Source organism: Ziziphus jujuba, chromosome 9, assembly GCF_031755915.1.
Source record: "Ziziphus jujuba cultivar Dongzao chromosome 9, ASM3175591v1".
NCBI classification, from domain to species: domain Eukaryota; kingdom Viridiplantae; phylum Streptophyta; class Magnoliopsida; order Rosales; family Rhamnaceae; genus Ziziphus; species Ziziphus jujuba.
Window position 1 is genome coordinate 23,088,610 of NC_083387.1, and position 72,089 is coordinate 23,160,698.

Genomic DNA, 72,089 nt, shown 5'->3' on the forward strand with positions numbered 1-72,089 from the left:
TTAGGGGAAACTAAGAAGCAATTTGAAGATTGGCAACGAGCAAATATAACAGCTCGCTGTTATATTCTTGCTAGCGTTACAGAGCATCTGTAGAAGTAACTTAATAATCTAGAGTGTGTATCAGAAATAATTATGACTCTAGATGAGATGTTTGCTAAAAGTAGCTGTACTGCTAGACAAGCAGCTATAGGGGCATTAATGAACACTCGTATGACTGGAGGAAGTGTGTGGGACCATTGTCTAAAGATGATGGCACATATCAGTACTACGGAAGTGATGGGGGCTAAGCTGGAACAAGAGATGAAGATAGACATGATCTTGGAATCTCTACCAAATAGCTTTAGTTAGTTCAAAATGAACTATAATATGAACAAACTGAAGCTTACTCCTATTGAACTGATGCACGAGTTTGATAGTGCTGAAAGGTCTCTAGGGAAGCAAGAAAGTGCTTATCATGCTAAAAGTTTTTCAAAACCTAAATCAAAACCTAAGGGTGGAAAGAAGAACAAGAAGTAGAAAGGAATAGGTCCAGCTACCAAACCAGCTGCAATGAAGAAGCCGAAATGCAAGTGCTTCAAATGCGGACAAAAAGGTCACTGGAAGAAGGATTGTCCTAAATTAGGTATGGACAGTCTAAATGTTGTTGAGACTTGTCTAGTGGAGAATTACAATGATAAATGGATCATTGATTCAGGAGCCACTAACCATGTTTGTTACTCTTTGCAGTGGTTCAAACAAAGCAGTCCACTCAATAAAGGACAAAGAAGTTTGAAGTTAGAAACCGGGGAATATGTCTCTATAATGGTAGTAGGACTGGTGGAGTTATGTTTTAATAATAAAACTTTATGTTTATCAGACTGTTTATTTGTTCTGGATTTTAAGAGGAATTTGGTTTCTGTTAGTTGTTTAGTTGAACATGGTTTAATAGTGCAGTTTAATTCCCCAATTTCAATAAAGAGTAATAATACTTTTATTTGTTCCGGATTATTGATGAATGGTCTATATTTTTTAACTCATTTGTCTTATAGTATAAATGCCATTGAAAATACTGATGAAGAGCAACTTCCCTTATATAACAAAAGGAAGGTTCCAAATGAAACCTATCTATGGCATTTACGATTGGGTCATATTAATTCTAGCAGAATTCATGGTTTATTTAAAAGTGAGATTTTAAATTCCTTAATCTTTGAACCTATACCAGTATATGAATTATGTTTAGAAGGTAAAATGACAAAGAGGCCTTTCAAGGCCAAAGGAAATCGTGCCACCATACAATTAGAATTGGTACATACTGATGTATGTGGACCAATGAGCGTCCAAGCCAGAGGCGGGTATGAGTATTTCATCACATTTACCTATGACTACTCAAGATATGGTTATGTTTACCTAATGCGCCATAAGTCTGAAGCTTTTGATAAATTTTGAGAGTATAAGGCTGAGGCAGAAAAGCAATTGGGTGTCCATATCAAGCAGCTTCGGTCTGATCGATGCAGTGAATACTTGTCTGGAGAGTTCAAATCTTACTTGGCTAAAGAGGGATAGTTTCTCAATTATCATCTTCTGGAACGCCCTAGCAAAATGGAGTCTCTGAAAGGATAAATAGAACCCTTTTAGATATCATGAGGTCAATGCTTAGTTATTCATCATTATCTGAATCGTTCTGGGGATATGCCTTAGAAACAGCTGCATACATACTAAACTTGGCTCCATCTAAATCTGTTTCAAAGACACCCACAGAATTATGGAAAGGGCACAAATCCAGTTTAAACCATATTCGGATTTGGGGTATCCCGGTACATTTCTTAGGACAGAAATCTGAAAAATGGGAATTTCGTATGGAATTATGTATGTTTATTGGCTACCCTAAGGTAACAAGAGGTAGAATATTTTATAATCCAAATGAAAAGAAGGTGATAGTAAGTACTCATACCACTTTCTTAGAAGAGAATTATATGAAAAATTTTAATCCCAAGAGTAAAGTGGTTCTGGAATAGCTTGACTCAGTTTGAGATTCACCAGAAACTCCTAGTCTTCCACCCCTGTTTCCTGTTGATGTTCAAAGAGGGGAAAATATACAAATTATACCCCGAAGGTGAACAAACACAGGAAACAGCTCAGGACCAAATTCAAGAAACTCAAGAATAAGATCATAATGAAGAGGTTGGTGATCCACCTGAACCACAAAACTTGGATCCTCCTATACATGTACAACAACCAGTGCTGCAAACTCGTAGTGGGAGAGTGATATGTAAACCTGCAAGGTATGCCTTGTTAGGAGAGATTTATCAAGTTGTTCTTGATAATCCTGATGACGACCCTACCACATACAAAGAGGCATTAGAGGATGTTGATATGCAAGAGTGGAGAAAGGCGATGGACCATGAGATGGAATCTATAGATTCTAACTCAGTCTGATCTCTTGTAGAAGCACCTAAAAGGGTAAAACAAATTGGATGTAAGTGGATTTACAAGAGAAAGAGAGGACCAGATGGGAAGGTTGAAACCTTCAAAGCTAGATTGGTGGCAAAATGTTATACCCAGAAAGAGGGTATAGATTATGATAAAACCTTTTTGCCAGTAGCCATGCTTAAATCTGTTCAAATTCTCTTAGCTGTAGCAGCAGCTCTCGATTATGAGATTTGGCAAGTGCATGTCAAAACAACTTTTCTAAATGGGGAGCTGGAGGATAACATCTATATGCAGCAACTATAAGGGTTTATAGAAAAAGATCAAGAACACATGGCTTGCAAGTTGCATAGGTTGATATATGGACTTAAGCAAGCATCCAGGTCATGGAACATTAGATTTGATTAAGTTATCAAATCATACAGTTTTGAAAAAAGCCCAGATGAACCATGTGTATATAAAAAGATTCAAGGTATAGTGGTAATCTTTCTTGTTCTTTACATAGATGACATTCTGTTAATTGGAAACAGTGTGAAAGTGTTGTCAGACATAAAGAGTTACTTAAAAGAACAGTTTTATATGAAAGATTTGGGTGAAGCTAACTATATTCTAGGAATCAAACTTTTACGAGACCGGAAGAATAAGGTGTTAGCTCTATCCCAAGCTTCTTACATCGATAAAATAGTGACCAGGTTTGGCATGGAAAATTCCAAAAGGGGACTTCTACCCTTTAGACATGGAATTCATCTTTCTAAGGAGTAATCACCAAAAACTCCCGAACAGAAAGAACTCATGAGTAAGAAATCTTATGCTTCGGCTGTTGGTAGTCTCATGTATGCCATTCTATGTACCAGGCCAGATATCTGCTATGTAGTGGGAGTAGTAAGCCGGTACCAATCAGATCCTGGAGTAGAACACTAGACTGTAGTGAAGCATATACTCAAGTATCCAAAAGAGAACGAGGGATTATATGTGACAGGACCCACCCCAGGAATCCTCTCAGGACCTCTCGGGTGATCTCGCCTAGTGAAGTCGCATTGGACAATCCCTAAAAAATTTCCAATGGAATCTCACCTTAAAAACGTAGATAATCAAACACCAGCATTAACATTAATACCTCAATATATATATATATATAAATAAGTCTACAACCGGCCTACTGTACTACAGGCCATAACTACACATATGAGTACCATGGTTTCTATTGCGTCCCATAATTAAAATCAGAGCATTCTAAGAGTGTCAACAAAGTTTATGAGTACCAATAAATAATAAATAAGTTCAGAAGATAACAATAGGTGTAGAAAGGATAAATACGGCTATTGTAGTGGAAGGAAACAAGTGATAAGCTATGCGCGAGGTAGATTGCTACTAGCTGCCTGGGCCTAGGGGAACGAATTTAAAACAATAAAACGTGAGATAAAGAAATCTCAGTGAGCGGCATAGTATAATAGAAGAATAATGATTTATTTCTGAAAAATCTTTCTCTCAAGACCTCTCATTCCACTCTTTGAAAAGTTCCCCGTTTAAAAATCATTTCACAAAACCCAAACTTGTACCCCAATTAATATCATAAAAATCGATGCTCAAAAGTATGAATGAACGATCATTGTAATATTATGAAATGTCTCAAATCCAGATATAAACATTTGAGCATAAATTATAATAAATACAGTTCCACCAAATAAATATGAAAATGCAAAAATCACCACAATATTTGTAAATCAACAATATATACAAACATATACAATGTACCATACGATTTACCAATATACAAACCATGGGATACACCCACCTCACGACCCTCAATATATGAACGGTGTCGTGGAAATAATAAATAATCATCGGGACGTACCTAATCTCACGGTCGGTGGCAATAATAAACCGTTGGATGATACCAACCTCACGGCACCGTGGCAATAATAATAAACCGTCGAATAAACCCGACCTCACAGTCCGTGGTAATAATAGATAACCGTTGGATGAAACCAACCTCACGGCACCCTGGTAAACCCAGCGTGCGGTAATATAATATAATATAATACTGATCCAAGGTATTGGCATTACATGGTACATCAATTTAAAAATAACCAATACAATATACATGAAACAATCTTGTAAGATTATATATATACTTTTCCAAATGATACTGTATCATAAATCATAATTTAACATTTAAACTTTCACCGCTTAATTAAATACTTCAAAATCTCAAAACATCATTTCATACGAATACCAAAAATACCACAGTGAAATATATTCACAATAAACCAATTTTAAACACATAAAATTATAAAATATTTAATTGTGCTTAAAATTATATGATTTTCAATCTGGTTTCTTAAACCAAATAGTTTCCAAAATGATTTAAAATCTCAATTTAATTACCAAGATATTTAAATACCACAAGTCTATTTATGGACTCATTAAAATTGAAAATCACTTAAAATATTATCAAAAGTCATATAAAATGATAACACATATATGTGAAAGCAAATATTTATATATGCATAAAACAACATTTCAATCAAATGATATACACGTAAAATATTTAAACCCCATATATACTATACTATATACCTAAATCATTTAAAAATGATATAACCACTCACAGTACTGTAGATGCTCATGCCTGCTCCTCTACAGGATTGCCTCCAGGCTCAACTCGAATGCCTGTAATATAATAAAATATTCCTCAGGCTCCAAACAACTAAACCAGAGACACTTGTATAACCCAAATGTCTCAAAATGATTTACAGTACTACAAAATTGCATAACTGGACACCGGGTAGTCCAATTATACCGCATGTCCTTAGGACCCGGTACCCAAAATTGGGGATTTTTATCCGAAGCCTAATATTTCAAAATCGAACCATCTAATGGGTCTTAATAATATCCAATTTCACTAATTCAACTCCAATTTTAACTAATTTGACTAATTTTGTCCAAACACAGTCCCCAACTTATCCGAAAATTAACTAATTGATCCAAAAATGGAAAAATTATCAAATAGCCTCCAAAATTCACAAAATTTATATTGACGAAAAGCCCAAGAGACAAGGAACTCATCAGTATGCTCATCTTGGTCCAAAGTTTTCTCCGGTAGCCGGAAAACACTATTGAAGCATCGGCTGAATTTCTCATTGTTGGATCTTTCAAACGGTGAGGAATCTGGACAAAATAACCACGGAAATGAGCTCAGAGGGGTTGAAAATAGTGGAAAAGGTGTATGGGTTGGCCTGAAATGGCCAAAAAATGAGAAAATTCGGCAACCCACCTCGCTGGCCGCCATGGACTTCGCCGGCCCGATCTGGGCTTGTCCGGCCGCTTCTCGCTGTGAAATTTCACTGCTGAGCTCACCTTCAGGTGACCTTCCTAGGTGGATAGCACGTGTAAGTGGTGGTTGGCCGGAAATGGGCAAAACAGTAGTGATCCGGTTCGACGGTAAACGGGTCGAAACGACCCAGTTTGTACCCACGGGTCTAAGGAGAGAATTTCTCGGGTTTTAGGGAAAAAAATGGGTATTTTGGGCTTTTTTTCCTGTTTGACATGCTTACCTAGGCTTATATAAAGCCTTGGGTTACTAACAGACAAAAACTGGGGATTGGCTTGGACACTGATTTAAAACTTATGCTTAAAACTTCTCAGAACCATAACTTTTTGTCCATAACTCAGAATTTGGCGTGCCGCCAGTTTGTGAACTCGTATCAACGAGATCTACACAATGGTACCTCAGTCAAACCAAAAATATTGGCTATTGAAAAAGTCAACTTGAACCCATATATTATTCACTTGGTCAAACTTAGTCAAGCTTAGTCAATTTGGTCAAACTTGTTTAATCATGTATATTTTTTGGTACGGGGTGTTACAATATGTTGGTGTATTCTAGTGGGAGTCTTGAAACCCTTGGTTATACGGACTCTGATTTTCAAGGGAATATTGATTCTAGTAGGTCAACATCAGGATATGTGTTTACTCTAAATGGAGGAGCCATTTGTTGGAAGAGTATTAAACAAACTTGTGTTGCTGACTCCACAACTGAAGCTGAATATGTGGCTACATATGAAGCTACAAAGAAAGCTGTATGGCTTAAGAAATTCCTTTTGGATCTTCATATGATACCATGTGCAGATCGGCCTATTACCCTTTACTGTGATAATAGTGGGGCCTTAGCACAATCCAGAGAACCTAGGTCTCACAAAAAGCAGAAACACATATTAAAAAAGTACCACTTGATCCGTGATTTCATTGAAAGAGGAGATATATTGGTTACTAAAATAGCATCTGAGGAGAACCTAGCAGATCCTTTTACTAAGACTCTTCCTGAACGTGTGTTTGAGAAGCATGTAAATTGTATGGGTCTTAAGAAGGTCCCAGGCTTACTTTAAAGTAAGTGAAAGTTAATTACATTTGTGCTCTTGGAGCAAGATAAGTTGTAGTTTCATTTTCTAATTCAATAATATTAAGTTATTTTTTGCACACAATATTTTACGTATAAGGTCCAGATTAATTATGTAGTATGTGATCATATGGATAAGTCCATAGAAGACATGATCATAGCTTCTCATAATTAATGAATTGTCTCATAGTTGTTAAATAAAGCTGGATACTTTATTTAGACTGCAATATTTTATGAAATAATTTGTCTTGATTATTATAAAATATTGGAATGAATTATAGTCATTCTGAGAGGATTGGAAGAGATTTAATTAAGGATAAATTTCTGTAAAAGGAATTAAATTTTAGGCAATATTGGATATGCTATTTTTCTTAATCCTGAGTATATTATAAATAGGTAATTAAGTGACTATGATTCTTTGAATTATCAATAAGTGAGGTCTATTTTGAATGGCCAATATCTTGATGATTTGGGAATCATGGTTCTTTGATTACTAAGTATTTATGAAATATACAAAATAGAATTTGTATGAAATATCCTCTTGACATGTTTCGGTACTCAGATAGTAAAAGTCACTGGCCAGTGCATTGGATCCGTTAAAGAAACTGATAAATCAGGAGAATAAATAATTAATTGATTAACAAAAATTATTATCAATTAATTATTGATATTTTACAAAGGAAAAATACATTTAATATAAACATTATTAATTTTAGAGTTCACATCTAGGCTTTTAGTGGAGTAGCACTGGATGAGATCAAAGTCCCAGGCTTGCTCAGAGCAAGTGGGAGATTATTGGATTTATGCTCTTGGAGCAAGTTAATCCATGATCAGGAGCCTTCATTAATAATGGGTCGTGGGATCCCCAAACTAGCTCATTAGATGACAGAGTCCATTTAATTGATTATTAAGATACAAGAAAGAGCCCATTAAGTGGGCCCAAGGTGTTATGAAACCCTAGGAGGATTAGGGTTAGCAGTGTATAAATACACTGCTTATTAGCCTCCAAAAAAGAGGTTTTACATATTATTTTCTAGAGATTGAGAATCTCAGTAGAGAACTAAAAACACCTTGAGAGAAAAACAGAAACTGTGAGTTTCAGGATTTTTTTAGATTAACCTTCTTGTTTCTTTTGTGATCAGGTGCGCCCACCCGTAGATCTGTCACTAGAGAATAGTTTGGAAGGTCCTGCACATAAAGGTTAGTAAAATTAATGGATAATGACATAATTTATCACATGCTTTATTCAATCTCAATCATGCTTCCGCTGTATATATGAATCCAACAGAAAGCCAATTGGCGATCATTCATTGTCGCTTCCCTGATTGAGAAACCACTGAGCCTGCTGATAGTTTGGGATTTAGATAATGTTAATACTACAAGAATCAGAAGAAAAGGAAAGTGTTGTAAAGTTTTGGTAGCCATGGAGAGTTATGGAGAATGGCAGTCCTTTTTTTTTTTGAGTTTAACAAACTCTGCATTAGATTTTGGATTTATCAAGCACATGATCAATAATTTATAACCAAAACCAAGGACTTCATAGTTAATATGATTTGGAAATTTTTTCTGGTGGAGATGGTCTATTTAGTTGTTTCAAGTACTTTTATTACTGTGTGAAGAAAGAAATTTTTTGGTTAGAAATGTGTTAATAACTTTTATATATACTAGCTAGCTAGGGAATATGCTAGCAAATGAAAATATAGTATGTTAAGTTGAAAGTTCTCTTTTGTGATTTGTTAACGAAAAGTAGGAATCTTTTCTTTTTGGAATAAATGTGAAAGGGATTTTATTCATATTTATTCTTTCTTCATTCAAATCAAACATGGTTAACGTTCATAACCTTCGCCCTCTGTTTTGTTTTATACAGAGGCTCTAACAATTCGATTGACTATAGCATAGTCCATATCTAACATATAGAATTAATTAGGATATTGAATTTTGGGTCTTTAATTGAATATTAGGATTGGTTTAGATATCGGCTTAGGTTATGCAATTAATCTATCAATTAGTCAAAGAAAAGGGTAAAATAAAAGCCATGGAACTTTTGACATGCTTATTACTACTTTAACCAAACTATCTAAATATTAATTGACAGGACCACTCCTAGAGACCTTCCCAACATTTGAAATGGTCCCTCCTAAGGAAGCTCTACTAAATTTTCTATTGAAAATACAAGAAAAACTCCTTATAATTTGATAAACCTAACAATACAGATAAGATATCATAATCATTTTTAATAGAAATCTTACAAGATCATCAATAAAAAATAATATAATAATCATACATATTAGATTAATCCACCAAAACAATCTAAGGAGTACAAAAGAATAAATGTAAAATATTAAAAATGTTCAATATAATGTATACATCAAAATCAATGAAAGAAAGAACATTTACTATTATTAGAATCAAGGAAAAGAACGATACATCTATAGTGAAATAACATAGGAATAATGAAGATACTTGGATATGATATATGCAGCCAGTCAATTGAGGTATAGGGAAACAATTTAAAAAATACAAAACTATGAGGCGAGTTCAATGAGTGAAAAAGTAAAATATAATGAAAAAAAGTATTATTCTTAAAAATACTTCAGTTTAAGATCTCACTCTCACTCTTTGAACGTTTTTTTGTTTTGACAAATAGTTTTCACCAAACTCGTAATTATCCCCAACATATAGCAATTTCTTAAACCATTAAATAAGGAAATTAAAATTTGATAATATCCATGACCTCATAAATAATTAATATTTTTACCAATCATAATTTATAAACATTGATCATAAAAAAATATACAAAAGCATATAAACATATACAATATCCTTAATTGCCAATAATATCCCTGTGTACCATATTCATTATCATAACTTATTGTACGACCACAACTAGCGTCTTACTATGTCACCAACTATTAGGGAAGGGGAAAACTGTCAATGCGATCTTCGACGTCACAGACCAAAACCTCCCATCCAACCTTAAGAATCACTAGATCAAGCAGGCGATGGTTAAATTAGCGTGCATAATTATAATCTAGTAAATCCATATTAATTGCACAATTTGATACACAATAATCTACAACCTAATATCCAACTGATAATCCAAAATATTTATCAAATTTATCAAATAATACTGACAATCATCTTATCAAAATATTCTCACAATATTCAAAATAATCATATATATATATATACATATACTTGTATGGTCATAAACTAGAATTTACTTATGCTAAATCATTCCTTTTAATATATTATAATATGGTAAATTAAATAATTTTTTCATAGCATGTAATAAAGTATATGACTTAAATAATCCCTATAATAATAGTAATAATAATAATAATAATAATAATAACAAGATAATTTATATATCATATAAAATCAAATCCATAATTCCTAAAACTATTTCAGAAAATAGAATTCACTTCCAGGAATGCAACTTACTTTTAACTTGTAGTCAGATCACTTCTAATCTCCGTCAAAATATCTAAAATATTTCCAAAATTTCCTAGTTAGGCAACATAATACAATAAAATAAAATTGTGGGTACATACTCAATGCCAAACTCTTCCTCACAACCTCATAATCTCAATTTCCAGTGTTGAAACCTAATTTTTGAAAATTTTTCAAAAACCCTGACCTTAGAAATTGGGGTTTTTCAATTTAGGACCTAATTAATGAAATTGAAACACCCAATAAGTCTTACTAAACTTCAGTTACATTTTTACAGCTTGAATTTGATATTAGGTCATACAATTACAATACAATTTTATTCGATAATTATCCAATTTAATCAGTTTAACTAGAAATCAAAAAACAATCTAACGGTGCCAAAAAATTGCAAATAATATATCATTCGAAAGCTCATGAGACAAGGATTACAACTATGAACTCACCTTATTAAAATTACATCGCATGATGGCTTGACAATCACCAAAAATTTTTTGCGAAGCTTGTATGTTCCAAATAAGAGAGAATTTGAATGAGTTAGATAACAAATATGGATTTAGGAGGGTCAAAATAGGTGGGATAGGATGGGCAATGTGCTTGGATTGGTTGGAAAATGGCAAGACTAGAGTTTGGCCAAAGCTCCACTACCGACGCATCACCGGTCTGAATGGCCTAAATTTTTGGTTATTGATAGATCGGAGAGTAGGCATGTAACACCCCGTCCCAAATCGGACCGGAATCCGTGCACGTTGACCGAGGTTGACCGTTGATCGAGCGGGTCAAAAGTTGACTTTTTGCTCCAGTTGGAATTTCGAGTTGACCAGGGTACCGTGGTGAAGTGCATGATGCCACGAGTTCGTAGACTAGTAGCACGTAAAAAACGGAGCTACGGTTTGAAAGTTATGGGCAAAACAAGTTGAGGTTCAAACTGTCCAAAAGGTGCGGGAGTTGACTTTTTCTTGAGATGTAATTTTGTGTTGACTCTTGTATGGTTGTAAAGAACTCGTCGATACAAGTTCATAGACTAGCGGCACGCTTAAATCGGATGTTTGGTTAAAAAGTTATGGACGTTTGAAATTTACCGGATACTGTATTATTTTAATATATTTGGCTTAAGTGCACAGTGATGCCACGTGTTAGCTTCTGATTGGTCCATGTGGCATGAACAGTGTCACATAGGGGTTTTTATTTGATAAAATTCTCAGGGAAGAGAGAGAAAGAGAGAGAGAGTTCGCCGGCCACCGGAATTTTTCAAATTTTCCAGCCGAGTTACTGTACAAGCACCGGCCAGCAAGGTTTCCCTCCCCATTTCCGGCAAAACCTCCAAGTTTCACGGCAATCGGCCGCCGGACGCGCCCGGATCGGATGTCCGAAGATCGGCGGCGAGTTTTTCCCTCCACCGCCGGCCACCGCCGATTGACCCACTTCCGGCCATTTTTGGGCCACACGCGCTTGACACCCATCATCCTCTCCTCAAGTCCGGCCGACCCACCAAATTTCACGGCCATCAGACTGCCGACGCTCCGGGATCGGAGCGTTTTCTTCGCCGTCCGGCCTCCGTTTTGCTCACCGCTGGTCCCGTTGGATTGCTCTCCTCATGATCTACAAGTCTGCAAAAAATCACACCCAACGGCCACCGCAAGCGCTGCCGCCGGCGACGGTTGCCGGTGACCGCGGTGGCTTGCTGGAAAGTACTGTTCCGGCGAGTACCCAAATTTCCGGCCGGCTCCAGTCCACTGTGTTCGAGCTCCTAAACCCGAATCCGGCATCCGTTTCCACCAATTCACGACGGTTTGGGAGAATTACGGAGCCGAAACCCGAAAAGCTTTCCGGCGAAATTCCGACCCCGTCGAGTACGATCATCGGAAATTAAGACCGAATCTGTGATCAGCATCACTCGAGCTTCGATTCGGTATATAATTCGTAAATTTTAGATATCGTTTGGTGTTCGCTCCCTGGGTACCCATTTGGGAATTTACCCGAATAAAATATTAATAATTGTGGTTTGGTGTACTGTGGATGTTTAGGTGCACGTGCGAGTAGCGGAGTCGATCCTACGGAGGATCTTGATTGAGATACGTGCATAAGGTGAGTGACCCACCTTCAATTTAATTTTGGGAATTTAATTGGTGAATATTATGTGTGATTTAAATATTGGAATTTGAATTCTATGTGCTAAATAATTATTTGATTTATTGTGGATTTATTGGTGAATTTATTGGATTTAAGAAAATGTGCATTCTATAAAATTATGCCATGTGAAATTATTTTATGGTTTTGAGGATTTTGAAATTCTTGTGGTTTTAATATTAAATTGGGCATGATTTGATTTTCAAATATTTCAAGGAAAATATTTGGTTATGTTGGTGATTTCAATTTTTATAAAATATGCCCATGGAATATTTTGAGATTTGATTATTATATTTCGAGAATTATTTATACTATTGGGAAAATGTGGATATTTGAATTGATGGATTTGGGAGTTGGTGGATTTGAAAATCATGAAATTTATGATGTTGATTATAAAGAAAGTACGGAGGATTTCTGGGTTCAAGCGGATGGAATATACCCGCTATGTTTATGCAAAAATGTGAAATTTGTTATATAAATTAAATTTATGGATTTTATGATTTTTAGATGCACCGTGCACGTACTGGTGTTCTGTTTATATGTGATATGGTTAGTGTGCACACGGTTGTGATTAGCGCGCAGGTGGGTGTGAGGAGCACGCAGGTGATATTGTGAGGTTGTCCTGTGGTTGCCATCGGATGAGGGTGGCCACCCCTCCATGGCCGGGACACCAGGTTAGCAGCGGCGCAGTGGGACGCCACGCAACCGTATGCCGGTTTCTTTCTATAACCTCCTGTCTGGCGGTACCTCGGGACGCTGGGTACTGTTGGCGCCACTGGTATATAGTGGGTGCATCAACTGATTTTCAGAACTGTGTTTTAAAAAATAAAATATTTTAAAGCTGTATCGGAATTAAAAATATAATTATTACTGTTTCTGGTATTTATTTGATGTCTTGGTTTTCGGGGAATACGAACAAAGGGTTTTGTGAAAAGGTTTTAAAAGGGGAACTTTTCCAACTGAGAGAATTGTAAGGGTTTTGAGAGAAATTATTATTTCCAATTAATTATTATTTATATACTTATTACCGTGGTATTATATTATATAGTAGATAGGGTCGCTCACTGAGATGATTAGTATCTCACACTCTTAAATTCCGTTCCTCTAGGTACCAGGTTGTCGGTGTTTATTCGGAGCGGACTTGATCTTCTTCGCCGTTTTAGTTCAGTAGTACCCGTTTCTTCTTTTATTGCAGTTGTAATATTTCTTTCACTCTTGCTGTATTCTATACTTTGTAGTATTTCATAAAGCTCTGTATACTGTATGGGACACTTATGTATTTATATTGCACTGGATTACTGTATTTATTTTGAAGTGCTGAAATTTGTGGAACCAACTTGTAGTACTGTGGGAGGAATAAGGGGACAATTATAGAAGTACGTTTTCAGTGCAGGGAATTTTGTGGTAAGTCCATCCCTTAGGGGAGGTTCTGCCGGATTTTCCATAGGGGGGTCCGGTAGGGTTTCCCTGGGATCAGGGCTTGTCTAGGGTTCCGGTGGGGAACTTTGGACGGGTCCTGACAAGGCATGTTTCCTAACCAGCGCATGTAGTAAAAATCTGGTGAGAAAGGGGCCTTTTTTCAGTGAGAAAAAAAACATGACCATCGAGCTTCAAACTACCATCGCCTGTGCATTGGTGGTCCGATCACTGTAAAATTTTGTGGAGCTGCTGAAAGTTTTGTGAGCTTTCTTCTAGGATGATACGTGTAGTAAAATGGTGGTAAGAGATGGGTCAATTGGAGCAAATCATGGTAGTGGGTGGGAGCCCAAGATGGTTTTCGGTGGGGGTAGGGTTTATCACAGATTTTTGGATGGGTATTTTGGTAATTTTATATTTTAGGAGAGTTTCCAGACATGAGAAACCCTAGGCACCCTTTTCTAGCCTTTATATAGATTTTGGATCCACTATAGGACACAATGCATAGGTTTGGACATAATAAAAATTATAGTGCGTGAGAATGACTTTTGATCCGTAACTCAGAATCAGGCATAGCATCAGTCTATTAACTAGTATTAACAAATTCTTTACAAATATACAAGACTTAAAAGCAAAATTCATCTTTATGGATTAGTCAAACTTGATCCCATTTAAAAAGTCTAATTTGGTTAAACTTGATCAACTTTGATCAAACCACTCAAAAATTACAAATTCCAAGTATTTATCAGGACCAATCGTTACATTAATTTTATAATATGCTTCGATATGTCATAAATAATCAGTAATACAAAAAAAAATTTGTAATGATAATCTTTAATTACTAAGATTAGTTAAAAAGAAAAACAAAAATAAAGATTATGTAATTACTAAGATTAGTTAAAAAGAAAAACAAAAATAAAGATTATGTAAAAAGTAATACACCATTAGAATTTAGAGGGAAATCCAGAAATCCCCTGTTCCAGATTAAGTTTTTAAACCAATTAGTATTAAATCATGGTGATTTAATACTGATATATATTTTACTTTCAGTGGGTGAGAAAAATGGTCATTTTGATTCTTAAATACTAAACAATTTTTTTAATGAAAATTTATTATATTCATTCTTCTTTTTGATATTTAAATAATGCTGCTCGAGATACTTAGTGTCACAGATGAATTATAGGGTTCGTCACAATATTATTCAAATATATTAGTCTCTTAAATTGTTCCGATCATCAAATTAACTATAGTACACAATAATTAAATTAATATTTCATTTTGCTCAGAGAGACCAAACTGCGTTGTATATATATATGCCTTCATAACAAGTAGTAAAACTGTAGTTCAGTGTAATCCTCCAGTTTAATTAGTTCGGCAATAGTAGGAGATTTTTGATGATAAAACAAATGTGGGAACAAAAAATATTGCACCATAATATATGTATATATATATATACATTTATATATGGTTACTGTATTTGTTTCAATGACTTCATTTATTGTTAACCAGCTACCTCAAAGCAAATAAAAAATAAATTAAAAAAGGACTTTGCATATGGTTTGTCACTTTTGAGAACAAGGTGTGCCGTCACGTTTTTGAGTAGGTGATTTGGATTGGTTGTTTGGGCATTAAGCACTAATCATATAATTAATCTTAGGATCTTCACCCCATTGATTATGATGACTTTGTGACCCTATGGATTATGAGCAGACCCACGCACAATGAACTTTGCAGATTGGTCTAGCAAGTTGTTTTCTGTTTTTAATTTTTTTATAATATACATATATATATATACAGAAATTCTATGGTGAGGACGGTCCGCATGATGACCGCAGTATTAGTGACGGTTTTTCATAGTATTAATGACGGTTTCTTAGAAAATCGTCACCAATACTATGAAAAACCGTCATCAATACTGTGGTTCGCATGAGGACCGTCCGCACCATCGACGGACTGTATATATATATATATATATATATGTATGTATAAACATAAAAGAAATGAAAAAGCACACCTTCAATTCGAATTTGATCATTCTTTTTCAGTTTGTAAGTTTTAGAATTTGTATTTTTAAGCATTGGTTTGTGTTGTAGTTTGGAGATCTTTGAATTATTACTTGAATACCAAAATTCTGAAGCTGAAGTAGCAGAAGCAAATTAACTAAACCATTAAGCTAATAAAATTAAATCATGTACTCCATAACAAGAAAATTAAATCATGTACTGGTTGATTAATCATTTCTTGACTAGCAAGTAACTGCAATAAATATATATATATATAGTAATTAACAGTACTTAGACCTTTGTTTAGTTTTGCAACCAAAACTTCTGCATTTCATAACTTTATGTGATTATTAGCGGTACTCGAAAGATTTTACATATGGAGAAGTACTGTAGACATTGCCACTGGACTGTTTTGTTTCATAAGTCAAAAGTAGATTGAAAGTAATTAATACTATGCAAAAAGGCTCAAATCTTCAGAAAAAAAAAATGAGGAAAATAGTAATACGGTTGATTTCTCATCCATATATAGAATAATATTTGACATAAATTGGATAATAGTATGAGCCGGTTGATAATTCCAGCAGACAAACTTTCATAAGGCTAATTTGTTTTTTCTTTCTTCTTTTTTTTTTTTTTCCCTATTCAATTCCATAAGGTAACTTAAATTAATTGGTAGTTGGCACATTTTGTTCCAAATTTTAGTACCTTAAAATGATGTAATAATAATATGTGCTCCTAAGTATAGTTTAACATGGTTGAAATGTAGGCGGCTTTCTAACCCTTGTAGCTTACGCAAAACTATAAGTGATCTCAATTAACTTTGGCTATGAACCTTTAAGACCCCTAAAAGTAATTCCAAAAGGCACTCCATTTTTATCATATCCCGCAGGTACATTGATCCCAGGGAATCCACCAATTGCAAGAACACGGTCAACATTAGAACCTGGTGTCACCCATGCATCTAGTTTATAGTTCCTCAACAACTTCTCAAACCCATCTCTCGACAGTCTTGCCAAATTCAGCAATGCCACTGATTACTTCTCTCCGATGCCGTTTGTAGCTTCAGCTACTAGTGAGATTTCTTGGCCAAATTCCTCTTATCTTTTCCTGCACCAACCAATAACCAAATATACATGTATTAGCCATGTTTGGAATGAAGATAAGTATAAATTGTTATAGTTGTTATTTCCCAAATCTGAGAACTTCTGGTTAAAAGCTATAACATCTGCTAAGGATCGCACTTAGGAAACCACCAAGTCTTTTAGATAGGACTTCAATGCTATTTTGAACTCAGCTGCTATTACTAATGCTTCTCCACTCAACTTGAAGTTCAAAATAACATCTACATTGGCTATTTCCAGGTTATCGATTAAAATTGCACCTTTTTGCCTAGAGTTTCAACAAATCATTTTAAATGTCAAAAAAATATTATGGAAATTAATAGTGATAAACTGACACTAGAGAGGAAGTGCATAGTGTACCTCAAGGTTTTGAAATGATTATTAAATGTGTTGTGTGTAACAGCCCAGACTACCCGCATCAGGATATTGTCCTCTTTGGTCCAGGGTTCATACCCTCTCTCCCCCCTGGCCTCAAGGTTTTGCTCATAAAACGTGTCCTGAAGGGAGAGGTATCCACAGCCTTATAAAGACCGCTTCGTGCCCCTCTCCAACCGATGTGGGATGTTACAATCCTCCCCCCTTGGGGCCCAGCGTCCTCGCTGGCACACCGATCCGGGTACTGGCTCTGATACCACTATAACAGCCCAGACCACCTGCATCAGGATATTGTCCTCTTTGGCCCAGGGTTCACACCCTCTCTCCCCCCTGGCCTCAAGGTTTTGCTCACAAAACGCGTCCTGAAGGGAGAGGTATCCACAGCCTTATGAAGACCGCTTCGTGCCCCTCTCCAACCGATGCGGGATGTTACATTGTGATTCTTTGATCACCAAAAACACACAAAACTAATTCAAAAAAATAAAGAGAGATAAAAGTAAGAAAATTGAGAAGAAAAAGATGTATTATAATTATAAAATTTATATACAAAAAAACTTTTCTCAGCCTCTCTCAAAACCTTTATTGTCTATACTGTATGTTATATGTGGTACAAAAATGACAAATTAAGCATCTATTTATAATGTTCTCTATAGGGTTTCTAGGATTGAAACCTAATGGGCTTGGGCTTTAGGAGATAATAGGCTGGACCCCACAATTCTCCTCCTCCAGCTGCATTTCAAAAACTTGATGGTCACCTACCATCTAAACAAGCTATGTCTCTACACAACTTCAACTTCTCTGGTGTGACAACTTTTGTAAACATATTTGCTAGATTCTCATTTGTGTGAATATTCACCAACCTGAACAATTTATGCTCAGTCACATCGCGTATCCAGTGATAGCGGATATCAATATGCTTTGTCTGAGAATGATACATTGAATTCTTGCTCAAATCCATAGCACTCTGGCTGTCACAATGTATCTTGTAGTCGTTCTGCTTGATGCCCAGTTCATGGAGCAAACGCTTTAGCCACAACATCTCTTTATCAGCTTCCACTGCGGCAATATACCCTACTTCTGTCATGGATAAAGCTACACACTTTTGCAATCTTGACCGCTAATACGAACCTAGGACGACTTGCTCCTAAACCCGTAACAACGATTGATTTAGACCATCTGATTACAAGTTATCAATAGAAGATCTTGATCCGTTACCTATATTTGAGGTAAGAGCCTTGGTACGGTGAAGACGCCACAATAAAGTGCAGAATAACCTATTGATAAGTCAAATTTGAACTCTACAAGCAAAACTTGAAAAAGTTCGATATAGTTTTTAGAGAACCAAGAGAATCACTCTCACTTTGAATCAAAATTGTAATCTGATTTTTATTCATGACTTATGTGCCTTTAAATAGGCAAATAAATTACGAAGTTTTCCTAAATTTGCTAAAAATAATGATAGACGAAAATTAGGTTTCGGAAACTTAATTTTGATAGGTTTAGGAAACCTAATGTGGTTAGGTTTAGAAAACCTAATTTAGCTCCTAGTTTCCTAATATAAATGGCCTTTAATTCTTTGACCAATTCAACTCTAATAAAATTAGGAAAGTGAATTAAAATCCTAATAAAACTAAAATAGGAAAGTAAATAGGCAACATGCCAAAATCCAATCAAGACATAAATAAAATTTAATGTTTTCCCTCCATGTGGCAAAAGTGCCATGTCACCATAGGATGCCATGTCACCATCCATGTCATCAAAACTTGCCACATCACCATGTTACATGATTCCTTGCGTTAAGCTCTCTTTCACGTGTGCATCCACCGTTCCAATCATATGGACCAATTTTTGTTCATCTTCAGTAATGAACATGCTTTCTTGATATATGAACACCTCTTGGATTAAACCATTTAGTGATTTTTTAAACCGCTTTCTCTAGCTTTGGTTATTGGTCCCGTAGAGATTTGAAGTGGCTCTTGACTCCATCTTAAGGTGCTCCTAGTCATGTCCTTATCGACTGCCATGACATAGCTCCTCCAGCAAAAGTGTAAATATAACTTGAAGTAGATTTCCTACTATCAAGATCTCCGGCCATATCTGCATCTGTATAGCTATGTAAAACTGGATCACTTTCCCCGTAACACAAGCATACTGTTGTTGTACCCTTGAGATACCTGAGAATCCACTTAATTGCTTCCCAGTGTTCCTTTCCAAGATTTGAAAGAAATTTACTCATGGTACCAATTGCATGAGCAATGTCCGGTCTAGTACACCATTGCATACATTAGACTTCCCACTGCTAAAGAATAAGGCTCTAAAGCTATCTCCTCTATCTCAACTTTGGATAAATGGCACGATCTCTTGCTCAACTTGAAATGGTTGGCCAATGGAATGCAAATTGGTTTGGCCTTTTCCATGCCAAATCTCTTTTTCCATTTTTCAACATACTTCTTTTGAGATAGCCACAACTTATGATTCTTTCTATCTCGGGATATTTGCATTCCTAAAATCTGTTGAGCTGGTCCCAAGTCCTTCATATCAAACAACTTGGAAAGTTTCTTCTTCAGCTGACTAATTTTTCATTGCATCTTGTCCGATGATCTACATGTCGTCGACATACAGCAAAAGTGCAATGAAGTTTCTATCTGGTCCCAAGTCTGCATCAGTCTTCTTGTATCCTCAAGTCATCATAAAATAGTCAAACTTCTTGTACCATTGTCTAGGTGCTTGCTTGAGGCCATACAAGCTCTTCGTTAGCTTGCAAACGAGGTTCTCTTTTCCTGAAACCTTTAAACCTTTTGGCTGCTCCATATAAATCTCCTTATGTAGATCACTATGAAGGAACGCTGTTTTCACATCCATCTACTCAAGATCTAGGTCTAAACAGGCTACTAAACCGAGAATAACTCTTATAAAAGTCATCTTCACCATTGGTGAGAAAATCTCATCAAAATCAATTCCTTTCTTCTGAAGGAACGTTTGACGACCAATCGGGCTTTATGTTTCACCACCCGTTCGTCGCAATCTTTCTTGAGCCTGAATACACATTTGTTCCTTAGTGCCTTCTTTTCTTTTGGAAGTTTAACCAACTCTTAAGTATGGTTTTTCTATAAAGATTCCATCTCATCTTGCATTGCATGCAGCCATTTTTCTCTATCTTGATGGGAATTAGCTTCCTGGAAACTCTTTGGCTCCTCTTCTTCAGTAAGCAGAATATATTGAGATTCTGGATATCTCTTTAATGCAACATGGCTTCATTCAAATCTTCGAAGAGGTGTACCATCATTTAACTATTGTAATGGTCCTGCAGCTTCTGGTATTTGAGCATCTCTTTGCTCAATATCCTCTTCTCTCTCCTGTTCTACTTCTATTAATTCCCTATACATCTCGTCGTCATTTATGGCAAGTTGTGCTGGTACTGGATCAGGAACAAAATCATGGGCACTGGTACTAGAAGATTTCATTGGCTTCTCAATGTCTTCTATAGTCTAGTTTTCATGGAATACTTCATCCCTACTTCTGATAACCTTCTTTGCTTTTGAATCCCATAATTTGTATCCGAATTCTTCATCTCCATATCCAATAAAGATGCATGGATTAGTCCTTGCGTCGAGCTTCTGTCTAAGCTCCTTGGATATATGTGCAAAGGCTAAACATCCAAATATTATTAAATCAGAGCATGAGAGATTCTTACTAGACCACACTTTTTTTGGAATTTCAAAATTTAATGGTACTGATGACAATTTGTTAATCAAATAGCAAGTGGCACAAACAGCTTCTCCCTAGAATGACTTTGTCATCTTAGCCATATTGATTTCCAAAATGACTTTGTCAGCTTAGCCATATTGATCATACTTCTGACCTTCTCCATAATCGTCCAATTCATTCTCTCAGCTACACCATTGTGTTGTGGGGTGGGAAGGACCGTCTTCTCATGCCGGATGCCATGTCCTCTACAGTAGGCATCAAACTCTCGAAAGGTATATTCACCTCCATTGTCTGAGTGAAGACACTTCAGCTTCTTTCCTATCTCATGCTCTACCATGGCATGAGACTCTTTGAAGTGATCTAAAACTTGATCCTTCGTCTTCAGGATATAAACCCACACCTTCCAAGAAGCATCATCTATAAGGGTCAGAAAATATTTATTGCCACCTAGAGATTCCTCTTCTAAAGGTCCACAAACATCAGAATGCACTAGACTAAGCAATTCTGATCTTCTTATTGTAGAGAACTTAAATGAGACTCCGTATTGCTTACCATACAAACAATGATTGCAAGGATCTAACACAGCATCCTTGGAAATAATTATAAGCTTCTTATTCGTCAAGGTAGACAATCATTTCTCACTCATGTGATTGAGTCTTTGGTGCCACAAATTTTGAGATACCTCTCCTTCTGTAATGTTGAGGCTATCTGTCAAAACCCTTACAATTCTCTCAGTTGGAAAGGTTCCCCTTTTAAAACAATTTCACAAAACCCTTTATCCATATTCCCCGAAACCAAGACATCAATTAAATACCAGAAGCGGTAACAATTATATCTTTAATTCCAATTCAGTTTCCAAACATTTTATTTTTAAAACACAGTTCTGAAAATCATTTGATGCACCCACTATATACCAGTGGCGCCAACAGTACCCAGCGTCCCAAGGTACCGCCAGACAGGAGGTTATAGAAAGAAACCGGCATACGGTCGCGTGGCGTCCCACTGCGCCGCTGCTAACCTGGTGTCCCGGCCATGGGGGGTGGCCGCCCTCTCCGATGGCATGCACAGGACACCCTCATAATATCAACCGCGCGCTACTCACACCCACCTACGCGCTAATCACAACCGTGTGCACACTAACCATATCACATATAAAACAAATTTCACATTTTTCATAAGCATAGCGGGCATAATCCATCCGCTTGAACCGGGAATTTTCCCACAATTTCTTTGTAATCAATGCCATAAATTCCATGATTTTCAAATCCACCAACTCCCAAATCCATCAATTCAAATATCCACATTTTTTCCAAGCATAAATAATTTCTCGAAATATCATAATCAAATCCCATAATATTTTATGGGCATATTTCATAAAAATTGAAATCACCAACATAACCAAATATTTTCCTTGAAATATTTGAAAATCGAATCGTGCCCAATTTACCATTAAAACCACACCAATTTCAAAATCCTCAAAACCATAAAATAATTCCACATGGCATAAATTGGTGAAATACACATTTTCTTAAATCCGATAAATTCACAAATAATTCCACAATAATTCAAATAAATATTTGGCACATAGAAATTAAATTCCAAATATTTAAATCACACATTATATATTCACCAATTAAATTCCCAAAATTAATTTGAAGGTGGGTCACTCACCTGGAGCACGCAATTAACCCATGATCCACTACGGGATCAATTCTACGACTCACCGGTGCTCCTAGAACAAAATTCACAGACAGTCAAATAAATTAATATTTTATTCGGGTAAATAATACCCGGTACCCGGGGGGTCAAAAACACAAACGATAACTAAAATTTACGAATCATATACCGAATCGAAGCTCGAGTGATGCTAATCACAGATCCGGTCTTAATTTTCGATGATCGTACCCGACGGGGTTTGAATTTCGTCGGGAAGCTTTCTGGGTTTCGGCTCCGCAATTCTCCCAAACCGTCGCGAATTGGCGGAAACGGAAGTCGGATTTGGGTTCAGGAGGTCGAACACTGCGGACTGGAGCTGGCCGGAATTTTCGGGTACTCGCCGGAACAGTATTTTCCGGCAGGGCGCCACGTCACCAGCAACCGTCGCTGGAACAGTATTTTCCGGTGGTGGCCGTTTGCTGTGAAATTTTGCAGATTTGTAGATCGTGAGGAGAGCAATCCAACGGGACCGACGGTGAGCAAAACGGAGGTTGGACGGCGGAGAAATCACCGTTTGAAGATTTTCGACCCCTCGCCGGAAAACGCTCCGATCCCGGCGCGTCGGTGGTCCGATGGCCGTGATTTTTGGTGGGTAGGCCGGACTTGAGGAGAGGATGCTGGGTGTATGGCGCGTGTACTGTATATCGGCCGGAATAGTGCCGATTCGCGGTGGCCGGCGGTGGAGGGGGAAAAATCGCCGCCAAACTTCGGACGTCCGATCCGGGCGCGTCCGGCGGCCGTTCGCCGTGAAATTTGGAGGTTTTGCCGGAAATGAGGTGGGCAATCTGGCTGGCCGGCGCGTGTACAGTAACTAGGCCGGAAAAACATGAAAATGACCGGCGGCCGGCGGGTCCTCTCTCTCTCTTTCTCTCTCCTCTCTCTCTTTCTCTCTCTTCTCTCTCTTTCTCTCTCTTCCCCGAGAGTTTTTTCAAAATTAAAACCCTGCATGACACTGTTCATGCCACGTGGACCACTCAGAAGCTGACACGTGGCATTTCACTGTTCACCGACCCAAAAACATTAAAATAATACAGTATCCGGTAAACTTCAAACGTCCATAACTTTTTAACTGGATGTCCGTTTTGAGCGTGCCGCTAGTCTGTGAACTCGTATCGACGAGCACTTCACAACCATGCATGAGTCAAAGCTCAATTCCCCATAAAAAAAAAGTCAACTCCGGCACCCCTTGGACAGATTGGACCGCAACTTGTTTCGTCCATAACTTTCAAACCGTAGCTCCATTTTCGACGTGCTACCAGTCTACGAACTCGTGGCATCGTGCACTTCGCCACGGTACCCTAGTCAACTCAAAATTCTCACCGAGTCAAAAAGTCAACTTTTGACCCCCTTCGGTCAACGGTCAACCTCGGTCAACGTGCACGGATTCCGATGCGATTTGGGACGGGGTGTTACAGCCTTCCCCCCTTACGAAATTTCCGCGCGTCACTGGAACAGATACGGGTACTGCTCACACATCTGTGCTTCGGGTTCGCACGTTGCTTCCTCGACTAAGTAGTTCCTTGCCAACCAATCCATGCCCAACACTACTTCAAGTCCGGATAGATCCAACAGGATCAGGTCTGCTTCCATCCCTTGATCTGTGAAATCGTCGGGCGTAGTCCTCGCTCCCTGCTGCATCATAGCAAACACCCGGCCTTGACTTGTCTGCTGGGTTCTCCTTCCTCTACCTCGACTCGATCCTGCAGACGGCTGTACTGATCCCAAAGAAACTCCTACTGGCTGACTCCCCTGGGAACTCTATCCTGGGAATACCCCCGTACGCTGTGTCCGTCGACCTGCTTCTAGCACACTGCTGCTACCATAAGGGCAATCCCTCCTTATGTGGCCTAGCTGCCCACACCGAAAGCATAAACCATCCATCTGACACTGCCCAGAATGATTCCCCCTACAAAGTGGACAAATCCGCGGAGAACCAATGCGTGACTGCTGATACGAGCTTACATCCACACTGATCGAATGGCGAGCTGGCTGGGGCATGCGATAACTATCTCTCCTCTGGAATCTGCCTCGTGGGCTTAACCCATCACTGTCTGAGCCTGAGCTATGGCCTTTCTTAGCTGCCCCCTGTCGAGGTACTCCGCTATACGAACCTTCGAATGATCTGCGCCTCGCGGGTCTGTGTATCTCCTCCTGTCTCTCTAGCTCGAGCGCTGCATCCCTGGCGGACTGATAGGTGGGATGTACTGATCCAGAAAGGGTGTAGCCGATACTCTCTTTCAATCCGTCTATGAACCTCACCTTCTTCGTGTGATCATCGGGAATTAGGTGCATGTAGAATTCTGATAGTTCTCGGAATCTCCTCTCGTACTCTGTCACCGTCATGTTCCCCTGTCGTAGTTCCTCGAACTCTCTCCTTCTTGCTTCACGGTAGGCAGGAGGACAAAACTCAGTAGAGAAGGCCATCTTGAACTGATCCCACGTATGCCTTGCACGAACAACTGGGCTAACTTCTCGGGTGAAAAACGTTCTCGTACCGGTAGGAAGTGTGCCGACTTGGTGAGACGATCAATGATTACCCAAATGCCGTCGTACCTTCTAGGTGTGGAAGGAAGCTTGAATACGAAGTCCATGTTGAGTTCTTCCCACTTCTGCACGGGAATCGGTAAAGATTGGAGTAGTTCCAAAGGCTTTTGTCTTTCTGCTTTCACTTGTTGACAAATCAAACACTTTGATACAAAGTCTGCCACTTCTCTCTTCATACCAATCCACCAATAATACTTAACAAGCGTCCGATACATCTTGGTACTCCCAGGATGCATCGCATACATCGAGCTATGCGCCTCCTCTAAAATCTCCTTCTTGAGTCCTGGGATATCCGGAACACAAAGTCGTCCTTTATACACGAGGGCTCCATCCCTCCTTATGGAAAATTCCGGATCAAGACCTTCTTGTACCTTGCCCTTAATTGTCCTCAACTTAGGATCTTCCATTTAGGTCTCTACTATACGATCCACCAACACCGGTCGTACCTGGAAGCTAGCCATGAGAACTCCTGAAGGATGCATATGCATTAACACCCCCATCTTCTTCAACTCCACCATGAGAGGTAGTTGGATGACTTGGATGTGAGCAAGGGATCCAGTAGCCTTCTTACTCAAGGCATCTGCCACTACATTCGCCTAATAGTGACTTTAACTTCCCTCTTGTGCAACTTTCCTTCTCATGCCCACTAATTAAGGATATTCAAATTGGTCCACGAGAACACGATCTGCAAGTCTTGGTCATAGTCGAACGCTAACCATAAGGTGCTTCTAAAGCATGCATCCTTAAACCAACAACCAACTCTCGTGACTCGATCAGCACTTTAAAAGGTTAGATTAGAACTTAAGTCTAATTTCCTCAAATACTGGTATCACCAAGTTAAGGTTGAGATTAATTCACTTATCTTCGATTACCCTCCTAGTACTTACAATTATAAAACCCTTGCTCCTCATTGATTAACCAATAGTCTTAACCTCGACAAACATCAATCTTTCTTTTAACTAAATCAAGGTCATGAATAAAATTTCTCAACATCCAAATACCATTCTTGAAAACCCTAAGTTTCCCTCATTTCAAATAAATTCCATGAATCCACACCTCAAGCAATAAGGAATTTAAATCTTAATTCTAGCATCACCACCAATACTATGAACAAATCACTAGATCCTTAACCCAATAAAGTATTCCACACTTCTTAAATTCTAACTCCGTCCCAAAAATCATACTCCTTATCATTGTAAATTATCACCAACAATATCAACCACCTTGAATCGATAAAGCACCACCAATACGAACCTTAAATCTCCAAGGAAATAAGATATCAAGATCTTAGCTTCTAGAATGAAAAATAACCATGCTTAAACATCCAACCATGCCTAAGGAATCATCCTCATCTCATTAACCTCATCAACCACCAAGTAGAACTTTAGTCGCTATCCGGATCTTGCTTGATTCTCTAAACGCTATCGTACCTTCTCTTTGTGAACGAAAGTTTAAGCACGAAATCCATATTTACATCTCCCTACTTTACTTGTCGGTGACTTAAGTACCTTTATTCGGATCTTGCAACTTCCTTTATCATGCCAAACCACCATGTCATCCAGTGAGCATTCCATACGTCTTGGTACCCTTGGGGTGTATCGCATACTTTGAATCACGTGCTTCCTTTAAGATCTCCTTTTTGAACTCAACGATACCCTGCTTTGGATTCTCAATTGGCGATACTTAACCTTAAGTCGCTTTTGGAAAAACCATAACATAAAACAAATAATAAAATATATTTTTCAAATATACCTAACTTGCATAGGCAATTGTTAAAACTCCACATTGAAAATCATATCTTAAAATCCATAGCATAAAATAAAATATGCACGCTTGTAATGGAGGTACGTACGACACCTTCTACATGTTACGTAATCCATGATTCCAACTGTCGCCGACACTCTGCTACCAATACAAACCAGGGTGGTTGCCTATATTGGCCGTCCAATCCCCTGGACTCGTAGGCAACATGATCATGAGGCTAGCTCTACATGGACCACATTGGTTCGCCGCCTCCATATGGTGCAGTATAATATCAAACAATATAACATACAGATACATGTATGAACACAAACCAAAAATACTTGAATAAAACACCTTGAAAAGCATTTAAATTTTGATAATCGATCGGGAAAATATTTTGACGCCTTGAAATCGATCGACACACATCCTTAGGCAATCATCATTCTTCTCTATGAACGAAACGGATACCATTCACGATGATAAGCTTGACCTTCAAAAAGAAAACGCATCCTCGACCATCGACTAGGCCATAGGAATTTCCCGTTAGGCTAGATGATCCTAATTGTCACCCTCGAAGATTAGAGTTATTCAAACTCGAGCAACGAATTTACTTCGAGACAAACAGAAAGAACGCTTTCACACGGGTAAAACGAGAGATTAAACACGGATAGGATGCACAACAATGCACAGTCCCTTAGAAATACTAGAACCTAGAGCTCTGATACCAACTGTCAGGACCCGTCCAGAATTCCTCCTCCGGAACCCTAGACAGCCCTGATCCCAGGGAAATACCACCGAACCTTCCAACGGAAAATCCGGCAGCACCTCCCCTAAGGGATTTACTTACCACAAATTTACCTGCACTGAAAACACACTTCAAAAATATCCCCTTATTCCTCCCACAAACTACAAATTGGTTCCACAAATTGCAGTACTTAAAAAAATAAATACAGTAATCCAGTGCAAAATAAATACAACAAGAGTGAAAGAAATATTACAACTGCAATAAAAGAATAACAGGGTACTGCCGAACTAAAACAGCGAGGAAGATCAAGTCCGCTCCGAGTGAACACCGACAACCTGGTACCTAGAGGAACGGAATTTAAGAGTGTGAGATGCTAATCATCTCAGTGAGCGACCCTACTACTATACCATATCTTATCACAGTAATAAGTATAAATAATAATTATTTGGAAATAATATTTTCTCTCAAAACCCTTACAATTCTCTCAGTTGGAAAGGTTCCCCTTTTAAAACAATTTCACAAAACCCTTTATCCATATTCCCCGAAACCAAGACATCAATTAAATACCAGAAGCGGTAACAATTATATCTTTAATTCCAATTCAGTTTCCAAACATTTTATTTTTAAACCACAGTTCTGAAAATCATTTGATGCACCCACTATATACCAGTGGCGCCAACAGTACCCAGCGTCCCAAGGTACCGCCAGACAGGAGGTTATAGAAAGAAACCGGCATATGGTCGCGTGGCGTCCCACTGCGCCGCTGCTAACCTGGTGTCCCGGCCATGGGGGGTGGCCGCCCTCTCCGATGGCATGCACAGGACACCCTCATAATATCAACCGCGCGCTACTCACACCCACCTGCGCGCTAATCACAACCGTGTGCACACTAACCATATCACATATAAAACAAATTTCACATTTTTCATAAGCATAGCGGGCATAATCCATCCGCTTGAACCGGGAATTTTCCCACAATTTCTTTGTAATCAATGCCATAAATTCCATGATTTTCAAATCCACCAACTCCCAAATCCATCAATTCAAATATCCACATTTTTTCCAAGCATAAATAATTTCTCGAAATATCATAATCAAATCCCATAATATTTTATGGGCATATTTCATAAAAATTGAAATCACCAACATAACCAAATATTTTCCTTGAAATATTTGAAAATCGAATCGTGCCCAATTTACCATTAAAACCACACCAATTTCAAAATCCTCAAAACCATAAAATAATTCCACATGGCATAAATTGGTGAAATACACATTTTCTTAAATCCGATAAATTCACAAATAATTCCACAATAATTCAAATAAATATTTGGCACATAGAAATTAAATTCCAAATATTTAAATCACACATTATATATTCACCAATTAAATTCCCAAAATTAATTTGAAGGTGGGTCACTCACCTGGAGCACGCAATTAACCCATGATCCACTACGGGATCAATTCTACGACTCACCGGTGCTCCTAGAACAAAATTCACAGACAGTCAAATAAATTAATATTTTATTCGGGTAAATAATACCCGGTACCCGGGGGGTCAAAAACACAAACGATAACTAAAATTTACGAATCATATACCGAATCGAAGCTCGAGTGATGCTAATCACAGATCCGGTCTTAATTTTCGATGATCGTACCCGACGGGGTTTGAATTTCGTCGGGAAGCTTTCCGGGTTTCGGCTCCGCAATTCTCCCAAACCGTGGCGAATTGGCAGAAACGGAAGTCGGATTTGGGTTCAGGAGGTCGAACACTGCGGACTGGAGCTGGCCGGAATTTTCGGGTACTCGCCGGAACAGTATTTTCCGGCGGGCCGCCACGTCACCAGCAACCGTCGCCGGAACAGTATTTTCCGGTGGTGGCCGTTTGCTGTGAAATTTTGCAGATTTGTAGATCGTGAGGAGAGCAATCCAACGGGACCGACGGTGAGCAAAACGGAGGTCGGACGGCGGAGAAATCACCGTTTGAAGATTTTCGACCCCTCGCCGGAAAACGCTCCGATCCCGGCGCGTCGGTGGTCCGATGGCCGTGATTTTTGGTGGGTAGGCCGGACTTGAGGAGAGGATGCTGGGTGTATGGCGCGTGTACTGTATATCGGCCGGAATAGTGCCGATTCGCGGTGGCCGGCGGTGGAGGGGGAAAAATCGCCGCCAAACTTCGGACGTCCGATCCGGGCGCGTCCGGCGGCCGTTCGCCGTGAAATTTGGAGGTTTTGCCGGAAATGAGGTGGGCAATCTGGCTGGCCGGCGCGTGTACAGTAACTAGGCCGGAAAAACATGAAAATGACCGGCGGCCGGCGGGTCCTCTCTCTCTCTTTCTCTCTCCTCTCTCTCTTTCTCTCTCTTCTCTCTCTTTCTCTCTCTTCCCCGAGAGTTTTTTCAAAATTAAAACCCTGCATGACACTGTTCATGCCACGTGGACCACTCAGAAGCTGACACGTGGCATTTCACTGTTCACCGACCCAAAAACATTAAAATAATACAGTATCCGGTAAACTTCAAACGTCCATAACTTTTTAACCGGATGTCCGTTTTGAGCGTGCCGCTAGTCTGTGAACTCGTATCGACGAGCACTTCACAACCATGCATGAGTCAAAGCTCAATTCCCCATAAACAAAAAGTCAACTCCGGCACCCCTTGGACAGATTGGACCGCAACTTGTTTCGTCCATAACTTTCAAACCGTAGCTCCATTTTCGACGTGCTACCAGTCTACGAACTCGTGGCATCGTGCACTTCGCCACGGTACCCTAGTCAACTCAAAATTCTCACTGAGTCAAAAAGTCAACTTTTGACCCCCTTCGGTCAACGGTCAACGATCAACCTCGGTCAACGTGCACGGATTCCGGTGCGATTTGGGACGGGGTGTTACACTATCTGCACAAATCTTTACATGAGTCTTGTAAAGTGTTCCACAAATATGTCATCGAGCGATAACCATAGCACCTTTTGTCATTTTTCATGTGTTATTGTAAAAATGGTTACTAAAACCTTCCTTGTCAAAGGCTATTCCTGAGAGTAGATTAACCTAAAGGTCCAGATTATGTCGGACATCCTTCAAAGTAATTACATGTCCAACGTTGGTCTTTATTTGAATATCACCAATTCCGACGATCTTAGCAAAGCTGCTATTTCTCATCTTCACTGTGCCAAAGTCTCCAACTTTATATGTTTTGAAAAACTCTACGTGTAGAGTAACATGGTAGGATGCTGCAGTATCAACTATCCACTCAACTTCTTGGCTTGAAGTGTAAAGGCATAATTCTTCATGTATGGAACAATATGCCACTTCTCCTCTGACAGTGACTAAAGTTTCACCATCCTTCTTTGGCTGATTGTTCTTCTACCCCTGCTCTTGCAACATCTTCCCACAGTACTTCTTCAAATGTCCTTCTCGGCCATAATAATGACACTTATATGATGGCCTTCTTCCATCTGTGGATCTGCCTCTTCCCCTATCATGAGTACCTTCTTGCTGTCTCTCCTGTTTCTCTATGACAAGGCCATGTGTTTGATCATTACTAATGTCCTTTCTCCTGGCCTCCTCATTAAATAAGGCATCCGTTACCATAGCCATGGTAAGTTTACCATTCGAGGCCGAATTGCTGAGAGAGACGACTAGTGTCTTCCAACTATCTGGAAGAGAGCTAAGAAGTAAAAGTGCTTGTTCTTCATCCCCTAGTTGTAATTTCACCGCAGACAATTGGTTCACCAAGTTCTGAAACATACTGGTGTGCTCGGCTACAGAAGTTCCATTCTTCAACTTCAAATTCACCAAACGTGTCAGGACCCGTCCAGAATTCCTTCCCCGGAACCCTAGACAGCCCTGATCCCAGGGAAACCCTACCGGACCCTCCAAAGGAAAATCCGACAGAGCCTCCCCTAAGGGATTTACTTACCACAAATTACCTGCATTGAAAACACAGTTCTAAAAACATCCCCTTATTCCTCCCACAAACTACAAACTGATTCCACAAATTCCAGCACTTCTCAAAGCAACAACAGTCCAGTGCATAAATAAAACAGAAGTATTCCAATAGTATACAGAGCTTTAAGAAGTGCTAAACAACAGAAATACAACAAGGCTGAAAAGAAATAATACACTGAAATGAAAGAGTACAAAGAAACTTCTCGAAACACAACAGCAGCGGAAAACTTGGTTCGCTCCGGAAGAACGTCTACCACCACTTGCACCTAAGGGAACGGAATTTAAGAGTGTGAGATGCTAATCATCTCCGTGAGTAACCCGAACTACTGAACACCTTTTAATAATAATAATAAAATAATAACAATTAAGGAGTGGAACAAATACCAACAATTAATAATAAATAATAATAACCTTTGGAAAATAATGATTTCCCTCAAAACTCTCACCAATCGCTCCGTTTGAAATGTTCCCTTTTTAAAACCTTTTCGCAAAACCCAATGTGCATACCTCCCAAAAACCAAGGGATTAAATAATTTAACAACAACAATTAAATAAATACATACCCCAAATATATAATAAAAATATAATAAATTATAATAAATAAATTTTGAACACCTTTGGGGTTTAAACCATTATTTGCAATTACACCGACAATTACACCTGACGCACCACACCATATACCGGTGATGCCCTCCGATACCCAGCGTCCCGAGCACCGACTGGCGGGAGGTTAAAGAGAGAAACCTGCAGTGGTCACTTCGGCGTCCCGACAGTACCGACTGCTAAAAACCATCACCCGGCCAAGGAGGGGGGTGGCTGTGCGCAACAATAACCTTGCCTACCCACGGTCCAATGGCAACTCACGGGTGAAGTAATAACCGCACGCTAAACCATATAATAACCGCGTGCTAAACCACGTGTCCATACACCATACACCAGAACACCAATACTGTATGAGTGCGTCTAAAAATAAACATAAACAACCAACCGTACCGTTTTTCCAAAAACCACCGTGGGAAGTATACCAAATTTTTCACAAACACCATCCCACATATTTTTATTTAATAACCCGGTACGAATCAATTGATAACCAACAAACCACAATTTCTCGAAATACGAAATGCAACCATAAAAATACCGCGGGCATAATTTATAAAATTTAACCAAATATTTTCATAAAATATTTAACCTAATTATGCCCGAGAAATCACATTTGAAACCACGTAAAATTAATACCGAAACATACCTTGCTCATGCATAACAAATAATTTAAATTAAACCGCATTAAAATCATAATTAAACCACACCACATGAGCATAATTAAATACTAAATTAAATACCAATTAAATTTAATTAATTGCCCAAAATAATTTTTGAAGGTGGGTCACTCACCTGGAGAGCGCAAATCAACTAAGATCCTCCTCGGGATCCACTCCACTACTCGCGCGTGCACCTAAACAACCACAGTGCACAAACCAAAAATATTAATATTTTATTCGGGTAATTCCCAAATGGATACCCGGGGAGCGAACACCAAGCGACATCTAAGGGTTACGAGTTATATACCGAATCGAAGCTCGCGTGATGAGGATCACGGATTCGGTCTTACTTTCCGGTGATCGAACCCGACGGGGTCGGAATCTCGCCGGAAAGCTTTTCGAGTTTCGGCTCCGCAATTCTTCCAAACCGTCGCGAATTGGCGGAAACGGAAGTCGGATTTGGGTTCAGGAGGTCGAACACTGCGGACTGGAGCTGGCCGGAATTTTTGGGTACTCGCCGGAACAGTAATTTCCGGCGGGCCGCCACGTCACCGGCAACCGTCACCGGAACAGTAATTTCCGACGGTGGCCGTTTGCTATGAAATTTTGCAGATTTGTAGATCGTGAGGAGAGCAATCCAACGGGACCGACGGTGAGCAAAACGGAGGTCGGACGGCGGAGAAATCACCGTTTGAAGATTGTCGACCCCTCGCCGGAAAACGCTCCGATCCCGGTGCGTCGGTGGTCCGATGGCCGTGATTTTTGGTGGGTAGGCCGGACTTGAGGAGAGGATGCTGGGTGTATGGCGCGTGTACTGTATATCGGCCGGAATAGTGCCGATTCGCGGTGGCCGGCGGTGGAGGGGAAAAATCGCCGCCAAACTTCGGACGTCCGATCCGGGCGCGTCCGGTGGCCGTTCACCGTGAAACTTGGAGGTTTTGCCGGAAAAGAGGTGGGCAAGCTTTCTGTCCGGCGCATGTACAGTAACTCGGCCGGAACAGTGGCAAAATCCGGTGGCCGGCGGTGGCTCTCTCTCTCTCTTTCTCTCTCCTCTCTCTCTTTCTCTCTCTTCTCTCTCTTTCTCTCTCTTCCCCGAGAGTTTTTCAAAATTAAAACCCTGCGTGACACTGTTCATGCCACGTGGACCACTCAGAAGCTGACACGTGGCGTTTCACTGTTCACCGACCCAAAAACATTAAAATAATACGGTATCCGGTAAACTTCAAACGTCCATAACTTTTTAACCGGATGTCCGTTTTGAGCGTGCCGCTAGTCTGTGAACTCGTATCGACGAGCACTTCACAACCATGCATGAGTCAAAGCTCAATTCCCCATAAACAAAAAGTCAACTCCAGCACTCCTTGGACAGTTTGGACCGCAACTTGTTTCGTCCATAACTTTCAAACCGTAGCTCCGTTTTCGACGTGCTACCAGTCTACGAACTCGTGGCATCGTGCACTTCGTCACGGTATCCTGGTCAATTCGAAATTCCCACCGAGTCAAAAAGTCAACTTTTGACCCTTTTGGTCAACGGTCAACAGTCAACCTCGGTCAACGTGCACGGATTCCGGTGCGTTTCGGGACGGGGTGTTACAAAACGACTCATCAATAAGGCTTTATTTCGTGCAGTCTTAGCTTGGTACATGTCCTCCAATTTCTTCCAGAGGGTGTATGCGTCCGTCTCCTGCGCAACATGATGGAAGACATTGTAGTCGATCTATTGTCAGATTGACCGATCTTTTTCCTATTCATCTTCTTCCATTTCGCTTCTTTGGTGGGATTGTGGGATTCTTTCCTTCAGCATCTAAGGGGTCAAACAAATTCTTACAATTTAGAAGATCTTCCATCCGAGGTCTCCAAAATGCATAGTTGGTGGCAGTAAGCTTGATCATAGCTCCCGAATGTGACTCATCCATTGACATCTTGTCCTGCAAAAAAACTGGAGCTGAATTTGGCAAAATGGAGTCCACCAATGCGTTCGGAACGGTTAAAAATATTAGGTTTGACTCTTCTCAGGCCAAAATCTAAATCTTCAAAATTTTGGGATCCAAGTGCAATTTCCAAAACTTCTGGGCCAATCTGCAAATATAAAAAATATAGGGGTATTTCTATAATTTTAGAAAAATCTTGGACCAGTGTTGACGTGTCGAATGATGTGGCAGACCGGATGACATGGCAGAAAGCTGGCTGATGTTGTGTCAGGTGACATGTCACGGCTCGGCTATGAACTCATCTATCGGCTCGACTCGTGGCTTGGATAGGCTCGAACATGTGGCTCGCGGCTCGGCTAGTCTGGAGTGGCGCGTGTGAGTTGACCGCGGGAAAACCTGCATAAAAACTTTGATCGGTGCATGGGGGCACGTGCAGTGGCGGATTGAGGTCCTGTTAGTCTCACTCCCTTCGTCTCGGCGAGATCTACCTCCTAGTATGCTCAAATACGTCGTTTGAGCTTTTGGACGACAAACCCTATACCTAGAACCTGGTTCTGATACCACTTGTTGTGATCTTTTGATCACAAAAAATACGCAAATCTAATATAGAAAAATAAAGAGAGACAAAAGCACAAAAATTGAGAAGAAAAAGATGTATTATAACTATAAAATTTATACATAAAAAGCTTCTCTCAGCCTCTCTCAAAACCTGTATTGTCTATACTGTATGTTATATGTGGTACAAGAATGAGAAATTAAGCATCTATTTATAATGCTCTCTCTAGGTTTCTAGGGTTGAAACCCTAATAGGCTTGGGCTTTAGGAGATAATAGGCTGGATCCCACAAAATGTTTGAATTTGGAGAGCACCACTCCCAGAAGTGAAGAAGGGATTCCTCACTATTCCTATTCTCTTTCCTTTGCGACCATTAGTTTTAAGGTACTGCTTGTAACCACCATGAGGTATATATTTGGATGCTTCTTTAGATGCTTGGTCATTATAATCAAAGTCAACAATAGCTTCAAGAACATAAACAGCATCAGATATAGTCCTACTGATTGGTCTGCATGTTCAATCAAAAACACCATATAAAATATCTCATTAAGAATGCGATAGACTAGTCTTAAAAAGGTTTTTAATAAAGATTAAAAACCCTGAAAAATGCATTAAAATGGGTTTAGCCGCACACTAACCCGATGTTATCCTGCTTTGCAGTGATGTGTATGACCCTAGCTCGGCTGGTAAGGCCAACAATGGGTTTAATGCCAACTATAGAGTTAAAACTTGTAGGATAGAGAAGAGAGCCATCAGTTTCATTACCCAAAGACACTGCTACCAAATTTGCTGCAATTGATATTGCTGATCCACTACTTGATCCACAAGATGTGGCTGATAGAACATATGGATTCTATATAACAAATGATGGACCAAACAACAATTCTTAACGTCAGTCCAATTTCTAAATCATTTACAGCAACATGAAATGGTCAATTTGTAGGCTATGAATAATGTTCAAGCCTTTGCCAAAAGACTATCTATCTAGACTAACCTTTCCTTGGCCACCTCTCGCTCTCCAGCCTTTTGGTACATTAAAGGATCTAAACATAGACCACTCGCTCAAGCTGGCTTTCCTAAGTATGATAGCCCCAGCCTTTCTCAACTTGGCTACAACAGCAGCATCCTGAGGCACAAACTAGCCAAGCAACGCAAATGAGCTAGCAGTAGTGTTGAGCTTATCCTTGGTTCCAATGTTATCCTTCATAAGAATTGGAATGCCATGCAATTTAGACAGCAAGCTGGGGGAGTTAGCCTTTTGTATCTTGTTAGCCTTGTCAGCTAAATAAACAGCATCTGGATTCACTTCTATGACCCCATTAAGGACCGAGTTGAGCCTGTTGATTTCTTCAATGTAGAACTCAACGAACTATCTCGAAGTAAATTTGTTCTCCTTGGAAGCTAATTGGAGGTTGTGCATCGCCGCTTCTCTGATTGAGAACCAACTAACCTTGATATTTTGTGACTTGGATAATGTTAAGACTAGTAGAACTAGAAGTATAGGAAAATGTTGTGAAGTTTTGGTTGCCATGGAAGGAATTGGAGAATAGCAACTCTTTTTGAGATTCGTCAAGTACCTGATCAGCAGTTTATAACCAAAACCAAGTACTACATAACTAATAGAGTTTGGAAAATTTTATCTGGTGGGGATGGTCAAACTTTAGCTAGATATTTTCAACTACTTTTAACGCTATGTGAAGAAATTTTTGGGTTAGAAAAAGTGTCAATATCTTTTATACTAGAGAATGGCCTTGAGCACATGAAAATTTAGTAATATATATTGAGGATCTGCAATTTGATTATTCAAACATGGTGAAAGTTCATAACCTTTGCCCACTGTTTTGTACTATACATAGGCTCTACGATTTGATTTATTGTAGCTTAGTCTGTATCTAAGATATAGAATTAAATAGGATTCTCAATTTGGGGTCTATAATTGAAGATTAAGATTGGTTTAGATATAGGCTTAGGTTATTTAGTTAATACATCAATTGGTCAAAGAAAAGGGTAACATCAAAGCCAACTAATTAACCTAGAGAAACTAAAGAATTTTTGGCATATTTATTACTACTCTAGCCATACTATCTAAATATTCTTATAATATGTTCGGATGATGTCCTAAATAATTAGTAATAGAAATAATATTAGGGACATTGCCTTGAGCACATGAGGCTTGCTGGCCGTTCCTGATTCTTGGCATTTGTACCTCTTTGTTTGCCCTCCCTTTTGGTTAATACAACACTCCTATTTCCATCCAAAAAAAAAAAAAAAAAAAGTAATACAAATAATATTTGTCATCATAAATCTTCATTTTTATTTTTTTTATTAAGATTATGTAATAGTAGTACAACATTAGACTATAGCGGGGAATCCCCTGTTCTAAATTAAGCTTTCAACTTCAAACTTGAAAGGAAGGAGGCTTCCTAATTTTAGTGGCGTGCTCATAAGCACTTGAGGAAGAGATGGATACGGTGCTTATGTTTTATTTTTTGTTTTCTGCATTATATATTTATTCCTTCTGTTTAAATGGTGCTTTTTAAAAAAAAATAAAAAATACAGCTAATGTTTAATCATATTAAATTATTTGATATCAAATTTAGGTAGCGTAGTCAATTTGTATTTTTATTTAATTTGAAACGTAACATTTTAAAAGTACAACAAATGGCAAAATTGATGTTGCATTTTAATTAAAGTTGTCTATTCCGTGAGCTGTATGTAATGGTCCAAGCCCACCATATTTACAACTTTTGCTTCATTTAATTTCATATCTTCACAGTGTTTACGATGAGAGCCAACTTTTGATCCTTTAACTTTTTCTTAAATAGAAGTAATCCCATATTTCATTATTCTCTGTTAAAATGATATGAATAATTAATATAAAACTTCAAAACTAGTGCTATTAGACACACCATCAACTCATTATCCACATGCCTTGCACGTGGCCCCATATTAGTGATATTAACGAAGTGACTATTGATTGGTCTTTGAAACCATATTAACAACCGACATCCAAATCATTTTCTAATTAGGAATAAATTGAAAGAAAAATTAAGCACACTGATTTCTTAACTAGTGGAGGGATGTATTCTGCAAAATAAGATAAATATTATTGGTTGATAGATGTATTCACAAAATCAAACTTAAAGACCATAAATATATATTCACAGGTGGCATACTCAGTATTAAATTCTAAGTGTTAGAGAATTCAAACCAAAATCCCACATCAAAAGGAAATAAAAAGAAGAATGCACCGTAAAATCCAAGTAGACTACTACTTCATTATCAGTTGGTTTTTTATTGAAATTTCATTTGGGCTTGGGCAAATGGGTTTAGTCAGAAAATGGGCCGTCGTACACTCTCTGCATAGACAATATGTCCCTGGTTTTTTGAGGAAATCCATGCCCGTGAACTTGACATACAAGAAACAAGAAAATTAGGTATCATGAGTGAATATTGCCGCTTCATTGTGGCCAACATATAATTGGAAAGGGTATCAGATGCATTAGCTTCTGATCCCCAGGTGAGGTCCAATGTTAATATTAATCTGGCTTTTTGCATTATAAGTGCATGCCTTTGTCTGCTTTTCATCTTCATTTGATGCAACCCTTTGTTTATTCGGACTGTGGAATCTATTTGTAAATGTCAAACTGAAGAACTCTTCGCCTGATTTGTTAAGGTAAAGCTCTTCACCAATTTCTAAATGCAAGAGATATTTTTTTCACGACAGACCAAAAACCAACTCAGCCATATATGTAGAAATCACCAACAACAAAGAAGGTAAATTTTACTGCTTGAACCTAATAAAAATATAGTTGTTCAATGTTGTAGGGCAAAAGTTTCATATTGAGAAAGTGAGTAGTTTATGTCGGTCGGTTCTATGATTTCTCAGGATATATTCACCTGGATATTGCAAATGAAAAATAAACTTATTTTTATATTTTTCCCCATATGAAATCAGGAAAAGATAAAAGAAGTTTGTGAGAAACCCAGCCTCAACACTACGTTCACTAGACATGCTCAAAAAAAAAAAAAATTTCAAGTGGATACAGAAACGAAGCTCAATCCAATCCATTGGTGAGTGGAAGCATTTAATTATATCTTTCTCGCATGCAAAAGAATAGCCAGATTACAGAAGCTTCAATTTGCTACATCTCACATGAGTAATATTAATGATAATTCTGGTCCGTATGAGAATTTGATGGTCCATTTGTCTGTTTGATATTGGGGTAGCAATCATGTTATCCACAACAAATGCACTACTTTGTCCATGTTTCAATTATTACTTTTTCAACAAATGCACTACTTTTTCCAAGTTTCTATTATCACCTATTCCATAATTTCTAAGAACTTTAATTTATTACATTTTTTAATTGCAGTAAAATGATGGTGGATAAGAAAGGATTACCTGTCAGTGTTGGAACTTGTACATATGGATTTTTCCCAGCGAAATTAATTAATCTTCCATAAGGCAAAACAGCAAGCTAAATCAGTTCAACAGGCTAAAATCTAAAACTATAACCTATCCAAACATCTTGGGAATAAAATTACAGTGAAATAAAAATATATAATTTGAACCACCATAAATAATAGTTGATTATTCAGCAAGCAAGTATGCTATGCTTGATAGGATAGGAGGTCCCCGTGTCATGGTTGCTTCCTCAAAAGTAAACAAAAATCTTAATAAGATTTTATCAATAAATAAAACTTATTAGGAAATTGATCTCAATGACTTGAATCATAAAAATTCTGCCTCAGGCTTGGATGATACTTGAAAATTAATCCGACTAGAAAATGTGGTCAACACATGAACAATAAATTCATTGGAGCCAAGTATAAAAAATTTATTAAAATTTTATTGCTAAGAGTAATAAATACAATTTGGGAACTTCAATGTCCCAACACCTTCTAAATGATAATACATTTTTTTAATTTACTTAAGAATAAAAAAAGAACATACTACATGTTATTGAATAACTCATAAATGATTTTCTTAAACTGACAAGACACTAAACATATTTAATCATAATAATTTACATTCTTTATTAAACTATAATAAGAGTGCACTGTATTTTCAATCATTTTACTACTTTTATTAACATGTTAACGAACACTGGTGTTGGTGTTATTTTATTTTACTCCAAAACAGAGGCTTATTTAGTTTACTATGTTACAATTTTATTTTATTTTTGATATAATTCTCAATTAATTTTTCCGTTGCTCCCATTTAGCAGCAATACATGCAAATTTTTTTTCTTGGTTAATTCTTATTTGTGAATCTTAGAGTTATTGAGACTATAGAATATGAATATATACCCCACATTAATTTATACTTATTAGCTTCACATACAACTTTTGATACATCCCATGTTGTATGTTGTAGGAAGTACATGTTCTTCAAAACTTAGGTGGCTTCCTAATTTTTGTGGCTTGCTCAAAGGCATATGCGATTTCAATAAGTTTTGGTTCCGAACCCCTGAGGCCCCCAAAGCAAATGCCAAACGGGACACCATCTTTGTATCCTGCAGGGACTATTATCCCGGGGAAACCCCCCAGAGCAAGTGGTGTAGAAAGAATAGCAAATGGAGTAGATCGTCCTCCACCAGCCACCAATGCATCTAGCTTATCCTTTTTCATCACCTTCTCAAACCCATTTTTTGACAAGCGTGCAATTGAAGAAAGTGCTGCCTTCTCTGCATATCCTATTCCATTTGTGGCTTCGGCAGTTAAAAATAGGTTTTGTCCATACTGCTTCACATTTTCCTGCATTGTCCAAGTAAATTACAATGCCATGTTTCACATGGGAAATTCTATGGATCAACAAACAATGCTTCACTTTTTCCTGTTTACAATGCAAGACTAGAATGGATTTTTTGAGGTTTAGATATCAAATCAGACTAAACTTGAAATGGTTCAATCCAATTTTAATCATGTCTAGTTAAGTCCTGCGTTTTCAAATGGGAATAGGATTATATCATGTTTGATTGGACTAAATTTAAAAACAATTTAATATAGTACAATCATATATTTTAAATAAGCAACATATAGGCAAGGATTGTGTACTTACTTTTTTGCTTTTGTTGTTGAACGCAATGACATCTGCCAAGGACCGCACTGGTGAAGTCACAAGCTCTTTTAAGTATGCGTTTAGGGATACTTTGAACTCAGCAGACAATGCAGTATTTTCGGCTGTGGAGCTAAAGATCTCCCCTACGTTGTCTATTTTCAGATGGTCTACCAAGATTGCACCTTCTTGCCTATATCAATCAGTACCAAGTTCATCAGAATACATTAAAATACAGAGGAGTAGAAGTCATTATTCCACACAAAGTTATCTCAAAATCCAGGCATTATTCATAAGGTATTAGATTATATATTAGTTCATTAGTTGCGACCTTAGTGTCTTGAAATGTTGCTTAAATGTTTGAGCCAGAAAAGTGTCGTTGCCAAAATCAAAGAAGGGATCCCTGACAATCCCAATTCTTTTTCCTTTGAGTCCGCCGCGTCTGAGAAATTGTGCATAGCCACCTTTAGGAACGTATTTGGACGTCTCAATTGTTGCAATGTCGTTTTGATCGATGCCAACAATGGCATCAAGAACGTGAACGGCATCTGATACAGTCCTACAAATTGGCCTAGTTCCATCCAACACCAAGGAAAGCTGCATATGTTATTTGAAAAACCAAATGGCATGGAAAAACTATATCTTCTCGGAGGAAAAAAAAAAAAAAAAGATTTTTTTTTTATTGTTTTATTGTTGTTATTATTATTGAAATTTGTAGAAGCTAGGAAAAGAGAAAACCAGTGGAGTGCATTTAATTTTACACTTACCCAACGCTGTCCTGCCTTGGGGAGATGGGAACAACCCCAGCTCGACTAGTGAGACCGACTGTTGGCTTGATTCCTACCACAGAGTTCAAATTGGCAGGACATAAAATTGAGCCATCTGTCTCGGTTCCCAGTGACACTGCTGCCAAATTTGCAGCTACTGAGATGGCCGATCCACTGCTCGATCCACAAGGTGTAGCCAATGGATTATAAGGGTTCTGCATGTAACATTTTCATTATAATGCCATCATCAAAGCAGACTATATGAAACAGGGTATGTACACTGCACTTTGGTAATTTTTCATACTACAGTGAATTAAAAAAAAAAAAAATACCAAAACATGAATCAAAACACATAATAGTAATAATAGTTGAATATTGGTTATGTCTGTGGCCTAATGTTAAACTCACCAGTCCTTGGCCACCTCTGGCACTCCAACCACTAGGTGCATTGTCGGACCTAAATTGGGACCACTCGCTCAAGCTTGCCTTTCCCAGTATGATAGCCCCAGCTTGTCTCAATTTTTTGACAACACCAGCATCACGAGGCACAATGGAGCCCAGCAGTGCATATGAGCCAGCTGTGGTGTTCAATTTGTCTTTGGTGGCAATGTTGTCCTTCACCAGGATTGGAATTCCATGCAGCTTGGAGTGTGTCACCGCTGCTTTAGCCTTTCGCTCCTGGTCTGCCTTATCGGCCAAGTAAAGCGCATCTGGGTTCACTTCTATGACCCCCTTAAGCACCGGGTTCAGCCTCTGGATTTCTCTAAGGTAAAACTCCACGAGTTGCCTGGAAGTCAATCTGTTTTGCTTGAAAGCCAGTTGGAGATCTTCCACTGTGGCTTCTCTCAGTGCCAGTCCACGGCTCTTTACAACTTTGGAAGCAGCAAGAATCAGAAGCAGGGATAATAAGGGAGAGAGGATGGTTAGCCGTGCCATGGAAGCAATGTTCCGGCTGATTCACTGAGTCAACCTTGGAAGAGAGTAGAGTAGAAGTGGGTCAATTTAAGCTTTCACAATTGGATTCAATATTGTATAGCAAATATACATATGCGTCTGTTGCATTATAATAGACTTATGGTTGTACTTATATTCATCCTAACATGTGAGTTGCACATGCTTGAACTGGCTGGGGTTTTATGTTGCCACCTGCAGCATGAGATCGCCACATGGCAGTGCATGGGTATATAAGCCAACCCAACCATGAAACCTCGAGGATTTGACTTTCATTGTTCTTTTCTTTGTTATTTTTCATATGTACAAGATTCATATAGATATTAAACATAAATGAATGCTAAACATATAGTATGTTAATTCTAAATTAAAAGGAAAGGAGATATTTAAAAAGTATAGCACACAAGATCAATCCCACTTTTCATTTTTCTTTTCCAATCTAAAATGGGAAAAGAAATAAAGTTTTTATTAGACTACCAAAATTCCACAGAGCAGAAAAAGCTATGAACAAGTCCTTTCGCGGTTGGTGATAGGAAAAATGCAACATCGTCTCGAGTCTCGACCAAAGCTAAAGTGAAGTTGAATTATATATTGCTTTTGTACATGAGGAATTTCCTCTTAAAAGTTGTGTGAACCGACACACACAATAATTTTATCTCTAACATGTGTTTCACATTTTCCCTCATAAAATAAATAAATAAATAAATAAAACTAAAATAATTCACTATAACATATCCAGTCATGGAAATAAAATAGTGAAACATAAATATAATTTGTCTACAATAAATAACAGTAGGATCATCATTATGCTAATAAATGCTATATCAAATAAAACTTTGATTTTCTTCAAATGATTTTAAAGGAGTCCTTGTCTCATTGTTACTCCCTCAAAAGTATATAAATATTAGTAGGGTTTTATCAATTAAAAAAAAAAAAACTTTTTTTATAGGAAAACTCACTAGGTGTAATGATGAAAATGTTGGACAACTGTCTACTCAAGTAGGCATGTATTGAAAATTAAACAGATTTGACGATCAGGTCAACATGAACAATAAATTAATTGAATCGCAGTAAGGAAAATTTGTCAAAATTTTATTGCTAATAATCATAAGTACATTTTGACAACTTTTCCAAATATAATAAATAGATTTGGAATTTTAGATAAGAATTAATTATATATAAAAAGATATTAGATTTCACTAGATAAATATGTGATAAATCATTTTACTTGAACTAATATATAAGACATTACTAAAAGCCAAAAATATATAAGACATTACGTACACATACTCCGAATATTATCCATACAAATTGACAGGGATATAACTTGTCCCTACGAGAGCAATCCAGTGGCTCTGCACCCCTTAGTACCCCAAAGAAAATGCAAATTGAGACCCCATCTTCTTATCCTGCTGGCACCCAATCGCCAACACCGAGCTAACATATATTCTCCAGCATTCACATCTAGCTTTTCTCGAACCCATTTTTTGTGAGGTTTGCTAATAAAGTTGGATACTGTATCTTTCCATAATTGTTTCCAATACCCTTTATCGCCTGTGAGCTTGTTTGTATGTATTGCTCGTACTCCTTGAGCTTCTTCTTAATTTGCCAATGTGAAATGTCCTCATTCAAATAAATGTGATTAAGCTCTAGAGACTAGAAATTGTATGTACTTAACCATTACCCATTATAGTTGCTACTAGGAAAAATACTCATCAATTTAGAGCTTTTTTTTGTTGAAGGGAATGACATCTGCCAAGGATCTAGCAGGGGAACTAACAACCGCCTTTAGGTATGCCTTTAAGAATATTTTGAAGTCAATATCCAGTGCAGTTCGTTCACCAATTGAATTTCCAAAAATTCCAAGAAGGTTCTATTTATTAGATACTAGAGCGACTAGCATCTCCTGGAAAATTCAGCTTCTTTTATTCTTCCTCTACCGGAATGCATAACAAACTTTTTCTCTATATGTCAAATTAGGAAAAGATAAAAGAAGTAGTAAGGACCACCACTACAACCCAGGTCCACAGCACACCAAATAAAATCAATCATAACAATCCCAATAATTTCTTCCTTGGTTTTTTCTAGAATCCTCTGACCTTCCTAGTATAATTGTACGGACCACCACTTCCCAATACTTTATTCCTTGGTTTTTCCTAGAATCGCATGACCTCCAAAGTATAATGGTGAGGGGGCTGTACATCTAAACCAATTTCACGTATCTATTTCATGGTTCATTGAAAAGAGATAGATATGAAGCTTAATGATGCACGCGCGAGGAGAAATTATTTGGTAGGATGGACCTACCACTTCTGTTATGGACCTATTCAATTAAAAATTGTCGATTTATTATAAATAAAGTTAACACATTATCTATGTATTACCACATAATCAATCTAAAATTGATATTTATTTTTTATTAACAAATCAATTTGCTTAATTCTAGAATGCTTAACATATTCAATTTCCTTTTAAAAAAAAATACTTTTTTTCTAATTTAGATGCTTTTGAAAGACAATTATATTAAAAGTAAAAAGATAAAACTGGTATACATATATATTTAGTATAATATCTGCTTATGCAAAATAAAATTAACTTGGACATATATATATATATATATATATACAGAGAGAGAAATACAACAATTTTCTGATATACATGTATATTTAGTATAATATATGCTTGTGCGAAATAAAATTAACTTGGACATATATATATATATATACACACACACACATAGAGAGAGAGAGAGAGAGAGAGAGAGAGAATACGGCAATGGACGGGCTATGAAGAGCGCCCATGCGCGTCAATACCAAATAACCCAAAGAGTTACCCGTTAGTCAAAATCTTTTCTTCTCTATCAGTATATTTGCCTCAGTACACTTTCTCTCCTCTATTATTTATAATTGGATATACTTCCAACACCGGCATTTTTTCACTGAGTTCCCAATTTATATATGTATTACATACAGGTATTATATATCTTACACAAGTGTCATACCAAAAAAAAAAAAAAAAAAAGCATTTATTTTACGCATGCAAACTACAACGCGATATTTTGTTTAAGGTATTATTATTATTATTATTATTATTTTTTTTTTTTTTTTTTTTTTGGGGTTAAATGTTAAGTTTTTTTTTTTTTTGGGACAACAAAGTATTTAAATCAAAATAGAAGTATTCCTTACAAGAAAATATTTTTTTGGATGAAAATTCTTTATAAGAAAACTGAATATGTTAAATATGGTAGAATTAAGCAAAATTGATTTGTTAGTTAAAAATTATTGATTTTAAATTGGTGGATGTATATAGATGATATGTTAAATCTTAATGAGTTGGTAATTTTTAGTTGGCCAAATCTATTACCTCAACTAGAGATCTGTCCTACAAAATAGTTTCTCCATGGACGAGTCATGAGTGGAAACAGCTTCTCGACCAAAGCTAAAGTTGGCATATAATTATCACTTTTTATTCTTGGATGCAAAATAATCAAAATGCTCCATCAATAGACTTCATTTGATAGGATGGAGATCTTCTATTCCATTTCTTTCTAATCTATGATAGAATCCTATTTCATTTCAATTTTTTTTTTTCAACTTCAATTTTTTGTTTTTTTTTTTTTGTTAATATTTTTAAATGAGCAATATTATATTTGTAACAGCCCAGTCCACCCGTATGAGATATTGTCCGCTTTGGATCCAGCCCGCATAGTTTTAAAAGGCTTATTAAGGAAAAAGTATCCACACCTTCTTATAAGACATACTTCCTAGGATCTCACAATCCACCGTCCTGGGGGTCCAGCAAGGGGTCCAGCATCTTCGCTGGAACACTGATTCGGGTAGTGGTTCTGATACCAACTGTAATAGCCCAGTCCATCTGCACGAGATATTGTCCGCTTTGGGACTAGCTCGCACGTTTTTGAAAGGCCTCTCAAGGGAAATGTATTCACATCCTCTCATAAGGCATGCTTCATTTCCCTTACCAACCGATTAGGATCTCACAATACTTATCAAATTTGTTTATTAAAACTATTAAACAAGCTTGTAAATAATGACATAGTATTATATGAGTGGTTAATAGATTATTCATGCTTTACAATAATGGTTTACATAATGCCACATTATTGTTTGCCAAAATTTTGATAAATAAATTGAATTAGTACAAAATTACTGTTTTTAAATAATGTGACATCATACCAATAATGGACAAGAATAAGATAAAAGGGAAAGATAAAAAAAAAAAAAAAAAAAAAAAAAAAAAAGATTCAAATCCCATGGATAAGGTTTTGTTGCCAAATCACACCGGCATTATAATTATTCGTTTGATATTGGAGTAGCATATGTGGTAGGTCCCTCTATCCACTCTTGGTGGGTGAGGCAAGAACAAATGAGATCTTCCACAATGCTAAGTTTCAATTCTTGGTTCATTACAGAAGAAAAAAAAAATTTCTTGAAAATTTTGTCTTAAAGCCTTTTTAAGAAGACCTCAGATTGCTGAATTAATTACTGTCAAACATACCAAACTTCCCAAAAACTTAATTTGTTGGACAATGTGTTTAATATGCTAATCAAAGTATGTAAACAAGACTATTACCTTCAACACTTAAAAGGACTCAAGATTCTAAACCAGTTCAACAGGCTAAAACTTGTAAAATCACTACAGAAATAGAATTCTAAGGAGAACTTCCTTCATTATCCATTTTAAATAACTTCAAAAATGGAGGCCTCGGGACCTTGGCGGATTGCTCAAAGCATAAGTAGTCTCAATTAGTTTTGGTTCTGTGTAGGGAAGTAACCAGAAAATGATTTTCAAGGGCTGAAATATATATTTTTTTAAGACATATAATTTTACTTAAATATATAAAATATAAAAAATGAAAATTCTTCCCCCAATATATAAATATGAAAAATGAAAAATCTTCCCTCCCCAGCACCATGGAACATAGAAATCCCATGAAGCACTTACCTTTTACAACCCGTTTAGCAAAATCCTGCCTATAATAGTTCTCTTACATCTTTTATTTATTTATTTATTTATTTTTAATGAGTTCTACCAACAATTTTCTTCATATTATTTGAAAGAAGTAGTAGTCCCTGCAGTGTCATGGCTGCTATAGAAATCTTGGTAATTATATCTTCCTCTTCAAGGAAAGCCCAAAACCACTCAAACTATCACCATGAACACAAAAAGAAAAAAACCAACTAAATCAGTCCAACCGGCTAAAATCTAAAATCTAAGACTATAGTGTATACAAACATCATGGAAATAAAATTACAGTGAAATAAATATATAACTAATCAGTAAGCCAGAATGCTATGTTTGATAGGAAAAAAGATCTCTGTGTCAAGCTTGCTTCCTCAAAAGTGAACAAATCTTAACAGGATCCTAGCGATAAATAAAACATAATAGGAAATTGATCTCAATGAGTTGAATCATGAAATTCTGCTCAAGTTTGGATGATACTTGAAAATTAAGCCGGCTTGAAAATAAGGTCAACAAATGAAAAATAAATTCATCGGAGCCAAGTACAAAAAAATTATTAAAATTTTATTTCAAAGTATTATAAATACAATTTGGAAACTTCTATTTCCCAACACCTTCCAAATAATAATACTTTTTTTTATATTTAATTTGACTTAACAATAAGAAAAGAACATGTCACATGTTATTGAATAACATATAGATCATAAATGATTTTCTTAAACTGACAAGACACTAAACATATTTAATCATAAAAATTTATATTCTTTTTTAAACTTATTGATGCACTGTATTTTCAATCATTACATTCTGTTGCTCACATTTAGCAGCAATCCATGCAAATTTCTCTCGGTTAATTCTTATTTATGAATTGTAGGGTTATTGACACTATAGAATATGAATATACTCCATATTAACTTATTAGATTCACGTACAAGATACATACATCCCATGTTGTATGTTGTAACAACTACATGTTTTTCAAAATTTCAACGGAGAAGGCTTCCTAATTTTAGTGGCTTGCTCAAAGGCATAAGCAATTTCAATAAGTTTTTGTTCTGAACCCCTTGGGCCCCCAAAGCAAATGCCAAACGGGACACCATCTTTGTATCCTGCGAGGACTATTATCCCGGGGAAACCCCTCAGAGCAAGTGGTGTAGAAAGAATAGCAAATGGATCACCAGCCACCAATGCATCTAGCTTATTCTTTTTCATCACCTTCTCAAACCCATTTTTTGACAAGCGTGCAATTGAAGAAAGTGCTGCCTTCTCTGCATTTCCCATTCCATTTGTGGCTTCCGCAGTTAAAAATAGGTTTTTTCCATACTGCTTCACTTTTTCCTGCATTGTCCAAGTAAATTACAATGCCATGTTTCAGATGGGAAATCCTGTGGATCAACAAACAATGCATACCTAAAGGGGATCACCCCTAATATAGACCTGTTTACAATGCAAGACTAGAATGGATTGTTTAAGGTTTAGATATCAAATCAGACTAAACTTGAAATAGTTCAATCCAATTTTAATCATGTCTAGTTAAGTCTTGCATTTTCAAATGGGAATAGGATTAAATCATGTTCGATTGGACCAAATTTAAAAACAATTTAATACAATATAATCATACATTTTAAATAAGCAACATATAGGTATGAACTGTGTACTTACTTTTTTGCTTTTGTTGTTGAAGGCAATGACATCTGCCAAGGACCGCACTGGTGAAGTCACAAGCTCTTTTAAGTATGCGTTTAGGGATATTTTGAACTCAATAGACAACGCAGTATTTTCGGCTGTGGAGCTAAAGATCTCCCCTACGTTGTCTATTTTCAGATGGTCTACCAAGATTGCACCTTCTCGCCTATATTAATCAATACCAAGTTCATCAGAATACATTAAAATACAGAGGAGTAGAAGCCATTATTCCACACAAAGCTATCTCAAAATCCAGGCATTATTCATAAGGTATTAGATTATATATTAGTTGTGACCTTAGTGTCTTGAAATGTAGCTTAAATGTTTGAGCCAGAAAAGTGTTGTTGCCAAAATCAAAGAAGGGATCCTTGACAATTCCAATTCTCTTTCCTTTGAGTCCGTCGCGTCTGAGAAACTGTGCATAGCCACCTTTAGGAATGTATTTGGACGTCTCAATTCTTGCAATGTCGTTTTGATCGATGCCAACAATGGCATCAAGAACGTGAACGGCATCTGATACAGTCCTACAAATTGGCCTAGTTCCATCCAACACCAAGGAAAGCTACATATGTTATTTGAAAAACCAAATGGCATGGAAAAACTATATCTTCTCTGAGAAAAAAAAAAAAAAAGGATTTTTTTTATTGTTTTATTGTTGTTATTATTATTGAAAATTGTAGAAGCTAGGTAAAGAGAAAACCAGTGGAGGCATTTAATTTTCCACTTACCCAATGTTGTCCTGCCTTGGGGAGATGGGAACAACCCCAGCTCTACTAGTGAGACCCACTGTTGGCTTGATTCCTAGTACAGAGTTCAAATTGGCAGGACATAAAATTGAGCCATCTGTCTCGGTTCCCAATGACACCGCTCCCAAATTTGCAGCTACTGAGATGGCTGATCCACTGCTCGATCCACAAGGTGTAGCCAATGGATTATAAGGGTTCTGCATGTAACATTTTCGTTATAATGCCATCATCAAAGCAGAGTATATGAAACAGGGTATGTACACTGCAATTTGGTAATTTTTCATACTACAGTGAATTAAAAAAAAAAAATACCAAAACATGAATCAAAACCCATATAATAGTCATAATATTTGAATATTGGTTATATTATAATAATATTTGAATATTGGTTATGTCTGTGGACTAATGTTAAACTCACCAGCCCTTTGCCACCTCTGGCACTCCAACCACTAGGTGCATTGTCGGACCTAAAATGTGACCACTCGCTCAAGCTTGCCTTTCCCAGTATGATAGCCCCAGCTTGCCTCAATTTTGTGACCACACCAGCATCATGAGGCACAATTGATACCCTCACAGATGCTTGTATGGTAGTGAGATGATGATTTTGAGTCAATGAAATGAAAATGAGTAACCAGATGGTGATTGGATATGGAGATGGGATGAAAAACAATTGCAAGGAACTTAAAAACAGAAGGAAAAAATAATAATAATAAAATAAAATAAAATATATCCAGCCAAGATCCACTATCTATTTAGAGGTAGGAGCCTATGGTATTGACTTATGACCCTTTTATCTATGAAAGATAAGAACCATAAGTATAAAGACACTCTAAAGTGAATAACCTGGAGGTCCAAGAATAATGGTGAAAACTTAATTCTCAATGAGAGAAAATTTCATTCAAAAGAAACCAATCCCTTTACAAATGGAAAAATAAATTTTTAAATTGAGTCTAAGACTCTTTAGAAACCCTAGACAAAGCATTAAAGATTATTTTGTCTTATTTTGAACAAGCTAGAATTACCTTATATAGTTATTATACGTCCAAAATTACCAAGATAAAATTAAATGCTTAATTTAACCTAGTTGGGCCTAGCTAGCATCAAATTACATGGCCCGGATGTTCTAAAATACTTGGTCCCCTAAAATAGCTCCAAAACAGCCCATTTTGCAATTTCCTCAAGCCCATTTTATAATTCTCCAAGCCCAAAACGTCCCCCTTTAATTTTGGCTTACTCTCCAAACCAAAAACACTTGATCTTGGGCTGTCAAATAGTTGTTCTTCAACTTGGAATTCTCAAAAGTGGGTTTGGTAATGTCCTCCTCTTTAAACACATCAAGATCCTTCATGAATGCAAATAAAGCCTCCTTGAATCTTTTGGCTCTACTTCGAGTAATTGGACTTTGAGGCAGCTGAAAGGGATCATTGGAAGTGTGATGTGCATCATTTCCCTCTTCTTTGAGGAGATTCATCCTCAAATCTTCACCTGCATCAAAGAAAGATAAATCACTAACATTGAATGTGGAAATCACATTGTACTCACTGGGCAAGTCAATTTTATAAGCATTGTCATTAATTTTCTCGAAGATTTGAAATGGACCATCTCCTCTTGGATGCAACTTAGTCTTCCTCCTTTCGGGAAATCTCTCCTTTCTCATGTGCACCCAAACCCAATCTCCTTGTTCAAAAATCACTTGCTTCCTTCCTTTATTAGCCTTCTTTTCATAGATTTTAGTTTTCCTCTCAATGTGCTCTTTCACCTTGGTGTGTAAGTCCTGCATAAACTTTGCTTTTGCTTTGCCATCCATGGAAACAATTTCATTAGTAGGTAAAGGCATCAAATCCAATGGTGTAAGGCGATTAAAACCATAAACAATTTCAAATGGTGAACAATTGGTGGATGAATGCAATGTCCTATTGTAGGCAAATTCTATGTGTGGCAAACAAGCCTCCCAATTTTTCAAATTCCTTTGAATCAAAGCTTTGACCAAAGTTCCTAAAGTTCTATTAACCACTTTAGTTTGTCCATCCATTTGTGGATGACAAGTGGATGAAAACAACAGCTTTATTCCTAACTTTCCCCAAAGTTTTTTCCAAAAATGACTTAAAAACTTAACATCCCTATCCGAAACAATGGTTTTGGGAATGCCATGTAGTCTAACTATCTCCTTAAAGAACAAATCAGCAACATGTGTAGCATCATTTGTTTTGCTACATGGAATGAAATGAGCCATTTTTGAAAATCTATCTACTATCACAAAGATAGAATCCTTTCCTTTGCTAGACTGTGGAAAACCTAAAACAAAATCTATTGAAATGTCTATCCAAGGGGCATTTGGAATAGGTAATGGAGTGTACAAACCATATGGTTGTACTTTGGATTTGGCCTTTTTGCAAGTAATGCATCATTGGAAAACCTTCTCCACATCCTTTCTTATGTGTGGCCAAAGAAGTGCTCACCTAAGATGTCTAATGTTTTAACAATACCAAAATGCCCCATAAGGCCACCCTCATGTGACTCTCTAACTAGTAATTCCCTAAGTGAACATTATGGCACACAAAGTTTGCTTTCCCTAAACAAATATCCATCATTTCTATAAAACTTATCAAAAGCAATCTTTTCACATGCAGCAAACACATTTCCAAAATCAGGATCTTTTGCATACAATTCTTTAATTTGTTCACATCCTAACATCTTAGCGTTCAAGGTTGAGATTATAGTACCTCCTTTACAATGCATCTGCCACTATGTTCTCCTTTCCTTGCTTGTACTTGATGATGTACGGGAACGATTCTATGAACTCCACTCACTTGGCATGTCTTCTTTGCAACTTGCTTTGGCCTTTGATATGCCTTAAGGAATCATGATCCGTATGGATGACGAACTCCTTGGGCCAAAGATAATGCTGCCAAGTCTCCAAAGTTCGGTATAAAGCATATAATTCCTTGTCGTACACCGGGTAATTCAAAGCATCTCCTTCAGGTTTTTCACTAAAGTAAGCTATGGGCCTCCCATCCTACATCAAAACACCTCCTATGCCAAGACCAAAAGCATCACATTCGATTTCAAAAGTTTTAGCAAAATTAGGTAAAGCAAGAACAGGTGCATTTGTTAGCTTATTTTTAAGAGTATTAAAAGCTCTCTCTTGTTATTCTCCCCATTTGAAAATTACATTTTTCTTAACAAGCTCATTCAAACGTGCAGCAATGGTGCTAAAGTCCTTAACAAACCTCCTATAAAAGCTAGCTAACCCATGAAAGCTCCTAACCTCACTTGTACTTTTAGGTATTGGCCACTCTTTAATGGATTGGACCTTTGACTCATCAACTATCACACCATTAGAACTAACAACAAAACCTAGGAAAACAACTTCATTCATGCAAAAACAACATTTCTTTGAATTGGCATACAATCTTTCACTTCTAAGAACATCTAGCACATTCCCAATATGCTCTATATGCTCTTCCAAACTCTTACTATATATGAGAATGTCATCAAAATACACAACTATAAACTTTCCTATAAATGCATGCAGGACATGATTCGTTAACCTCATGAATGTACAAGGTGCATTTGTCAAGCCAAATAGCATGACCAACCACTCATATAAACCTTGCTTGGTTTTGAAAGCTGTTTTTCACTCATCCCCCTCCCTCGTCCTAATTTGGTGGTAACCACTCCTAAGGTCTATTTTGGAGAAAATTTAGGAACCATGTAGCTCATTAAGCATGTCATCTAATCTAGGGATAGGATAATGATATTTTACCGTAATTTTGTTGATGGCTCTACAATCCATGCACATTCTCCAAGTTCCATCTTTCTTGGGCACTAAAAGCACCGGTACAACACATGGGCTCATACTATCTCAAATATACCATTTTGCCAAAAGTTCTTCAACTTGTTTTTGCAGCTCCTTTGCTTCTTCTGGATTGGTTCTATAAGCTGGACTATTTGGTATTGTAACTCCCGGAATGAAATCTATTTGGTGCTCAATCCCTCTTAGTGGTGGTAATCCACTTGGAACCTCCTCGGGAAATATATCTCCATATTCCTGTAAAAGAGATACCATTGCACTAGGCAAGGTATTATTAGTATCAAGGTTCTCATCCTTGTACAACATAAGAAAAATGGGTTTTTGAGTTATAAATGCACTCTTCAAGTTACTCATTTTTGCATAAAAACTCTTTTGTTTTCTCTCTTTTCCACCACTCTCTTTTTCTCGGTAGTCATTCCCTTTTCTCTCTATTTCTTTCCCTTTTTCTTCTCTCACTTTCTTTTCTTTTGCATCTTCACTCGTTTCACTCTTTTTCTCACCCTTTTCTTTTTCTTCATTTTTCTCACTTTTCTTTCTTTTATCTTTCATTTGTACTTCCAAGATTTGATGTGGATCATGGGAGCAAGAGTTGTTTTTCTTCCATCCTTGTTGAAGGTGTATTTGTTGGTGAATCCATCATAGATAACCTTCCTATCGTACTGCAAAGGCCTTCCTAAAAGAATGTGACCAACTTGCATTGGAACCACATTGCACTCCACTTCATCTTGATATCTTCCAATGGTGAACAAGACTTTAACTTGCTTAGTAACTTTGATTTCCCCACAATCATTCAAGCATTGCAGCTTGTATGGGCGAGGATGCTTGGTTGTCCCTAGCTTTAACTTCTTCACCAATTCTTCACTTGCCACATTTGTACAGCTCCCTCCATCAATTATCAAATTGCAAACTCTTCTTTAGACTTGACATCTTGTATGGAAAATGTTCTCCCTTTGGTCACTTTCTTCTTCCTTGGCTTGTGCATTTAGAGCTCTCCTCACCACTAAAGATTTTCCTTCTTCTGCATATTCACATTCACTTTCTTCCAACTCTGATTCTTCATCTTCACCTTCTTCATTTTCGCTTTCGGATTCGACCTCATCACCATGGTTCTGCGATTAGGACATTGAGAGGCAATATGTCATTTTCCTAAGCATTTGAAACATTGGATGTCCGTATGCCTTTTTGGTTCTTCTTCTTTAGCTTTCCCTTTGTCCCTTTCCTTAGAAACTTTTCCTTTTAAGTTGTTGAATTTACTGTTGTATGGTTTGTCATTCTTCTTCCAATTTGAATTCCCACCTTTCCAAGTATTTCCTCCCTTTCCAAAGGTGCTAATGGAGTTATTTTTGAAAGAAGAATTCCTTTTCTTGAGTTGTTTCTCCACCTTCGTTGCTAAGTGAATCACATCCTCCAATTCCACATATGGTTGCAGCTCCACCACATTTGCTATATCCTTATTAAGCCTTTCAATAAGCCTAGTAATTGTAGCTTCTCGGTCCTCCACAACATTAGCTCTAATTATAGCAACCTCCATTTCCTTTGAGTATTCTTCCACACTCATATTACCTTGAGTTAAACCTTGAAGTTTTCGGTATAACTCTCGATAATAATAGTTTGGAATGAATCTTTTCCTCATAACAGCTTTGAGTTCTCCCCATGTTCTTATGGGCCTCTCACCATTCCTTCTTCAGTTCATAACAAGTTGATCCCACCATATGATTGCATTGTGACAGCCCAGATCACCGGCATGCAATATTGTCCTTTTCGGGCCTGGGGAATCCTTTTACAACCTAGCCCTCAAAGTTTTAAAAGGTCTCGCAAGGGAAAGGTATCTACACGCTTATAAGCCATGCTTCGTTCCCCTTTCCAACCGATGTGGGATCTCATAATCCTCTCCCCTTGGGGCCTAGCATCCTCGCTGGAACATTGATCTGGGTCCGGCTCTGATACCATCTGTGATAGTCCAGACCTCCCACTGCGATATTGTCCTCTTTAGGCCTGGGAAATCCTCTTCCAACCCAGCCTTCAAGGTTTTAAAAGGCCTTGTAAGGGAAAGGTATCCACACGCTTATAAGCCATGCTTCGTTCCCCTTTTCAACCGATGTGGGATCTCACATGCATAGTCACTAAACTCAATCACAGCAAGCTTTACCTTCTTCTCCTCGGAGTAGTTGTGGCAATCAAAGATTAGATCTACCTTCTTTTCCCAATTGAGGTACTCATCCGGATCATTCCTTCCTTGGAATGATGGTATGCTCATTTTGATACTGTTCAAATTACCATCCTCTTCATCGTGGCCTCTATGATTCCTCCTTGGTAAATTCCCTCTCCTTACTCCTCTCCTTGTACCCATTCAAGGATCCTCAAACTCAAACTCTTCCTCATATTCATCCTCACTAATTTCTTCAATATCTTCTTCTCTAGGCATTGGAGCTCTTCTATTATTTCTCCTTCCTTCATTAGTAACCTATGGTGTTCCCTCTGATGATCTAGGGAAATTCCTTTGAGTATTCATTTGTTCTTCTATCAAAGTCATACGCCTCATTAATTCTTCAAACTTCCTTTCCATATTGCTGCTGGCATTGATTTCTTCATATTTTGCTCTAAGCTTATTGGATGACATGGTGAAAGAAATGTCCTCACTACGCTCCCTCACGTGTTTTCTCTCATTCTCGTGTCACACACACACACAATAAAGAAAGAAAACATGCACTAGGTGATTCACCAAGTTCTATTGGACTCAACAAGTACCACTATCAAGCACAATATACTTATTTGAACAAGGGTGAAACAAGAAATGTAGCACTTTTATGAGATGATGAACAAAATAACAAAGAATGAAAGGAACAAGATTCTAAGAAAGACAGGAAAAGAAAATGACAATGGAAATAGTGAGCAACAAAAGGTAAAATAACAATCAATGAATTAAGATCAAAAGAATAGAGGATATTGGTAAGATTTGTAGCAACTAATATAGATAGTCCTTTTGTACCAATGGCCTTTTAAACAAATCAAACAACCAGATCAATCAAAAGGAAAGATTTTGAAAGGTTGGATCTACTTTCAAGTGCCAAAAAGGATATGCTTTTTTTTTTTAAAATCCAAATTTATTTATTTATTTTTTTAATATATGTATCAGATTTTTCACAACTTTTTTTTTTTTGATTTTTTTTTTTTGGGAGTATGCTTCTTTTTTTTTTTCCTTAAACAACCTTTGCTAAGACAATATGGCTATATATATATATATCAAACCTTCCAAACAACAACAAGTGGTAGAAATAATTCAAAGATTCTAACGAAACTCAATGAAAAAGATTGTGGATTTTCTAGGGAATGTTAAGCAAAAGAAACACAACAAAAAGGAAAATGGATGGAAACACAAAATGGGAATAGAAGAAAAAAATGAATAGCAAATGACAAGGAAAGAAGAAACAAGGAACAAAAGAAAAACACCAAAAAACAAAACAACGCAAGTAAGGGTGTCAATATGTTATGATCAGGAAATAAATAAAACAAAGAGAATTCTCACATACCTTGTAACCGATTCTCTGATACCAAAATGATACGCTCACGGATGCGTGTATGGTAGTGAGATGATGATTGTGAGTCAATGAAATGAAAGTAAATAACCAGATGGTGATTGGATATGGAGATGGGAAGAAAAACAATTGCAAGGAACTTAAAAACAGAAGAAAAATAAAAAAATAAAATAAAATATATCCAACCAAGACCCACTACCTATTTAGAGGTAGGAACCTATGGTATTGACTTATGACCATTTATCTGTGGAAGATAAGAACCATAAGTATAAAGACACTCAAGTGAATAACCTGGAGGTCCAAGAATAATGGTAAAAACTCAATTCTCAATGAGAGAAAATTTCATTCAAAAAAAAAACCAATCCCCTTACAAATGGAAAAATAAAATCCTTAAATAGAGTCTAAGACTCTTTAGAAACCATAGATAAAGCATTAAAGATTATTGTGACTTATTTTGAGCCAGCTAGAATTACCTTATATAGTTATTACACGTCCAAAATTGCAATGATAAAATTAAATGCTTAATTTAACCTGGTTGGGCCTAGCTAGCATCAAATTACATGGCCCGGATATTCTAAAATACTTGGTCTCCTAAAATAGCATCAAAACAGCCCATTTTGTAATTTCCTCAAGCCCATTTTATAATTCTCCAAGTCCAAAATGTCCCCCTTTAATTTTGGCTTACTCTCCAAACAAAAAACACTTGATCTTGGGCTATTGAACAGTTGTTCTTCAACTTGGAATTCTCAAAAGTGGGTTTGGTAATGTCCTCCTCTTTAAACACATCAAGATCCTTCATGAATGCAAATAAGGCCTCCTTGAATCTTTTGGCTCTACTTCGAGTAATTGGACCTTGAGGCAGCTGAAAGGGATCGCTGGAAGTGTTATGTGCATCGACAATGGAGCCCAGCAGTGCATATGAGCCAGCTATGGTGTTCAATTTGTCTTTGGTGGCAATATTATCCTTCACCAGCATTGGAATTCCATGCAGCTTGGAGTGTGTCATCGGTGCTTTAGCCTTTCTCTCCTAGTCTGCCTTATCAGCCAAGTAAAGTGCATCTGGGTTCACTTCTATGACCCCCTTAAGCACCAGGTTCAGTCTCCAGATTTCTCTAAGGTAAAACTCCACAAGTTTCCTGGAAGTTAGTCTGTTTTGCTTGAAAGCTAGTTGGAGATCTTCCATTATGGCTTCTCTCAGTGGCAGTCCACGACTCTTTACAATGCTGGAAACAGCAAGAATCAGAAGGAGGAATAACAAGGGAGAGAGGATGGTTAGCCGTGCCATGGAAGCAATGTTCCGGCTGACTCACCGAGTCAACCTTGGAAGAGCGTAGAGTAGAAGTGGGTTAATTTAAGCTTCCACAATTGGATTGAATACTGTATAGCAAATATACATATGCGTCGGGTGCATTATAATGGACTTATGGTTGTACTTATATTCAGCCTAACACGTGGGTTGCACATGGTTGAACTGGCCACGGTTTTTATGTTGCCACTTGCAGCATGAGATCGCCACATGGCAGTGCATGGGTATATAAGCCAACCCAACCATGAAACCTCGAGGATTGGACTTTCATTGTTCTTTTCTTTGTTATTTTTCATATGTACAAGATTCATATAGATATTAAACATAAATGAATGCTAACCATATAGTATGTTAATTCTAAATTAAAAGGAAATGAGATATTTAAAAAGTATAGCACACAGGATCAATCCCACTTTCATTTTTCTTTTCCAATCTAAAATGGGAAAAGAAATAAAGTTTTTATTAGACTACCAAAATTTCACAGAGCAGAAAAAGCTTTAATTGCATGAACAAGTCCTTTCGTGGTTGGTGATAGGAAAAATGCAACATGGTTTCGAGTCTCGACCAAAGCTAAAGTGAAGTTGAATTATACATTGCTTTTGTACATGAGGAATTTCCTCTTAAAAGTTGTGTGAACCGACACACACAATAATTTTATCTCTAACATGTGTTTCACATTTTTTCTCATAAAATAAATAAATAAATAAAACTAAAATAGCTCACTATAACATATCCAGTCATGGAAATAAAATAGTGAAACATAAATATAATTTGTCTACAATAAATAACAGTAGGATCATCATTATGCTAATAAATGCTATATCAAATAAAACTTTAATTTTCTTCAAATGATTTTAAAGGAGTCCTTGTCTCATTGTTACTCCCTCAAAAGTATATAAATATTAGTAAGGTTTTATCAATTAAAAAAAAAAAACTTTTTTTATAGGAAATCTCACTAGGTGTAATGATGAAAATGTTGGACAACTTTCTACTCAAGTAGGCACGTACTGAAAATTAAACTGATTTGACGATCAGGTCAACATGAACAATAAATTAATTAAATCGAAGTAAGGAAAATTTGTCAAAATTTTATTGCTAATAATCATAAGTACATTTTGACAACTTTTCCAAATATAATAAATAGATTTGGAATTTTAGATAAGAATTAATTATATACAAAAAGATATTAGATTTCACTAGATAAATATGTGATAAATCATTTTACTTGAACTAATATATAAGACATTACTAAAAGCAAAAAATATATAAGACATTATGTACACATACTCCGAATATTATACATACAAATTGACAGGGATATAATGTCAGGACCCGTCCAGAATTCCTTCCCCGGAACCCTAGACAAGCCCTGATCCCAGGGAAATAGCACCGAACCTTCCAACGGAAAATCCGGCAACACTTCCCCTAAGGGTAGGACTAACCAAAAATTACCTGTACTGAAAACACACTTCTAAAAACATCCCCTTATTCCTCCCACGTTACTACAGATTGGTTCCACAAATTTCAGCACTCCAAAGAACAACAGCAGCAACCCAGTGCATAAATAAAAACCACACGTCCAATACAGTATACAGAGCATTAAACAGATACATGTGGAATTTATAAAATGACAGATAAAAAGCAATACAAGTTCGAGAGGAAAAAGGGAAGAAAAACTTCTTGAACCTTCGGCAACGAACTGAGACGTTGGGCTCGCCCCGGACAATCAACGTCTCCAACCTGGACCTAGGGGAACGGAATTTAAGAGTGTGAGATGCTAATCATCTCAGTGAGTGACCCTATCTACTGTACACTTTTAATATTAATAATATAAAAATAAAGGAATTTAATTAACCAGTACCGAACAATTAAATAAATAAACAATTGAAGTAATGCTTTCTCTCAAAACCCTCACTATTCACTCCTTTGGAAATGTTCCCCTTTTAAAACATTTTCACAAAACCCGATAGTCGTACTTCCCGAAAACCAATGAACCAAATAATTTAATAAACAACAAATAAATAAATAAATACCCCAAATATAAATATAAATAAACTATAATAAATTATCGTAAATAATTTTTGAACACCTTTGGGGTTTAAAACATTAGTTACAATTTACACCGACGCACCACACCATATACCGGTGATGCCCTCCGATACCCAGCGTCCCGAGCACCGACTGGCGGGGGGGTTAAAGAGAGAAACCTGCAACGGTCACTTCGGCGTCCCGACAGTACCGCTGCTAAAACCATCAACCCGGCCAAGGAGGGGGGCGGCTGTGCACAACAAACTTGCCTGCCCACGGTCCAATGGCAACTCACGGGTGAAGTAATAACCGCACGCTAAACCACATAATAACCGCGTGCTACCACGTGTCCATACACCATACACCAGAACACCAATACTATATGAGTGCGTCTAAAAATAAACAATAATAACCAACCATACCGTTTTTCCAAAAACCACCGTGGGAAATACATTAAATTCTCACACTTACCATCCCACATATTTTTATTCAATAACCCGGTACGAAACATTGATAACCAACAAACCACAATTTTCTCGAAGTACGAGATGCAACCATAAAAATACCGCGGGCATAATTTATAAAATTTAAACCAATATTTTCGCAAAATATTTAACCCAATTATGCCCGAAAAATCAATACTGAAAACCATGTACAAATACTACCGAAATACACTTTGCTCATGCATAAATAATAAATTAAACCACGATAAAATAATAATCGAGAATTTCTAATGACCCCAAAATTTCATTTAGCACCAATGGGTAATTATATATAAAATAATATTTTTTCCGATTGTATTTAAAACACGCCACATGAGCACAATTTACAGATATCAATGTAACACCACATAAATACAATTAATTACCCCAAAAATATTTTTAAAGGTGGGTCACTCACCTGGAGCACGCAATTAACCCATGATCCACCATGGGATCAATTCCACGACTCACCGGTGCTCCTAGAACACAATTCATACACAGACAAATAAATTAATATTTTAATCGGGTAAATAATACCTGGTACCCGGGGGGTCAAACACAAACTTTAACCAAAATGGTCGAATAATCTACCGAATCGAAGCTCGTGGGACGAGGATCACCAATCCGGTCTCCATCGACCCCAATTCCGCCGGAGGTGGCCGGAATTTGGTCGGGAAGCTTCGGCCGGTTTTGATCTTGAGGGATCTTTCAAACGGTGGGGATTTTGGGCAATCTAACCCCGGAAATGGACTCAGAGGGGTCGAAAATAGTGGGATAGAGGTATGGGACGGGCTGGGTTGGTCGGAAACGACGAGAATCGCCGAAAAAATTTCACCTCGCCGCTGCGACTTCGCCGGGAAATTTGGTGGCCGAGGCCGCGAGGTGGCGGGCTACACCGGTGGCTGGCGCGTGTAGCATTCCGGCGACTGGAATCCGGCGAAACGCCGGTCAAACAGAGAGAGGGAGAGAGTCAAAGGAGAGAGAAAGGGAGAAAAAATTTTCTGCATTTTGTCTCACGGGCTCGGGGAAGAAGGGAAGGAAAGGGAAAGGAAAAAAAAAGAAAAAAAGAAAAAAGGAAAGTGTTTTCCCACGTGAGGAAAAGAAAAGAAAAAGAAAAAGAAAAAGAAAAACAAGAGGGAAAATAAAACAAATAAATTCAAATTAATTAAATAAAAATATTATTATTTAAAATAATAATAAAAATAATTTGATTTTACACATGGTTGACATGTGACATTTCACCATGGTGACACATGGTCACCTTCAATAAGTCACACGTGGCACATCGTTATACGTTCAAAAATAAAATTAAAATAATACGGTATTTGAAAAACTCTACAAGTCCATAACTTTCAAACCACATGTCCAAATCGGATGTGCCGCTAGTCTACGGACTCGTATCGATGAGCACTTCACAACCATGCATGAGTCAAAGCTCAACCTTGCATGAATAAAAAGTCAACTCCTGTACCCCTTGGACAGTTTGGACCTCAACTTGTTTTGCTCATAACTTTCAAACCGTAGCTCTGTTTTCAACGTGCTACCAGTCTACGAACTCGTGCCAACGTGTACTTCGTAACGGTACCTCAGTCAACCTCGAATTCCAACCGGAACAAAAAGTCAACTTTTGACCCCTTGGGTCAACGGTCAACAGTCAACCTCGGTCAACGTGCAAAAATTTCCGACATGGTTCGGGACGGGGTGTTACATATAACTTGTCCCTACGAGAGCAATCCAGTGGCTCTGCACCCCTTAGTTGTGAGATCCCACATCGGTTGGAAAGGAGAACGAAGCATGCCTTAAAAGAGGGTGTGGATACCTTTCCTTTACGACACGTTTTGACAAAACCGTGCGAGCTGGGCCCAAAGCGGACAATATTGCATGGGGTGGTCTGGGCTGTTACAGATGGTATCAGAGCCAGTACCCAGATCGGTGTGCCAGCGAGAACGCTGGTGTCAGGACCCGTCTAGAATTCCTTCCCCGGAACCCTAGACAAGCCCTGATCCCAGAGAAATACCACCGAACCTTCCAACGGAAAATCCGGCAGCACCTCCCCTAAGGGTAGGAGTAACCAAAAATTACCTGCACTGAAAACACACTTCTAAAAACATCCCCTTATTCCTCCCACAATACTACAAATGGTTCCACAAATTGCAGCACTTCAAAATAAATACAGTAATCCAGTGCGAAAATAAATACAACAAGAGTGAAAGAAATATTACAACTGCAATAAAAGAAGAACAGGGTACTTCACGAACTAAAACAGCGAGGAAGATCGAGTCCGCTCCGAATGAACACTAACAACCTGGTACCTAGAGGAACGGAATTTAAGAGTGTGAGATGCTAATCATCTCAGTGAGTGACCCTAACTACCGAACACTTTTAATAACAATAAAATAATAATAATAACAATTAAGGGAATTGAATAAATACCAACAATTAATAAATAAATAATAACAACTGTTGGAAAATAATAATTTCCCTCAAAACTCTCACCAATCGCTCCGTTTGAAATATTCCCTTTTTAAAATCTTTTCGCAAAACCCAATGTACATACCTCCCGAAAACCAAGGGATTAAACCATTTGATAAACAATAATTAAATAAATATATACCCCAATATATAATTAAAATGTAATAAATTATAGTAAATAATTTTTGAACACCTTTGGGGTTTAAAACATTATTTGCAATTTACACCGACACACCACACCATATACCGGTGATGCCCTCCGATACCCAGCGTCCCGAGCACCGACTGGCGGGGGGGTTAAAAAGAGAAACCTGCAACGGCACTTCGGCGTCCCGACAGTACCGCTGCTAAAACCAACTCCCGGCCAAGGGAGGGGCAGCTGTGGCCAATATCAAACTTGCCTGCCCAGTCCAATGGCAACCACGGGAGAAATAATAACCGCGCGCTAAACGACATAATAACCGCGCGCTAAACGACATACACCATACACCAGAACACCGATACTGTATGAGTGCGTCTAAAAATAAACATTAATAACCAACCGTACCGTTTTCCAAAATTACCGTGGGAAATACATTAAATTCTCACAGTTACCATCCCACATATTTTTATTTAATAAACAGGTACGAAACATTGATAACAACAAACCACAATTTTCTCGAAGTACGAGATGCAACCATAAAAATACCGCGGGCATAATTTATAAAATTTAAACAAATATTTTCGTAAAATATTTAACCCAATTATGCCCGAAAAAGTAATACTGAAAACCATGTACAAACACTATCGAACTTTGCTCATGCATAATAAATAAATTAAACCAAGATAAAACCATAATTAAACCACACCACATGAGCATAAACTAAATACCAATTAAACATAATTAATTTCCCAAAAATGATATAAAATCCAGACACAATCAATTACTGAAAATACTTACTCATGTGTAATAAATACCATTTAATCACAATAAAATAATAATCGGGAATTTCTTAATGACCCCAAAATTTCATTCAACACCAATGGGTAAATATATATATAAAATAACATTTTTCCCGATTATATTTAAAATACGCCACATGAGCACAATTTACAGATATCAATTTAACACCACATAAATATAATTAATTACCCCAAAAACATTTTTAAACATGGGTCACTCACCTGGAGCACGCAATTAAACCACGATCCACTATGGGATCAATTCCATGACTCACCGGTGCTCCTAGAACAAAATTCACAGACAGTCAAATAAATTAATATTTTAATCGGGTAAATAATACCTGGTACCCGGGGGGTCAAACACAAACGTTAACCAAAATGGTCAAATAATATACCGAATCGAAGCTCGTGGAACGAGGAGCGCATTACCGGTCTCCATCGACCCCAATTCCGCCGGAGGTGGCCAGAATTTGGCCGGAAAGCTTCGGTTGGTTTTAAACTTGAGGGATCTTTCAAACGGTGGGGATTTTGGGCAATCTAACCCCGGAAATGGGCTCAGAGGGGTTGAAAATGGTGGGATAGAGGTATAGGACGGGCTGGATTGGTCGGAATCGGCGAGAATCGCCGGAAAAACATAACCGGCCGCCGCCGGCTTCACCGGCCCGATCTGGGCGCGTCGCCGGCCGGCCGGCAGCCAAATTTGGCTGGTGAGCTCGTCGGTGTGTGGGCTTGGACGGTGGGCGGCGCGTGCGTGGTTCTAACTCACAGCATTGGAAGAGCATTTTTTGGGGGAACCTAGGGTTTTCAACAATGGTAATTGGATGTTGAAAAAATTTTATTCATGACCTTGATGAATTTAGTTAAAAGAAAGATTGATGTTTGTCGAGGTTAAGACAATTAGTTAATCAATGAGGATGATTCCTTAGGCATAATTAGATGTTTAAGCATGGTGATTTTCATTCTAGAAGCTAAGATCTTGATATCTTATTTCCTCGGAAATTTAACGTTCGCATTGGTGGTGCTTTATCGATTCAAGGTGGTTGATATTGTTGGTGATAATTTACAATGATAAGGAGTATGATTTTTGGGACATAGTTAGAATTTAAGAAGTGTGGAATACTTTTATGGGTTAAGGATCTAGTGATTTGTTCATAGTATTGGTGGTGATGTTAGAATTAAGATTTAAATTCCTTATTGCTTGAGGTGTGGATTCATAGAATTTATTTGAAATTGGAAGATCCGGTAGGGTTTCTCTGGGATCAGGGCTTGTCTAGGGTTCCGGTGTAACACCCCGTCCCAAATTATAACGGAAATTTTCCAACTTTGACCGAGGTTGACCGTTGACCATTGACCAAGGGGTCAAAAGTTGACTTTTTGACTCGGATGGAATTCTAGATTGACTGAGGTACCGTTACGAAGTACACGTTGGCACGAGTTCATAGACTAGTAGCACATTGAAAACGGAGCTACGGTTTGAAAGATATGAGTAAAACAAGATTGGGGTCCAAATTGTCTAAGAGTGCCGGAGTTGGACTTTTTATTTATGGGGAAATGAGATTTGACTCATACATGGTTGTGAAGTGCTCATCGATACGAGTCCACAGACTAGCGGCACGCCTGATTTGGACATCCCGTTAAAAAGTTATAGACCTGCAAAATTTTAAGATACCATATTATTTTAATATTATTTTTAAATGTGTAACAATGTGCCACGTGTGACTTAATAAATGTGACCATGTTTCACCATGATGAGATGCCACATGTCAACCATGCTTAATACCATATTATTTTATTATTGTTATTTTATATAATAATATTATTTTTAATATTATTTAATTATTTTATTTTATTTTCTTTTTCTTTTTCTTTTCTTTTTTTTTCTTTTTCTTTTCTTTCCCCCATGTGGGAAAAAAAGGGGACCCAGCCCCCCGATCCCTCTTCTTCTTCTTCTTCTTCTTCTTCCTTCTTCTTCTTTCTTCTTTTTTTTCTTTTCTTCCCTCCCTCGGGTCCATTGGCCTTCACCATTTCCGGCCACCCATTGCCTAGACGCGCTGGCCATAGACGTAGCCCAGCCGCTGGCGAGCTTGGCTGCCAAATTTGGTGGCCGGTCAGGTGGCGACGCGCCCAGATCAGGCGGTGGAAGCGGCGGCAGCCGTCCCTCTCTCTCCAGCTGAATCCGCCGTGCTCCGGCGCACCTAAGTCGCACTGACCACACCAACCAGCAGCCCATCATGTGAGCTTCGTTAAAGTGTGCTCAGGTCACCGGGAAAGCTATCGACGGGCCGGGAAACCGCCATGGAAGCTGGCGATAGCAGCTCGTCCGGTCACCGGATTCTCGCTGTTTCCGACTAGGTTCTTAGTCCCTTCCCTTTAAATTGGACCCTCTGAAGCTGATGTTGACCTTCAATTTCCCCAATTTAAGCTCGTTCATGGTGTACAGGGGGGGGGGGGGGGCAAGTCGGCAGCGGCTCCAGACAAAAATTCCGGCCATCGCCGGCGGTTTCAAGCCAATCGAAGGTCAGAATTTCATTCTCCATATCCTTGGCTTCGCATTGATATCTCGTTTGTAAATTATGGATGTGTATTTGAGAGGTTAGTATTTTTGATTAAATTAATAAATTAAATTGTATATTATATATATATATCTATATATATACATATATGTGTGAGCGTTTTCTGTATATATGTGTATGGGAGTATTGATAAATACATGCATTATATATATATACATGTGCGGTGATGTATATAAATACATGGTAATATGTGAATATATATATTGAGATGTGTGAGTGGGTGTATTTATATATATACGTGTATAAATATGTATTGTTGAAGCCTTTGATTCTACACATCCAATTGTATTTATACATATGTATTTTGACATTGCGCTTGTGAAATTTGTTGTTAAAGGTTTTACCGTATATATATATATATACTTTTTGTTAAATGTGTTTAATAGTTAAGAAACTGCTATTTAAATTTATGATGCTAAGTTATGTTGATTAGTATATATATTGCCTCATATTTATATCCTGGGTTGTTAAGTTAAGTATATTTTGTGCTAATTAAATATTTGAAAAAATGAAATTTATGTGTTGGATATGTAACTAAGTTATTATTTATATTGAAGATGCGAAATTGTGTTGAATTGAATTATTGTGGAAGAGACTAATTTTATGAAATTATGATTTAAATTTTATTATGTTTATTGATGCCAAATGGAAATTTAGTTTATTAAGGAATTCTCGATTTTATTATTGTGATTTAATTGTATTCATTACGTATGAGCAATGTGTTTTCATTTAATTAAGTGTATTTGGATTTTAATATTATTTTTGGGCATGATTTGGTTTAAATATTTCGAGGAAAATATTGGTTTAAGTTTGGTGGTCTCAAATCATATAATTATGCCCTTGGAATATTATTTGATTGATTTTATGATTTGGAGAAAAATTAATTGTATATTACTATCGGTGGATTTATACTGGAAATGTTAAAGAAAAAAATGTGGGATGTTGAATTTGAAAATGGTATAATTCCCATGGTAAATTTTGGAAAAACTTTGGTATTTTAATAATAAATATGGTTAGTTATTTAGATGCACCCATACACGTACTGATGTTCTGTACTGTATATATGATTATGATAAGCGTGTAGGTTGTAATGTCTCCCGTGAGTTGCCATCGGACCGAGGGTAGGCAAGTTTGATATTGGCCATAAGCTGCCCCCCTCCACGGCCGAGATGACGGTTTAAGCAGCGGCGCTGTCGGGACGCCGAAGTGACCGAATGCAAGTTTCTCTCTTTAACCCCCCCCCCCCCCGCCAGACGGTGCTCGGGACGCTGGGTATCGGAGGGTACCACTGGTATATAGTATGGTGCATCAAGTATATTATATATATATATATATATATATGTGTATATATGTGTGTGTGTTCGTACATATATTTGTATATTATATTATTTGATATTATTCTGTATATACCGCACCATATAGAGGTGGCGAACAAATGTGGTCCATGTAGAGCTAGCCCCATAATCATGTTGCCTATGAGTCCAGGGGATCGGATGGCCAATATAAGCAACCACCTTGGTTTGTATTGGCAGTAAGGTGCCGGCAACAGCTGGAATCATGGATCACGTAGCATGTCAGAAGGTATCGTACGTATCTCCATTACGAGCGTGCATATTTCATTTTATGCTATGGATTCTAAGATATGATTTTTATGTATTTATGTTATGTTATCTAACTGTGATTTAATTTCTTACCAATATTCTTAATCGATATTATTATATTATTATTACTACCATATGATACCTTCGGATAAGTATAACAGCCTATGGGCAAGAAAGATAGCCATCGGACAAGTATAATAGTTCTCGGACAAGTGGTAGCCTCCGGGCATGCGAGATAGCCCTTGGGCAGATGTGGTTATGTGGTAGCCCTCGGGCAAGTTACATTAATACCAGTATCATTAAAACGTTGTTATTGTTTTTATTATGTTGTTAATGTGATGTTGTTTTACCTTTCTTTCTATGTTATGCATTGTCATATTTTTAACACGATATTAAAGTGTATTTGACATGTGCAGCACTAAGTGGGTGGTGTGGGCGAACGAGAATCTGTGATGGTATATTTTAATTGGTTATTTACTAAATTAATTCCATTATATGCCTTTTTATATAATTTGTTATCGAAGTGCTGCCAGTTATGGAACTTAAATTGTAGTAATGTGGGAGGAATAAGGTGGTGTATATAGAAGTGTATTTTCAGTGCAGGAAAATTATGGTAAGTCCAATCCTTAGGGGAGGTTTTGCAGGATTTTCCATTGGAGGGTCCGGTAAGGTTTCCCTGGGATCAGGGCTTGTCTAGGATTCCGGTGGGAAATTTTGGACGAGTCTTGACATCCGGGGAGGAATTTTAGATGGGTCTTGACAGATAGTTTCAGAGCTAGTACCCGAATCGGTGTGCCAGCGAGGACGCTGGACCCCAAGGGGGGAGGATTGTGAGATCCCACATCGGTTGGAAAGGAGAACGAAGCATGCCTTAAAAGAGGGTGTGGATACCTTTCCTTTGTGAAGCCTTTTGACAAAACCGTGTGGGCTAGGCCCAAAGCGGACAATAGTGCATGCGGATGGTCTGGGCTGTTACATTAGTCCCCCAAAGAAAATGCAAATTGAGACCCCATCTTCTTATCCTGTTGGCACCCAATAGCCAACACTGAGCTAACATATATTCTCCAGCATTCACATCTAGCTTTTCTTGAACCCATTTTTTGTGAGGCTTGCTAATAAAGTTGGATACTGTATCTTTCCATAATTGTTTCCAATACCCTTTATCGCCTGTGAGCTTGTTTGTATGTATTGATCGTACTCCTTGAGCTTTTTCTTAATTTGCCAATGTGAAATGTCCTCATTCAAATAAATGTGATTAAGCTCTTGTCAAGACCCGTCTAAAATTTCTCACCGGAATCCTAGATAAACCCTGATTCCAGGGAAACACCACCGAATCTTCCAACGAAAAATCCGACAGCATCTTCCATAAGGGTAGGACTTTTCACAAAATTCTCTGCACATAAAACATACTCCAATAAACACCACCTTATTCCTCCCACCTTAATACAATTTGTTTCCACAAATTTATAGCACTCCAAAATAATAACAGGGAATCAGTAAACAATTAAACAAATATCTGTCCAATCCGTATACAGAGCATTATACAAATAAATATGATTTTAATACAATAACAGATAAAGAAACAATACAAGATGGAGAGGAAAAAGGAAGGAAAAGCTTCTCTTGGACTTTCGACAATGAACTGAGACGTCGGACTCGCCCCGGACGATCAACGTCTACTAACCTGAACCTGGGGGAACGAAATTTAAAAACATGAGATGCTAATCATCTCAGTGAGTGACCCAATCTATATACACAATTATGGTAATAATAACGATCATAGTATACTTGGTTAATCAAGAATAAATAAATGATAATAAATTGAAAATAATATTTTTCCCTCAAAACTCTCACCATTCACTTCGTTGAAAAAGTTCTCCTTTTAAAATGTTTTCAAAACCCGCTATTTGTATGCCCCGAAGACCAAGGAAAACAATTAGTCAATAGTTTTCTAATAAAATACGATAATTCAAGAATCCAAATTCATAATGAAATAAATTGAAATAAAAATAACTTATAACAATTACTAAATAATTAATGCATGTCATAACAATTAATACCGAAATATTAATAAAACTCACATTAAAACAATTCATGAAATAATTAAATAATTAAAATAAATCAATTTATTGAATAATTAAGCAAAGGAAAAATTAAATCAAATTAAAACCTCCAATTGAAATAAATAATAAAAACAATATTAAATATATTCTTAATTTAAATACAATTTCAAAATATTTATTTTGAAATCCATGTTTTGAAAACTATTTGATGTATCCACTATATATCAGTGGCGCCAACGGTATCCAGCATCCCAAGCACCACCAGACAGGAGGTTAAAAAGAGAAACCGGCATATGGTCACATGGCGTCCCACCGCGCCGCTGCTAACAGGCGTCCCGGCCATGGAAGGGCGGCCTACCCTCATCCGATGGCAACCACAGGACAACTCTATAAATCACCTGCGCGCTTCTCACGCCCACTTGCGCGCTAATTATATCCATGTGCGCACTAATCACATCCATATACACAGAACACCAGTACGTGTATGGTGCATCTAAAAACTTGTAAATCATAAATCAATATTTTTCAAAATCTCAAAATTTCATAAATATCATCGGGTTTATTCTATCCAATTAAACCCGTAATTTTCCACATTCTCTTTTAAATCATCATTATAAATCCATTAAGTTCAAATC

General features: G+C 37.6%; 2 protein-coding genes and 1 pseudogene across 3 annotated transcripts; all 3 read right to left on the minus strand.

The window, feature by feature from the left end:
• Nucleotides 1-16,451: 16,451 nt before the first annotated feature.
• Nucleotides 16,452-36,977, minus strand: LOC125424210 (probable amidase At4g34880; annotated as a pseudogene).
• Nucleotides 36,978-40,743: 3,766 nt separating this feature from the next.
• On the minus strand, nucleotides 40,744-43,810 carry LOC107427585 (probable amidase At4g34880). 2 transcript variants are annotated; one of them, XM_048480292.2, is made up of 6 exons: nucleotides 43,703-43,810; nucleotides 42,683-43,244; nucleotides 42,275-42,489; nucleotides 41,839-42,078; nucleotides 41,511-41,700; nucleotides 40,744-41,206 (listed from the first exon to the last, which is right to left on the minus strand). In XM_048480292.2, exons 2-6 carry the CDS (start codon nucleotides 43,208-43,210, stop codon nucleotides 40,841-40,843), a joined length of 1,539 nt encoding a protein of 512 aa, XP_048336249.1. In that variant the 5' UTR covers nucleotides 43,211-43,244; nucleotides 43,703-43,810; the 3' UTR covers nucleotides 40,744-40,840. The 2 variants fall into 2 exon arrangements, with proteins under 2 accessions (XP_048336249.1, XP_060676169.1); XM_060820186.1 differs by lacking the exons at nucleotides 41,839-42,078; nucleotides 43,703-43,810 and having other exon boundaries at nucleotides 42,683-43,630.
• Nucleotides 43,811-48,969: 5,159 nt separating this feature from the next.
• LOC125424341 (probable amidase At4g34880) lies at nucleotides 48,970-50,840 on the minus strand. The gene is made up of 4 exons (XM_048481531.2): nucleotides 50,620-50,840; nucleotides 50,188-50,427; nucleotides 49,868-50,057; nucleotides 48,970-49,543 (listed from the first exon to the last, which is right to left on the minus strand). The coding sequence occupies exons 1-4, from the start codon at nucleotides 50,838-50,840 to the stop codon at nucleotides 49,184-49,186; spliced, it is 1,011 nt and encodes a 336-aa protein (XP_048337488.2). The 3' UTR covers nucleotides 48,970-49,183.
• Between the last annotated feature and the right edge of the window lie 21,249 nt (nucleotides 50,841-72,089).

Excerpts from the sequence above, each read along its gene's own strand:
- LOC107427585 (XM_048480292.2), bottom strand. The coding sequence starts at position 43,210 with ATGGCACGGCTAACCATCCTCTCTCCCTTATTATCCCTGCTTCTGATT. Across the intron at positions 42,079-42,274 it reads CCAAGGCAGGACAGCGTTGG|GCCAATTTGTAGGACTGTAT; the intron begins GTAAGTGTAAAA and ends GGATGGAACTAG. Across the intron at positions 41,207-41,510 it reads TCAACAACAAAAGCAAAAAA|GAAAATGTGAAGCAGTATGG; the intron begins GTAAGTACACAA and ends TGGACAATGCAG.
- LOC125424341 (XM_048481531.2), bottom strand. The coding sequence starts at position 50,840 with ATGCAGAACCCTTATAATCCATTGGCTACACCTTGTGGATCGAGCAGT. Across the intron at positions 50,058-50,187 it reads CTACATTTCAAGACACTAAG|GCGAGAAGGTGCAATCTTGG; the intron begins GTCACAACTAAT and ends TGATTAATATAG. Across the intron at positions 49,544-49,867 it reads TCAACAACAAAAGCAAAAAA|GAAAAAGTGAAGCAGTATGG; the intron begins GTAAGTACACAG and ends TGGACAATGCAG.